The following is a 72,089-nucleotide window of genomic DNA, read 5'->3' on the forward strand; positions in this document are numbered from 1 at the left end:
CGATCCAATGGACCAACACGGCAATGCCACGAGGATCCATTTGGCAAAATAAATCCATTGGGTATAAAAGGAAATTTTAAAAAAAAAAGAAAAAAAAGAAAGATCCAACTGGGTGTGGTCACACCGAGAGGATCAGAGTCCCAGTGGGGAAACACCCCTGAAAAGGGGTTGCGAACAACTAAGCTAAGATCCTGTGGGATTTCAACCTGACATGGGTTGGCTGCTCCTGGTTGACAACAGATTTCAAATCCTATTTGACAGTCACTTAATTAAGGAGGAGAGCAAGAAGACTGAGAAGTACCAGGAGCTGGAAGAACAGGTGTGGAAGCTGAAACTCCAAGAACAGCTAAGATGCTGCACGTAGCACATTCGGGGCTGCAGTCATATTTGCAATCGATGATGACAAATAATGGTTTGTGCTTCACTTCCTCACTGAGCTGAAGCTGTTCTTCTATGAAAATCGCTGTTTTATTGTATCCATGTGTGTGACTGGGTTGTGTTTTTTTCCGCATAAATTTCTTCTTTAATTCTTTCTCAGTAAAAATCCCTGTTCCTCACTTCCTCCAGCTCCTGGACAGACTGAAGTTATTTCATTGGAAGACAGAATTATCATTTACTCTGCAGAGTCTAATCATTACTATTTATAAAACCCTTATCTGGATATAATCTGCTCTTATTGCACTTCTGATTAGATGCAAACTGTATATTGTTACCCCGTATTTATACATATGTAATGACAATGAAGTTAAATCCTAATTCCTGCTGCATCATAGCTCCTCATTCTTTGAGAAAAATTGTGGCTGAGATTCAAACAATCTTGTACTTGAACTTGTGCTGTATATGTACAGTATGTACAGTGCCTTTGAATGTGTAGAGAATGTGTGTGTGCTTTCTTAATTTACCTTTCAATCCATCAAACTACTAAAGTGTGTGTTTGAAAGGGTGTTTATTTATCAAGTCAGTATTCAGTCGTTCTGATGACATGTTTGTGAACATGCTGCAGACATGCTGTTTGAGAAGGTGACGCTGTGCAAAGGTTCAAACGTGCTCCACCTGCATTAAAGTTCAAAGCGCTTCCACCTGCCACTGATCCCAATACAAGGAAACTGGTGCCAAACCACAGGTGGGTGTGGAGTGCTGCAGTGGATGGATTAAAATGTTTGGGGCTGAAGGAGCTTTGATGACGAAGCTCCTATACTGTGGACACACACACACACACACACACACACACACACACACACGGATGAGGAATGCAACAGCATCACAGCAGACCAGTGTCAGACTTTCTCATTTTTCTTTTTATGTTGTGTAGTGACGATACATGCAGCACCATGAAACATGCGTCAGGCTGCAGAAATAATTAAACATGAAACTTTTTGTAACTTATGTGTCGGTTATCTGAAGAAATGTCACCATGACTCTATAAGTGTTCCTTTCAACTTTTACTACCTTTAAAAAAATGCATGCAGCTCTTTTTAAAATGCATGTTTTTAAATGTACGTTGAATGTGACACGTGGAAGACATGCAATGGAGAACGCAACATGGCAGGGGGTGGTGAAAAATGTTAATAATTGTTGTGACGTGCAAAGCTTCATTCAGACTGGCCCACCTGCTGAGGAGGAGATAAGGTACATACAGATGAACTGATGCATATTGATCATGTATAAGAGATAAATACAAAATGCAGGGTTGTAAATGCTGGACAGTCTGCTGAGTTGTCTCATGTAGGTTTGATTGCTTCTCATCCCAAGATAGTGAGTGAAATATTATTTAAAATATTAACTATATTAATTAATTATATTGCATATTGACTAACCGTCATTGACTTCTTCTTGCCTGATTTTGTACGTCATGATGACGCTGAATGTGAAAACGACCAGTTCATGTCTGTGTGCATGTGTGAGTGAGAGACCTCGTCATGCTGTCACGCTGAAGCATTCAGAGTCTCGCCGAACTGATCAGCAGGTGACAAATGATGAATGGGTCAGACATGGTACACTCCTCACATGTTAAACACAAACACATACCCAAACACAATACAGACACACACACACACAGAGTACCGCCTCTTTTGGTGTCATTGCTCTTGTCCTACAAGACTCCTAACACCCCAGTGGCATGGGAGAATGAGCGCATCAAACCACAGAAAAACAGCCTTCCTCGCTTCACTGAGACACAGATTCTACACAAAGGCATGAGAGAGACAGAGAGTAGGAACGAGGAGATTCCTTACATAGCTTCCCATTTGTATGCACGACTGCCGTCAGAGAAATGAAGGTATCCCTAGATATCCCATCCCTCCCTTTCATGTGGCATTCAAAGGAAGCTCTTTCCTCTTTGGGCCTATTGAGATGCCATCACCTGTAACTGGATGCAAGGTTTTCTTTCTTTTGTCTCTCTCACTCACACACACACACTCGCACACACACTCGCACACACACACACACACTGTGAATGTGGGATAATGTGAACAAATGAATCAGAGTCAATGGGAGAACATTTCTGCATCACTTTTAGATACAACCAAGTGCATGTGAGCTGAAAAGAACAGATCATTTCTGTGATCATCAAATGGAAGTTCCTCTCTTTAGGGATGCAGTTACAGGTACTGTGCAGGCTGTAGTCACACAGACCTGAATCACTGCTCCAGAGTGCAACAGCAAGCTTGATTTATACATTTTATGGATTTCTGCCATGTACCTTTACCAGATACATGAAGCAGATGAGGGGAAACCACTTTCAATACAATTTAATCATATTTCAAAGGGATAGTGATGCTTTTTTGATTAACATTTCAGCTGTTTCGAAGCCCTGGTCAATAATGTGCTCCATGAGTAATTCAACCACTTTGATGACATTCTTACCTTAAACAACTTGAACACCAAATAACTCAAAACATCTTTCACATTTTAAAATCTTCAAACAGCCACCCTTTGCTTTGGTTACTGCTTTGCACACTCTTGGCATTCTCTCGATGAGCTTCATGAGGTCGTCACCTGAAGGGGTTTTCCAGCAGTCTTGAAGGAGTTCTCAGAGATGCTGAGCACTTGTTGGCTGCAGGGTGCTGTGGTAGCCATGCTGGTTCAGTGTGCCTCCAATTTTGAATAAATCCCCGACAGTGTCACCAGCAAAGCACCCCCACACCATCACACCTCCTCCTCCGTGCTTCACGGTGGGAACCATGCATGTAGAGACCATCCATTCATCTTTTCTGGGTGCACAAAAGCAAGGTGGGTGGAACCAAGAATCTCAGATTTGGACTCATCAGACCAAAGCACAGATTTCCACTGCTCTAATGTCCATTCCTCTGGTTTCTTGGTCCAAACAAATCTCTTCTGCTTGTTGTTTTTCCTTAGTCTGGTTTCTTAGCAGCTATGTGACCATAAAGGCCTGATTCACACATTCTGCTCTGAACAGTTGATGTAGTGATTTGTCTGCTTCTGAATCTCTATGTGGCATTTATCTGGGCTCTAATCTGAGGTGCTGTGAACTTGTGATTTGTGAGGCTGGTGACTCAGATGAATTTATCCTCAGCAGCAGACGGGACTCTTGGTCTTCCTTTCCTGGAGCAGTCCTCATGTGAGCCAGGACCATTGCTGGATACCTGGTGGGAATCGAACTTCGACTCCAGTTGCAAAGGTGTGTAGTCTTACCACTGCACTATCCAACCATGAAGCTCATTGAGAGAAGGCCAAGGGTCTGCAGCACTGTCAACAAAGCAAAGGCTGGCTCCTTGAAGGAATCTAAAATATAAAACATATTCAGAATTATTTCTCAATTTTTCCTTTGCAACATAATTCCATGTATCTTGCTTCATATATTTGATGTCTTCAGTATCTACAGTGTAAAAGTAGTAAAAATAAAGAAAAAACATTAAATGACAGAAATCTATTGGGAAATTCAGAAACCGTGACGGTGGTTATCCTGCCTCTGCCCTCTATGAGCCAATCAACGGCCAGTATGGAAACTACATTAGCCAACTGTGTTTGAACCTGTTTCAGAAGTTGTGTGACTCTTCATGTAAGTAGCGGTAAAATGGTTCAGGGGGAAGCTTTTTAGACATTACTTTTAGAAAAAGTGACACACTTTGACATCACGTTTTGTTGCTGTACTTGCATTTGCAGTAACCACTGAAAATAGATTAAGTTCATTTAGACTTAAAATTTCATTTTAGATAGATGGTTGCCAGCTTTCTCCAATTATGCATATTCCAACAACAGTATGCATGTATTTGCATATTTCATGAAATAAATGTGCAACTTAGTTGCACTCTGGTGTAAACGACCGGCTGGCTGAAGTGTTTCGCTGAATCCAAGTTACTCCTGAAGACTTTATTGAGCCTACTCTAGAAATTGTTTTTAAACCAACTAACGTGTCTTGTCAGTATGTCAGCTTGCATGTTGACTTAATGGGATCCTAATTAAACTATCTGACTCGATGAGGCTGAATGCTATAGACTGATTAGCTTTTGAACCATCAGACAGACAAGCAGAAGTAGATTTTCTAATTTTGGTGAAAAAAATATTTAAAACAAAAAGAACAGCTGAGTTTCTCACCTTTAAAACAGGAAACCCTCCACTGGCACAACTGAATTCAGCACTCTGTGGAGGACTGGATGCCATTACTTTTAGACACTCTCTCCAGACCACCCCCCTCTCTTCCACTCTACCTGCAGGCTGAATGATAGCAATGAGGAGGCAAATTAATGTCTTAAGGTTTGATGGAGAGCACCCCTGCTGACACACACAGAGGACACACACAGTGTTTCCTTTAGGGCTGTCCCCAGTCTCCTGTCAACTGTAAGACAGCAATGCCCCGACCGTTTATTGATGAGACAGCAGTGGTTTTCACTGACTTGCTATTTCCCTCCAGCTGTTTGAAGAATTCCTTTTCTCTGTCTTCATCGGGTAACAGATTGATATATGACCAGGAGCAAAACCCACTTTAGAAAGAATGAGCTGGTTTAAAATGCATGAATCAAGTAACTGATTCATACCTTTGAAACTTCTACAGTAAATAAGTAGCATCTGCTTTGGTTGATACAAAAAGTCCATTTGCCTAATCAGGAATTATGCCGAGGTTGAAGGGTATTTAAAAAAGATTTATTTAAAAAATGTAGAAAATGGTTTTAAATTCAGCACTGATTTATGCAAATGATACCATTTTAGTCTGTGTAAGTATATTACACAGAGTGTAAAGTTTCTGGATAGTGAGAAAACGTACTTTATCTACAGATAACCATTTTCAGATCCTGAAATTACATGATGAAGCTGCCTGATGTTCTGTGGGCTTCTAATGTATTTGTGCTGTATGTGCTAAAAATGTGCTAAAAATCACTAACCCTAATGACCGCTTGAGACTGTTTCCAAACACGAGTCAGTCCCAGAGAGTCCCATATTAAAATGCCCTGTTAAAGAGGTGCATTAAAAAACAGGCATTTGAGGTGTTTTTCTGTTTTTCTGTTTCCCTGATGAGTGTGAGTATTGCATATAGATTCTTATACATAACTTTGCTCTTTGTTTTTTGTTTTTTCTCATTAACTGCAAACAAATGTATTGTTCTATAAGCATTAATGTATGATCCTATTTGTACTTGTTGATTTGATGTCAAACTGGTACATAGCTTAAGCCTACTTTTGACTTCTGTTATTGTATTTACTCTTTCCTTTTGGACTGTGAAATACCACCAGAGTGAACGAGAACTAAATCTGTGGCTCGGGAGGAGGCACAGGTTATCTACTGACTGTAAGGTTTCTAGTTAAGGTTTTCTGGTTGCTCCACTTTTTATGAAAACATATGCTTGGGTGAGGTATTGAACCCAGAGCTGCTGTGAATGTTAGATTCACAGCCTGATGAGCACTTAGACGTGGAAAAAATGTTTTTTCATGAGTAATAAAGGGGTGTTGCATAAAGCACGCTCAACACTCAAAAACAATAGAAAAGCACTGTAGAGGAACCAGTCCATCTTCCTGTGATGTGATGTCATATGAACTGGCCAGTCACATGAAAAAAAAAATATTGGTTTAATGCACGTTATTGATTAGGTAGCAATTATTAGAACACCATTGTTTAAGATATGCCATCTAATCATAATGACTGGTGAAGTCTGGTTACTTGGAACTTTATTCTTTGGGATTTTATTAAGCGGATTCTTTTTCATTGGCTTTCATTTGTGACATGCATGCAACACTGTCCCTCAGAAGTCAAACCCAGAGCAACTACATTTGGTTTACACACATTGTTTCACCCAAGAATACTGAATGACAGTCTATGCAGATGAATTCAGTTTAAAATATTGGATGAGAGGTGGTGTGAGCTCCGTTTGAGTCCGTAGCACTGAATCAATTTACAGTTACAACAGTCCAAATTTCCTGCAGCTCTGCAGACGGTCATTTGCTTTAGTTTGGCCTGAAATCTTCCTGTTTTGTTTCAGTCACAGTGCCTTCATTAAACCTGCATCTAATCATAACTGACAGCTGTTTTTAGTAAAAAGCTCTGAACAACCTCCTGCTACCTACCGACTCCTACTACTAAGCTAATGACACCAAAATACTTTTAATCAGACTTGGTATTGAACTTCTAATGAATTCTGATGCAGTGATTTTAAAGAATTCACTATTTCGTAGCATGTTAAATAACGTTAATCTAATTTATGCAAAGCTTTGCATTTGCTTTCATGATAGGTTTAACTTAATTGCCCCCGTATATAAAAATAGTAATTGTATCAGCAGGACTTGGTGCATCCACAGTTTCTTTGTTTTGATGTTCATCAAAGATGAGTTTTTTAAGAAGACTTGAAGAGACATTCCCAGATTAGTTCTGCCCACACAACTGCCTGCTATGTTACTGGGAAGCAGACAGTAGCTGCCTGCCTGCCTGTTTGACTGACTGACCCTCATTGTCCTTCAGCAACCAGGAAGATCAGTGGACCAGGACCCAGCAACAAAAGGCTTTTAGGCACCGCTCTGTGTGTTTGTGTGTTCATGTATGTGTATAGCTGTCACGGCCCAGTGATATAAGTGTCTCAGCACCCTGGATGGGTCCCACAATGACAGGAAAAGAGAAAAAGCTGTCACTTCAGAGGGTCTTTTCAAAACCTGCATCACTTTAGAACAAACAGGGCCTAAAAAGCCACATAGTTCTCCAAGCAGTGGAATGACCGATGCTCAGCTTGTGCAGAAAATTATTTTATTAATTACCCCAGTGCACGTGCACACACACACACACACACACACACACACACAACCTTTGCATTTTCACTGCTCATGCATTTCTGTTTTCCAGTTGTCTTATCACTGTTTCTTTAAGCCAAGTGTTTATTTATGTGCAGTCTCCACATGATGTTGGATCATGTTGTCAGAGGTCACAACCTGTTGCTGTTCCAGTGGGACTGGAGTGAGGCTCACATCTTGATCCATGCCAGTAGGTCACACTAGGCATTTGATAGCAGCAAGGCAAACAGAACTCTTGGACGTCAACTCATCCATCGATCATGGCTCAAGACAGTATCAGCCAAGCATGCAGCGCTGTCACTCACAGGTAAGCAAGTCCCCCGTGACCCTGCTTCCTGTTGGTCACGGGGGACTTGCTGTAAACCACAGGGTTAGAGCACCAACTGTTTTTGGAGGCTCACACAATGAATGTTCTAGCATCTTTACCAGTGTTGGCCAAGTTACTTTGAAAAAGTAATTAATTATAGTTACTAGTTACTTCTTCAAAAAAGTAACTGAGTTAGTAACTGAGTTACAAGATTCTAAAAGTAATTAGTTACTTGAAAAGTAACTATTGCATTACTTAAAAAAAAAAGTTGAACCCTCTGGGGTCCAGGGTAGAATTGGCCTTTAAAAACTGTTTCCTTTGCCTTGTTTGGTCTCATTCTTTTCAGCACAACCTCACGTGTCTGAATTTACAGTTATGTTTTCATTTTTACAGACTGTATCAACACAATTGATCTAAAACATAAAATCAGAGTAGAAAAAGTTGTTTTACTGTAACAACCACAAACATGTTTAATGAACCATATTTCAGAACTTTAAATGCAAATATAAATTGACAATTTTAAAATCATACGCAGAAGTTTTGCAAACAACAAAGTTATTTGCAACCATTTACCTTTTACGCCTTTTTAAAATAACCATTTCAAACTATTTACAGAACAATCAGCTGTTCTTCAGTAAGATGCCACAAATTATTTGTGCCACTGCAAAAATATCTGTCCACTATAACGGAAACATCACAGCCTGACCTGCACAACCTGCAGGTCTGACAGCAGCAGGTGTGTCACTCCTGTTTCTACCTGGAGACAGCAGTCGCCTCATTGTTCTGACACACAACACAAAACTATCCACAACACTACACACTAACTACACACTCCAAACACGCTAAACGTCACAAATCTCTCACATCTCAAAACTCTCTCTCTCTCTCGCCGTCACTCCTAAAACGTCCCCTCTTCCTAAACAACCAAATGTCATGCTGCCATATCATCTTTTGATTGGTCGACATGGTGCATTTTTCCACCAAGAGGCTGTTGTTTTTTTATTTTTGTTTTTGTTTGTCATAAGCAGAGAGTGCTCGCTGCGCTGTCCTTAGACAGTAAACGTGATGAAAGTATTCATATATATTGTTTATCATGACTCTGGTTTTAGTTGCCCTCTTAGCACAATTTAAAAACTGGTATATATCACCTTGTTGCTTTGTCATCTTGAAGTGGTCATGTGATTGGCTTACCACGACTACTTTATTCTTCCTCAGCCAAAAGCACTCATGCAATTGTTTTGCCCCCTGAGCTCCAGGCGTTGTGTCAAAAAGTCATAGTTTGCCAGAACGTGATTGCCGTCCACGGGAGCGCGCAGCTGCTTAAAGCTGTAGCGAAGTAGCTGTAAGATTACTTACAGCTACTTCCGTGCAACTGATATAAGATGCAGTAAGCTGAATACAGCTTCAATCATCTGTTTATTGAAAAAAAGTAACGTAACCGCATTTTCTTGTTAGTAAAAGCGTTGTAACGATAGAAATAGTAATTAGTTAGATTACTCGTTACTGAAAAAAGTAACGCTGTTACTTGTAACGCCGTCATTCCCATCACTGATCTTTACTCCTTTGCATAAGGAAGCTAGCTAATGTTTATCCCTAGTTCCTCATAGATCTTTGGCTCATTTTGCCGCCTGCTGCAGGTGCTGATATATAAATGAAGGTCTGGGCCCTGAAGAAGTGACAAAGATATTATTGTCATGCTTTGCCTTTCTGTTCTTCAGTTTTGATGTTATAATATCACTTCATGCATCTTTCAAAGTATGGCATCCCAAATATTCATCTGGTTGCTTTTACTTCCTCTTCTGGTTTCGGTCCTGTTTTGACTGTGTGTCCTGACCGTTCACACAGAGTTTAACAGACCACCAAAACTGGAGGGTCTGTTTGGTACATGATCTATGGGGTATATGAAGCAATGGCGCTTCAGATGACTGCTGAAACCGTTTTCACTGCAGGCCTCAGTCAGTGAATGACACTCCTGCCTGTGTCCAGTATGGAGGATCACAAAAGCCACGCACATCCAAATGAAGAATTCTGTGCTTAAATAATGAATTGTATAATAAATTATGCATTTGTAAATTCATTTTTATTATTTTATGTATTCAGACATTACTAAAGTCATGTATTATTTAATAATTGAATTTAAAATAAAAACGCTATTTTTAAATCAATTTTTTAAATGAATTATTAATCCCTCCATAAATACTTCACAAAAAAAGAATTCATTTCTCAATAAAAAAGGTTTTATACACTGCTGAGTGTGCTCATAGCTTTGCCTTCTAAGAAGTGTGTGTGCTTGCACAACGGCCATTCAGCCTCGGGATTTACACTCTGCCCAACACGGATATATGAAGGAATGGAGAGCTGCTAGCACATCAGTCCAGATGTTACCACATTTTCTTCTTTCTGATACTTAGAGTTAAAAGAACCGAGACAGGGTGATTAAAATAAGAGCTGCAGAGGGCTTTTGCAGAGGGCAGACCCCAAACCCCAAAAAGTTGATTCTGTTCATCTGGACATAACTGTTTTAGTGACCAAGTCACTTGGATGTGTGACGAAATGTTTCTCCCACTAATAAAAGTGCGTCCAGATGAACAGAATCAACTTTTTAAGATTTCCTTACCTGGATGAGTTCCAGCTTCCATTTAAGTACATTTCATTTCTAAGAACTTAAGAACGTATCTGTTATTAGTTACAACACATGCACACGAGCATATTTCCAGATAAATGTCCAAACTGCTGTTCAGTGTGCTGACCAGTGTTCTGTTGCTTGTTACTCCTGACTGTCCTCATCAGCTCTCATTGCCATCTCATCAGGAGCTGGATCTAATGAGGGCCAGTCTCTCATTACTGCCCATCTTGCTCACTCCAGCTTGACCTATGACCTCGATCTTCCTACAGCCAATAGGTTGGGGTTTTGTTTTTTGTTTTTGGGGTTTGCTTGTTTGTTTTTTTACTTTCTTACCTATTCTTCTTTTAGCCTGTGGTCAAACGCAACTCTGAATTTTAAGGAAAGGTTTCCATAGGCAAGTTGATAAAACTATTGTGTCATTTCATGTCATCTGAAAATCTGGATACATTTTATCCATAATTTGTGACAGAATAATATACTGAACCAAGAGAGTTAAGAAAAACTGAGGCAGGGGGGTAGTAGATTTAAATTATGATTATGATTTTAATATGGTAGAACTTCAGCTACCTTTGAATGTAACTAGTAGTTAAGAGTGGGGGGGTGGGGGGGGTGACAGCATGGGGTCACAGGAAGGGTGGAGGTGAGGATTAAGGGGCAACAATGAGTTAAATATTCCCATTGTAGAGCACATGGAGGCCAATGCATCCCCCAAGCATAATTTGTCTGAATGTCTATGTGTGTGTGTGTGTGTGCGCGCGCACGTACACACACACACTTTGTGAGGACCAAAAATGTGACTGTTACTACACTTGTAGGGACGAACAGTCCCTTATGGGGCCCAAATTCCAGGCCCCACAAGTTTAAAGGCATTTTTGAGACTCAAAATGTAGTTTTAGTGTCAGGGTTACAATTAGGGCATGGTTAGGTTTAGCATGAGGACTGGGGTCAGGCATTTGTTTTTGATGGTTAGGGTTATGGTAAGCGGCTAGGGAAAGCATTATGTCAGTTAGATGTCCTCACTAAGATATAAAAGTCAAGTGTGTGTGTGTGTGTGTGTGTGTGTGTGTGTGTGTGTGTGTGTGTGTGTGTGTGTGTGTGTGTGTGTGTGTGCGTGAGAGACTAGAGCTCAGGTCTTGGTCCATGGTTGTTGGAGGTGAAGGGGCTCTCCAGAGAGTGGAGGACCCTTGCTGTCAGACAAGAATCTGAAGAGACCTCCCAGTAGCCATCAGTGGTGAGATCCTGCAGCTCCAGTGCTTCACAAACCTCAGCAGTGGAGGGAGGTAAACCAAGTGAAGATTTCCAGCTGACTCCAGATTTACACATATTATGAGGCAAACGTAACACAACTACCAAACCACAAAACTCTCACCCTGCAACACTAGCAGTACTGGTTACATGTGACAAATACATGTTAACAGTGTGAACTGGAATCACTGGTTTACTACAGGACAGGCAAATGAATGTTAGTGTTCATTTTTCCAAATCGATATAACTAGCATATATTTATACAATAAACTGCAATAAATAAACCAGAAGATTTTTCCACATCGTCTCAGTTTCATGAGTGCAGGATATGGAGATGCTGTTTGAAGTGAATGGTGAAGGTGGTGTCAGAGAGGACACATGAGGATGTTGCTCTATTGCTCCCGATAAAATGATTTTCTTTCCCACTGCTGAATGTCACTGATGGTGCTCACTTTCAGTGTCACTTTAAATGAAGCACTGCCATCTAATGGCAAGAGTCAAACATTCTGCAGGAACACCAACACAGTGCTGTGAAAAACCTGCTCCCCCTTCCTGATTTCTTAAATTTTTATTGCATATTTGTCAGATTTACAAGTTTGTGAGTTTTGGTTTAAAGAATGATTTACTTTATTATAGGAAAACAACGATCTAAACCTTCCTGCCCTGTGTAAAAGAAAAAAAATCCCATTGCTTCCTTGTTAAATCATTAATTAACTGATTAATGACATTTTTTTGTAAAGGTGAGGCCTGATTACTGCTGAATCAAAATACCACAAACAAAACAGGTCCAACAAAATGAAGCAGGCTAAAAGATCCTGTGGCAAACCATCGGTGCCATGATTCAAAGAAACTCAAAAACAGAACTGCACTGAGCCTCTGTCAGTCTAGAGGGTTACAAAACCATTTCTAACCATTATGGGGAAACTTGGAACAGTCCAGAACTTTGCCAGAGTGACCAGACTACCAAAATCACTCCAAGAACACGTCAACAACTCATCTAAGAAGTTGCCAAAGAACTTATGATGAGACAAAAACTGATCATTTTGGAAGGTTTGAGTAATATTACATAAGGCATAAAAATAATAGCATTTCATAAAAAGAACATCACCACAACAGTGAAACATGGTTTCGGTGGTGTTGTGGGCTGGTGCTGCTTTGCTGCTCAAGGACCTGGATAAAAATGGAGCCCTGAATTCTGCTCTCTTCCAGAAGATCCTAAAGGACATAATCCCAAACACAACAGCAACTCCAAGAAAGAAAGAAAGAAAGAAAGAAAGAAAGAAAGAAAGAAAGAAAGAAAGAAAGAAAGAAAATGAGGGTTTTGGAGTGGCCCAGTTTGGACTTAATCAGATTAAGATGCTGTGGCACCTTAAAACAGGCTGTTTGTAAATGCAATCATCATGTAAAAACTGCATTTTGTATTTACCAGGGTTATTTATTTCTAGAATTAAAATTTGTTTGACAAATGTGACAAATATGCAAAGAAATATGAAATCAGGGAGTGAAAAATACCTTTTCACAGCACAGTATCATTTCATGTTGGGAATCCCGTTCTTTGTAAGCCAAAAGACAATATAATAATAAATGTGTTGTTCAAACTTTTCAGGGGTGTTAGAAACATGGACTGAGTTTGTGCTTAAAGTGTGACCAAAAACACTCTGCTCTAAGCATTTGCTTCTTGAGCAACCATAAACATAGATGTGGTTTCCCTGATGAAAATACAAAGACTGATGGATCACTTCTGAGCAAACTCCAAGTCTGCAACATGGTGGTGACATCTGGTGAAAGACGAACTACCAGGAAACAAAGCTACATCAGAAAGACCTGCATCCTGTACTTAGCCCCAAACAGTTCATTAGTCCACTGAGTTCTTTTTTTTCAAAGATGTATCATTATCCTTCTACCTTCATTGGCACATGATGAGTAAACATGGTCACGTTTGATAGTTGCATGCATTTTGCAATATTCCTCATTTACAAACACAGCTGCTCACATATGCACACGTGCCCCTGCAGCTGTCTTCCAGGCCAGGCTGTGTGGGCATGTTATCTGCACGTCCTGACATGTTTGGCTGTATAAAGAGTGGTACAAAGTAAGCAGCCTGTGCCGTTATAAATCTGCACAGGTGCAATAAATAGTAGTAGCGAAACATAATATGTAAATTTCTTTTACCGCATGGATCCAGACCTGTCAGTGGCTGTTTGACGAAATTATGCTAAATCATATATTTAGTTACATTTGCTTTATACCGACTTGATGATGTAGACTTACCTTTTTATTGCCAAGTGAAAATGATTCAATGATGACCAATCTGTATGTGTATGGCCAGGTGTTCGTGACGTACTGTTTAGAAGAAAGCCTGAGGTTTTATGACATTTACATAATCTTTGTTTTTAATGGAAAGTAAATCTGCTGTTACTGTGTAAGATAAAACGTGGTAGTCACAAGGTGACATACTGTACATCCATGTTTATTATGCCCCATCTTAGAGAAGCAAAAACATGAATCGTGTCTGTGTTTGCTCAGCCTATCACATACCTGCCCTTCACCTGCAGTAGGGGGTGGAGATGCTGCATGGTATGTCAGTGTAAATCTTTAGCATATCACAAAACACACACACACACACAAACACACACACAACCCCTTCTGATGAGTTGCTTCTTTTGAAGTTCTCAGTTTACTTTGTCTTTGGCCTTTTGGATAACCTCTAAACCTCCGTAACACAGGCAGAAGGTTACTCTAGTTCAGGTTCATTTCATCTTTGGAAGAACGGACTTAATATATGTATTTTTACCTGACTATACTTGTAAAAATATAGTATTTAAAAAAGGGGGACACTTGACATGACAAACAAAGAAAGATAAGCACATTCAGTTAAAGCAATAACATGGACACATTAGATTCAATTAAAGCATTAAGATGGGATTTAAAAAGTATAATGCATATGTGGTATAGGGCATATGCATATTAATAACATTGTTAATCAGACTGTATAGTCTATGGGAAGATATCAAATATCCTTAGTGCTCAGTTGATCAATGGCAAACTAATTTCACTCTCAGAGTACAGACTTGTGGTTCCTGGAGTTTCTTAATAATAATGGATTGGATTTATATAGCGCTTTTCGGGCCCTCAAAGCGCTTTACAATTCCACTATTCATTCACTCTCACATTCACACACTGGTGGAGGCAGCTACAGGTGTAGCCACAGCTGCCCTGGGGCAGACTGACAGAAGCGAGGCTGCCATATCGCGCCATCGGCCCCTCTGGCCAACACCAGTAGGCGGCAGGTGAAGTGTGTCGCCCAAGGACACAATGACCGAGACCGTCCGAGCCGGGGCTCGAACCGGCAACCTTCCGGTTACAACTCTTTGAGCCACGATCGCCCCAGAACCAGCCAATCACAGACTTGGATGCAAAAAAATCTGATCGGCTGCTCTGGTCTCCAATCAGCTCGAAATGACGAAATGCAATATCCCAGAATGCATGTTGTCCAAAACTCAAACGAGGCAGTGGCGGAGGAACACAGAGGGGCGGAGTTTGAAATATTACTCTTTCTGGGTCACAAAATAAACTTTTAAGATATTTTCATGTGAGAATGTTTCTGTGTAAACTTCAAATATCTGCTCGATTCATCAAGACATCACATATTTGCATAAGTGCTCTGACGTTTTCGGAGATGCCTGTTACCCACCAGCTGACCGCATAGCTGGACTGGCCATTGGGCATACCGGACATTTGCCCGGTGGGCCGATGATGATTTTTCATTTTTATGTTTGTTTGTTTGTTAGTTTTTGTAACAATATAAACAATGAAAGGTGGTGGATTAGCCAATTGGTCATGATCAACTCTGGGCTGGACCAATTACAATACATCCGTATTGAGGGGAAAAGGAACGCGATTCGTCCCGGACTTCAGCTACAATGAAAGAATAAAGTTACGTTGAAACCAAGCACACCATTGTTTTTCTTGTGACATTACCAATAAGTCTGATGTGTCACATGACCCTCTTCCTATTGAAAAAACAAAAGTTGTATCCAAGATGGCCGACTTCTAAATGGCCACCATGGTCACCACCCATCTTGAGGAGTTTGCCCCCTCACATATACTAATGTGCCACAAACAGGACTTTAATATCACCAACCATTCCCATGTTATTACGGTGTATCCATATAAATGGCCACCCTGTATAATAAGTATATAATAAAAATATATCATACACAACATGATATAGCAAGAAAATGTGGATTTTGTTCAAAGGGTTAATAAACATCTCCGTTCCAAAAAACAGAATTTTCTGGCTATCTTTTTGATGGGTTAAGACTATGATCAAAACTTTGTTCTCTCCCATACTTTGTTTTTGTCCTGTTTGTGGTCTCTCTATTCTGTCCTTTCTCTGTCTTCGCTATCCACTCAGCCTCCAACCAGTCACATCAGATGGCTGCCCCTCTCTGAGCCTGGTTCTGTACTCTCTTCCTGTTATAAGGGAGTTCTTCATGCCCAGTATTTCCAAGTGCTTCTTGTATAATTGCTGACAATGTCCCTATAATAATGTACGGTCCTTACATCACTATGTGTTAAAAATGTACAATTTTTACTAGTCATATAATACAATGGCATCTGGCTAAAGACAGTGAGCAAAATGCTAATGCTGAAGCTTCCTATTAGGGATTAATAATCCAATCAGTCACATCACAATACCTAAAACCTGATCTTTCAGTTACAGTCTATGTAGTAAAGCCTTTCCTAATGAGTAACCCTGTGAACCAGTAGTTCAGGTTGCAGATCCTGCCCTGATTTAAGGCCCGATGCCACAAGTGTGAATGTCCCCATTATCCGAATATGTACACAGCAAATCCAGCATGTCCAAATTAACACTGTCGGATTTGATTTCAACACTATTAAAGTGTCTATATGGGTCCACACCAGAGAGTGTTAATTTAACTCTTTTTGGAGAATTGGTACGTTAACTCTGATTTAGTGTTAAACACCAAATCTGTCTGGAGTTGATAATTTAACACTTGGTGTTAAGAGTTTATATATTAACTCTCAAAGAGTATTTTAGTTTAACTACGTAAGAGTTATCTTCTAATTCATTCTAAAAAGCGGGAATTTTACTGTTCTGAACTTCTAGAAATTTATTTTGGAAATAAACATTTACTAAAAAGATGCAATGGTTTTTGAAAAACATTTATTCTGAACTGTGCACCACAATTTCAAAACATTTTCTGAAAGATGTAACAGTGTACATGTTCTCACTTTCATTAGAATTTTGTTTATCAAAAGGTCTGACATGGTAAATGCAAATAACAGCATCTCATCACTTATTTCTTCAATACAATATGCATGTCCTTCATTCATCACTTTGTGGAACTTCAATGCACTTCTGCTCTCCCCCATATTCCATCTTCACAAGCATATCCTGTGTGGAGATTGAATAAAAATTAGTTGACACTAATTAATGGCACAAATAATCCAGTAAACAACTGCAGCACAGTAAAAAAAAAAAAAAAAAAAAGAAGGAATCCTCTTTGAGCCATTACTTGTGTAAAGTATTTTCCCAAAAGACAAGGACACAGGCAACAGGTAATACTGAACTAAATGTAAAACCTCAACCTTTTTCATTTTTACCTAAACCGTGTGCACAAAACTCTGGAGGGATCTATGCTAACGTAGAATCCAGTCAGGACGTCTGCTACTGCTGTTTGCTCGTTTGTTTGTTTTTTATGGGCGATCGTTTTCAGGCTTCAAGTAGCACCATTATACCAACATTTCACATTCTACACATTGTTTTAGGTGTATTTGACCAAAAGTTTGACTGAAAATTCACATGCAAGCTTTTTTTCAAGGCTGTGGTATTTGCCCGCAAACAATACCTTTCAGCTAGCTAAAACAGAATATTATGCTATCAGCGAGCAACATGGCTAATGCCTTTCACACAGCTTTGTCTCAACTCCAAAGAGCCACAGAAGTAAAAGCTGATAATAATAATTGAAACAATCTTTGAAAAAAATGACTTACCAAGCAAACAACTCAAATACAGTGGGGCAAAAAAGTATTTAGTCAGCCACCGATTGTGCAAGTTCCCCCACCTAAAATGATGACAGAGGTCAGTAATTTGCACCAGAGGTACACTTCAACTGTGAGAGACAGAATGTGAAAAAAAAAAAAATCCATGAATCCACATGGTAGGATTTGTAAAGAATTTATTCGTAAATCAGGGTGGAAAATAAGTATTTGGTCAATAACAAAAATACAACTCAATACTTTGTAACATAACCTTTGTTGGCAATAACAGAGGTCAAACGTTTACTATAGGTCTTTACCAGGTTTGCACACACAGTAGCTGGTATTTTGGCCCATTCCTCCATGCAGATCTTCTCGAGAGCAGTGATGTTTTGGGGCTGTCGCCGAGCATCACGGACTTTCAAGAGATTATCAGTGGTCTTGTATGTCTTCCATTTTCTGATGATTGCTCCCACAGTTGATTTTTTCACACCAAGCTGCTTGCCTATTGTAGATTCACTCTTCCCAGTCTGGTGCAGGTCTACAATACTTTTCCTGGTGTCCTTCCAAAGCTCTTTGGTCTTGGCCATGGCGGAGTTTGGAGTCTGACTGTTTGAGGCTGTGGACAGGTGTCTTTTATACAGATGATGAGTTCAAACAGGTGCCATTCATACAGGTAACGAGTGGGGGACAGAAAAGCTTCTTACAGAGGACGTTACAGGTCTGTGAGAGCCAGAGATTTTCCTTGTTTGAGGTGACCAAATACTTATTTGCCACCCTGATTTACGAATAAATTCTTTACAAATCCTACCATGTGGATTCATGGATTTTTTTTTCACATTCTGTCTCTCACAGTTGAAGTGTACCTCTGGTGCAAATTACTGACCTCTGTCATCATTTTAAGTGGGGGAACTTGCACAATCGGTGGCTGACTAAATACTTTTTTGCCCCACTGTATGTAGAGCAAAATGTTCTGAAACGGCTTCACTTCAGCTTGGATTGGAGCCGTGCTGGGGGCGGAGTCTGTGAATTTACTCTAGTGGTGTCATAGCCCCTCTAGGAGTTCAGAGTTAAGAGGTCAAGAGTTAATGTTTCCATTGTAACACCTCCAGATTTGACAGAGAAACACTCATTTTTAACACTCGATTTTAACTACTATCATTTTACACCTCAGAGTTACATTAAAAGAATGTGACTCTGCTTAGAGTAAAATTAACTCTACTTTTGCAAGAAGACTATTAACACCAAAACATTTAACACTTTTGAATTTGCTGTGTATGAAACAATTTGACCAATTTTTAAGTCCTGGGAAGGTTGCCATGTAACAATACATCCAATTTTTTTTTATTACTTAGTTTTTAATAAAGGTTTTACATATTTTTTACAACAGAAAAGGAAAACAACAAACAACCAAAAACAACAATAACAAAACAAGCAGTCGACTGAAAAGCACAGCTTTTTCCCACAAAGCAATTCTGGCAGTGAGAACATGACTTTGTATTCATGAACTGACAGCACATCTACAGATGTAAGAGCAGCCTAGGAGAGGCATGCAGAAGTTTATATAGATGTGAGTAGGCACAAACAGGAGAAAGAAAAAATTTATTAATTTAAAAAAATTTCGGATAGATTTCAACTACTTGTCCCATCTTGTGGTATAAATATTAGCTTGCAACCTTAACAAAAAGGTAAGTTTTTCCATTTTATGAATCTCCTCAACAACGCTCAACCAGTCCAGAACAGGGGGGTCAGTACAGAGCCACTTACGAGTAATTTCTAAATAAAATGTTATGACAGGCCGTTGTTTTGATTTAAAGCCTATAGTTTGTTCTATCTTTGATATAACATCTTCCCAAAATTTAGAACGTTTTCGACACGACCAGAATATGTGGGTATGGTTTGCAACAGTTTCCCCAGCATGAAGAATTTCCCCGTGTTTGTTGTTTTGGTGTTATGAAAAATCGTACCACGTTTTTCCAACTAAATTCTCGCCAGTATGCAGAGGATGAGTTTGAAATAGCAGTCTCACACATATTGTCCCATCGCTCAGAAGTTATAACTGAGGACAACTCTCTCTCCCATCTTCCCTTTATATAATCTGTTGAAGTTCCCCTTCTTTTTAATATGCCCTGGTAGAGTTTAGAGATAACTGACTTACATCCCTTAAAGTATGTTTGTGAAATCAGATTAATTATTTCATTGGGTTGTGTATTAATTTCTTTAGTCACGTAATTGTAGGTATCTGAAAAAATCATTTTTTCCTAGCTCATATTTTTCTTGTAATGTTTGAAAACTTTGCAGGCCTTTCTTATCCAGTATTTTACAGTATACATTAATGCCTTTATGCGACCAGTTCTTAAATTGTAAATCCAATTGGCTTGGTTTAAACTCAGAGTCATAAGCCACCCACTTAAGTACTTGAATGTGGTTCCTTAGATTTAGTTCTTTCACTAACTCAAACCAGATAAGCAATGTAAAAGATGCGAAAGGGTTCAGTTCTTTCTGGTGGGCTGTTGCCAGCTTCTGATCACCTATCAAGGCTTGTATTGGAATGACCCCACACATATTCTCAATGTCGTTCCGTCGGGCCCCATAAGTGTCATCACACCATTGTATAATTATTTTGAGTTGAGCGGCAAGGTAGTAATCTCTGAGACTTGGGAGGGAGAAGCCGCCTTTATCTTTATGGAATAATAATGTGCTATATTTAATTCTAGGTTTCCGCCCCCTCCAAATAAATCGAGATATTTGTTTGTCCCAGTCATGGAACTGAGATTTGGGGATTTTGATAGGCAGAGACATAAACAGATACAGTAGTCTGGGTAGGACTGACATTTTAATGACCTCCATTCTTGCACTAAAATCAAAAACAAGTGTTGACCATTGAGTGAGGTCCTCTTTAATCTTTTGGTTCACGGGCTCAAAGTTTTTTTTATACAAGCCATCTAACGATTTAGTCAGCCATACTGCTAAATATCTAATTGCTTTCAGAGACCAATCAACAGAATTTTTTTTTTGACCTCACTCAACGGGCTATAGTTAAAACTTCAAATTTGTGTTTTTCCTATGTTGAGTTTGTAACCAGAATACATCCCAAACCTTCCCAGCAAATCTAAAAGGGTCCGGATGGACTGGTCTGGATTCGACAAGTACAAGAGGACATCATCAGCATATAGTGCTATTTTATGTTCTCTTGAATTAACCACGACCCCATGAATACTATTATTTTCTCTTATTGCCTGTGCTAAAGGTTCAATGTAAAGAGCGAAAAGAGTCGGAGACAAGGGACAACCTTGGCGAGTAGATCTTTCCAACTTTATACGGTCCGTGACTCGTCCATTTATCTTGACTCTCGCGGTAGGCATTGAATATAATGTCTTAATACTGTTAATGGAGTTTTCAGCAAAACCAAATCTTTCTAGGACCAAAATCAAATACGTCCAGCTAACGCAATCAAAGGCCTTTTCGGGATCCAGACTTTTTAGTACCGCTTTATGATTACTTCCTCTTACATTATTGATTATGTGGAGAGAGGGTCTTATGTTGTCTTGGGTTTGCCGGCCCCCAACAAATCCAGTTTGATCTTCATCAATCAAATCTGGGATGAACGAGTTTAGCCTATTAGATATAATTGAGGCGTAAAGCTTATAATGTTGGTTTAGGACTGATATCGGCCTATATGAGCTGCACAGCATTTTGTTCTTACCGTCTTTAGCTATAATTGTTATGATTGCCTCAGACCATGATGGGGGTGGGGCGGGGGGGTGGACATATTCTCTAATGTCCAGTTCATTGACCTTAGCAAAACTGGAAGCACCTCCACCTCAAATGCTTTATACCACTCAGCCGGCAGGCCATCTGTACCTGGTGTTTTGTTATTTTTTCGTTTCTTTAAGGCCATTTCCAATTCTTCTTCTGAATCTGTTTGGTTAGGCATTCATTTTGACACTCACCAATTGATGGCAAATCTAATGAGTTAAGAAACATTTTTATATCTTCTGTATTGGCTTGTGCAGGTTGTGTGTATAACATTTTGTAATAGGTTTGGAATGCCAAGTCAATGTTGTCAGCTTGAAAGGTCTTCTTACCCTCAAATCACCCTCACCATCAAATAATGTGTACAATGCACAGCCAACTTATGGAACAAAGCAATACTTCACACAGATCAACTGGACCTGGCCTCTTGTAACTTTACATTTGGCTTGGAAACTTTCATCATACCTTTAGAAAATTGGAAAAAATATTCTCAAACTACAAAATTGAGAAAACATGGGATTGTCAAAATTATTTCCTTCGGGATTAATAAAGGATTCTGATTCTGATTTCGATTTATACCCGATATATAATTTAAGTCTATGAGGGTTTGGAGGTTAGAGCTTTTAAAGTGGGCATTGGGCCTAAATCGTTTCAAAGGTGTTGTCTGTTTTTTGTGAGGTTTCAGTTCAGCTCAGTTTTATTTACATAGAGCACAGATCGCCTATGAATAACATTTAGTAGGGACAAAAAAAATCTTGGATCCCCTGTGGCCCCTCCACAATGACAGGCAAACGGCAGGTCAGCATGTCTCGTGGTAGCTCTGCTACCACTGCTGTCTGGTCTTGTGTGAATAAGAAACACACTGTACAGTGACACATGTAGATTCTGTGTGTCAGCATACACATAATGTGGAGGAGGTGGAGGGACTGAGTGATTTTCACAGCAGATTTTTCCATTTGTTAAAAATTAGATTTAAAAATATAGACCTTCCATTACAACTTGTGACATGAAGGTGAAAACACTTGACATGAATTTTCACCCACAGAAGAGCCAGTGGGCTATGGCCTCATAGAAAAGTTTGCTGAACTCAATCATTAATCTGTGATAGTGTTGCTGATGGTCCCTTATCCAAAACCTCCAGCTGTGTTTTCACAGCTGGCAGATAGAAAGCACAGAAACACGTTCTTGGCAGTCAAACACTTCTGGACTTCTGAACTGTTTAAGATAACTTGTTTTCAAAGGTTAAAGCCATTACCCCGCTGACCAATGCTGCCCATGTTGGCACTTAGCTTTCTTTTAGAAGAATTATTAAATGGCCAGGTCAGCATACTCATACTCACTCACAGAAACCTTCCTTCATTATTCCACTTGGTTTGCAGTGCCCCCTGCTGTTAGAAGGCCACATTTCAAATAAAAGAAAACAGACCTTTTTCATCCAAAGCTCTATAATTACATAGGTGTCTTGCAATGTAAAGTCAGGGTGGTCTGGCTTATTTACAGTTTGCTTTCTTTTAAACGTTTGGCAGGCTAGACATGCCATTTAGGTTTGCTGTGTTTTCTGTAATCTGTAATGTTGAGGAATAAACACCTGGTTGATCTGCACCTCATCTATGTCTCAAGCCTCCTGCTTTATTCCTGCTGTTAATGGCCAGTCCAACAGAGATGAGATTCACGTGGTCTAATTAAGAGTGTCTTTGTTTCTGTAACAGGAGTAAAACAGGAAATAGCACAGAAGCTTAGTTAACAGGCCAAAGCCGTTGGTGAGGTTCCCTAACTGCCAATTTATTAAAACCTAGTTTAAAACCTCAAGTATTCCATTAGTGGGCACAACAAAGTACACGGCAAACTAAAACACAATACTAAATAAAGAAAGATGTAAAGAAAAATTATATTGCTTACATTACTTGCAAGAGTGTACACCCATTATGCAAACTGTGCACTTGACCGACAGAACCTGCAGCATTGGAAATGGACAGGATTAAAACCACACTGATAAAAATGACTAAGAAATAATTCTAAAAATGGAGGCTAAATACTGAATAAATGATCCTTAACACACTTAACACACTTAATCCTTACTTAACACACTGTTTGCTGCTACAACTACACGTTTCTTTTCCAAATATTTATTTATGAGTGACTTATGTATGTATGTATGTATATATATGTATATATTGTACTATTCTTAGTTAGTGTATTGTCTGTCTTGTCTTAATGTTGGTTTAAAATGGAGCACTGTAACAAAAAATAATTTCCCCCAGGGATCAATAAAGTATTCTGATTCTGATTTCATGGTATAGAAAAGGTCGGTACTGGCTTAGTGTTAGAAGGGTTTAATAAATATACATGGTAATAGCACTCAATGTAAAGGTGCATTAATTTAACGTACAAATTATTCATTTATGATTAATAAATAAGGCAAAAGGTTAAAGGTAACATGCTCTTTTCTATTTACTAATGGTATTTTTTATTCTGTATATGTTGTAGCTCTCACGGTGTGTTCACGTACAAAGCTGTTTCATAAAAGGATTGTGAACCATCGGCTTTAGAGACCATCTTTTATACCGGGGATGCTACAGATTCATGCTGATTAGGAGCTGGGTGAGAGGACTGTTAGTCATTTTCTATTGTGAAAGACAAAAGAATTCAAACTTTATTACAGGACTTGAACCCCATGTAAGTTCTCCCCAGCAGTAGTAAATGAACAACTTTTATGAAAACACTTAAAGTTACTCACCAACACACAAAACATTCATCTTTGCTAAATTAGGCTAAATTACAAGCACCGAATTATACTAAAACAGCCGTTTGGGAGCTTTAAGATTTGGCTCTTTTGTGGGAGCTGAAACTTTGAAAAGAGCTCAAACAGGCTGCTGAGAAACTGCTTCATTGGTTTCTATGCGTTTGTCAAAGCAAAAAATAAAATCAAAGAAACTCATACCGTCTGAGAACACTTTCCCTCCTACCCTGGGGGTGGCACTGCCGCCGGGTTCAGAGTTCAGTCAGATAACAATTTCCGGCGAGTTAGCCGGAAGTTGGAGCAATGGCCGACGTGAGAATGGACGATGACCTGTTTGGTAGCATTGTGTTTGCAGAAGAAAGGTGGGTTTAGTGAATAGATGCTGCTTCCTGTAGCAGTCTGAAGCTCAGTTTCGTTGTTTCACAGGTTCCGAGATGAAGGCTACCGGGAAGGTTTTAAGAGGGGGACCCGCCGAGGGCTTCAGGACGGCCGCAGACACGGAGCTAATCACGGGGCCCGGCTGTCCTGCGAGGTGAGGACAGGACCCTTAACTGCGTGATTCAACGTGAACCTCCGGGTGCTCAGAGAGGTTTACTGTCTGTTGTCTCTGACAGATGTCCTTCTATTACGGCTTTGCAATCACGTGGAAATGTGTCCTCCAAAACAACATAGATGGCAAATCAAGGTAGGACCGCCTTAAACACGATCCTCCAGCCGTTCCCGTGCTGCTGTTCATCGCCACAGCTCAGCTAGTACAGGCGCTCTGCGTCTGTGAAACTCTGTGATCGCCATGTTAATCCCGAATAACACAGCACCGTGATGAAGTGCTAGTTACAGAGTGGACTGAAACCTGTTCAGGATCCGTGTATCGGGCTCTGTTGAGCAGGTGTAGTTACAGGAGATAGTTCGCATTGTTTCTCTCTGATGCTGCTGTGAGTGTTAGTGCTCTTTTTAATGCTCCGGAGGCAGTGTGGCAAATGTCAACGCTAGACTCAAATATCCCTAGAAAATACAAAATGCATTTTTTACAGGACAAATCCAAACCTACATGGCCCGATGTGACAAAACGATTCCTCCTAAGCTTAAAAGTAGGTTTTGCCAGTTTGCAATGAATCGTTTGCAGTATAACTGGCAGTGAGTCTGGCACGTTGCTGTGAAGGAGTTTCAGCCTAATCTTTGTAGAACTGTAGAATGAACAGCCTGTTTAAAGTCGTGACAAAGCATCTTAATCTGATTTAAGTCACATTTTGACTAGGCCACTCCAAAACCGTTCAGTGGTGGACTTGCTGCTGTGTTTGGCATTATTTGGCATTGTCCTTTAGGAGTTTCTGGTAGAGAACAGAGTTCAGGCCTCGATTTTTATCCAGGTCCTAAAGCAGCCCCAGCCTGCCACACTACCAACACCATGTTTGACTCGTGTTCTTTTTATGAAATGAAATCATCATTTACAAACTGCGTTTTGTATTTATTTTAAGCATTTACTGCTCCACTCCTTAGGAAAGAAGTTATTTGTTTCACCTGGTCATCACTCTTAGCTGCAGTGTGTGGAATTGTTACAGCTATGTCAATCCAACTTGTGTGCCATCAGAAAGCGTGTGAAAGCACTGGACGCCCTCCTTGGAATGATCCAAAGCTCTCCTCTTGATGATCCGCACTCTCAGAAGCTACAGGATGACATGGACAAGCTTCGAGCTAAGTTCAGACAGGTACTTGATTTCTTGTTTTAATCGGAGCGGAATGAAGGTTTTTGTGGAGCCAGTGACATGATATGAAATCAGACTTTGCTACTGTCACTCACTGGTTTGTGGATGATCGTTTTAAAGCCTTGAGTCTGAGATTTTGGTTTTTCTCTATTTGGACAAAAAAAGAGGTTTTTTTCTTCTTCTTTTTTTGAATCAGCTAGCTATTGGGCTTGCTAGCTAGCCTGGCTAGCTGCAGTTTGCTGAGCAGTTGCACTGTGCAGTAGGGCTGCTCGATTATGGCAAAAATGATAATCACGATTATTTTCACTGAAATTGAGATCTCGATTATTTGACGATATTTATTTAACCCTTACGACCTACTATAGAACCAAGTCCGCCAGAGCTTATATTACTTTTTTACATGCTGTAGTGCCATTTGTGGGAGCATTTCAAGTTGCTATACAACTGATATAGCCCATATTTTAATAATATGTATGCATTAAGTCCATAGTAACTACATACATTGGGGCGACCGTGGCTCAGGGGGTTGGGAATCGCATCTGTAACCGGAAGGTCGCCGGTTCGATCCCTGGGCTCTCTGTCCTGGTCGTTGTGTCCTTGGGCGAGACGCTTCACCTACCGCCTACTGGTGTTGGCCAGAGGGGCCGATGGCGCGACATGGCAGCCTCGCTTCTGTCAGTCTGCCCCAGGGCAGCTGTGGCTACAACTGTAGCTGCCTCCACCAGTGAATGTGAGAGTGAATGAATAGTGGAATTGTAAAGCGCTTTGGGTGCCTTGAAAAGCGCTATATAAATCCAATCCATTATTATTATTATTATTATTATTATTATTAATTGCAAAAAAAGTGCAATAAACTACAAAAAAATTGAAAATCGTTTTTGGTTTTGTTTACATATATTTCTACTTGGAGAAATTTAAGAGGTTTATCCCTCAAAACTTTAAATACAAAAAAGTTGCAAAAAATAGTTTACAACAACAGGAAATTTATTTTGAGTGCCTTCATAGTTTTATTTATTTTTATATACTGCAGGAAAAACAAAAAACAATCCTATGATGCAAATTTGCAAAGAAAACAGCATCAAAATAAACTACCGTATTTTCACGACCATAAGACGCACTGTACTAAAAGGCGCAGTCTCAGTTATGTGTGCCATTACTGTATTTAACACACACATAAGGCGCACTGGATCATAGGGCGCATACAAGTACCGTATGCGTATTTAAAAATAAAGCGGGAGCAAACCTGAGTTCGGTACCTTACTCACATTTTTATTACCAATAATCGTCATCATCAACAACACACAAGCATACAAGTGTGCGTATTTAAAAATAAAGCAGGAGCAAAACAAAGTTTGGTACTCACATTTTTATCATCAATCAAACCCATCGAAGTCCTCATCCTCTGTGTCTGAATTGAACAGCTGCGCTAAATCTCCATCAAACATGCCAGGTTCACTGTCTTCACCGTCAGAGTCACTTTCCGTGCCGTGCCTCGGAAATGATGCCGGCTTTTGCGAAAGCTCGAACAACAGTGCCAGCAGACATGTTAGCCCAAGCATCTACAATCCATTGGCAAATTGTGGCGTAACTCGCCCGGCGTTGCCATCCACTCTTAGTGAAACTGTGGTCTCCACCGGTCATCCATCGCTCCCAGGCCGCTCGCAGCCTTACTTTGAACGGGCGGTTCACACCGATGCCCAGCGGTTGGAGTTCCTTTGTCAGGCCTCCCGGAATGACAGCAAGCTCACAGTTCATTTGTTTCACTAGTTTTTTCACATCGGCTGTGAGATGGGCACGCATAGAGTCACAGATTAAGAGCGATGGTGATGCGTGGAAAAAACCACCTGGTCTCCTTACATACACCTCCCTCAGCCACTCTTTCATCATTTCCTCATCCATCCAGCCCTTTTCATTTGCCTTAATGATGATTCCTGCTGGAAACTTCTCTTTAGGCAAAGTCTTTCGCTTAAAAATCACCATAGGCAGCAGTTTCTGTCCATTAGCATGGCAGCCAAGCACAACAGTAAAAGAAGACTTTTCATACCCCGTTGTGCGTATCGCTACTGTGCTGGTCCCCTTCTTCTCCACAGTGTGACTCACCGGGATGTCAAAAGTGAGCGGGACCTCGTCCATGTTAGTGATGTGGCTGGGCTGGATGTTTTTGTCGCCGATGTGTTTGCTGCAGTAGGAGCAGAAGATGGCCAGCTTTTCCTTATAATCCGCTGGAAGTTGCTGCGCTACCGTAGTCCTGGTCCGGATGGAAAAATGGCACCGTTTCATAAAACGAAAGCACCAAGACGGACCTCCTTGGAAATGTTCAATGTTCATCTCTTCAGCTAGTGAAACTGCTTTTAGCCGAATGGTGAAGTCGAAACGCTTCTCCCGCTCGCTCTTTGCTCGATGATCCACCGCTCGAGTCTTTCCTCCAACTCGGGCCACCTCGCCTTATGTCCGCGGAAACTCAGCTGCGTTTTCTTGACCTGCCGGAGCTTGTTTTCTAGCTTCCTCCATTTGCGAACCATCGATTCGTTAATCTTAAATTCTCTCGCCGCTGCTCGATTTCCATGTTCCTCCGCGTAGCTGATGGCCTTCAGTTTAAACTGTGCTTCGTAAGCGTGTCTCTTTGCCATTTTCAGGGTTGTTAAAACAACGATGTTCCACATAATGCACATACCTGTCCTTTTATACAGGTATGTGCGATTTATCCCGGTATATACGATCAACGCCCACACTTCACCCTTTAACGTTCTCATGGTGTTCTCTACTACGTCCTCCTTACAACACACAGGGCGCACTGCACTATAGGGCGCGCCGCACTTTTTGAAGAAAATCTAAGACTTTTAAGTGCGCCTTATGGTCGTGAAAATACGGTATTTCCAGCAGTGCAATTCGACTTCTCAGCATCCCAGCAACTATTCAGAAAAGCATAAAGTCAGACATGACTTATAAAAACACCAGTATAGGCTCTTAAGGCCTACAAGTAAAAAACTACATTTTCTGCGAAAGTGACGTCACTTCCGGTTTCGGCCAGGAAATGGCGGACATGCGATCGTTCGCGCTGACGTCTGTTTCACTGTGGGAAGTGTTACGAACAGCTGATCGGATCGGCAAAGCGTGTTTCTGGAATATTATGTTTTTGTTCCTGCAAGAGCTTTTTATGCAGTTTTTGCAAAGCTTTATGTGGAAGGAAACCGTGACTTAGGACAAGCTGATGGCATCAGATGTAAGTACAACTCCTCCGGTTTCATATGCAAAACAAATTATTGCGCTAGCTTACACGGTTCCGGTTCTACAGGGATTTAAAAATAGTTACACAACACGGAGCGTGCTGCTCTGACCGGCTTTAAAGGGTTAACAATGACTTTAAAAAATAATAACATAGTGTGCAACACCACTGACGTTTTTTTACCTCTCTTTTCAACCAACAGCAGTCACTCTCCAAATAACTCCTGCTTAGCTTTCCGAGCTTCCCTCGGGTCCTCTTAATCAGCGGTCTCCAACCTTTTTTGCGCCACGGACGGTTTATGCCCGACAATATTTTCACGGACCGGCCTTTAAAGTGTCGCGGATAAATGAGGGAGGGGCTAATAATCGGCTCCGTCATTTTTAATGATCGTTGAAAGCCCAGATCGTAATCGTGATTAAAATTCGATAAATTGAGCAGCCCTACTGTGCAGCACAGTTCTTGGTTAATTAAAGATACCTCTGGTGTAGTTTCTCAGCTGTCTCCTCGTTTCCCTCTGTGTGTATAGCAGATGAGGCTACAGTGTCACCTGATTCAGTGTTTTCCATATTTTCTTCACTGCTTTTTTGTTGCTGCTGTGCAGGTCTGCTCTATGCTCAGTGTCCCAGCTGACTTCAAGGATTACATCAGCGTGGCTGAAGGCACTTCATTCTAAGTCTGTCTTGATGGTGAACCAGAGCCGACCCAGCGCCCAGACACAAGGTGGAAGCTGATTTGATGTCAGCCTTGAATGCCCCAGCAGATATGGTCTGCAGTGGATTCATCTGAATGCTGGGAGTGTGAGACAGTGACAATCAGACAAGAATTGTGTGATCTTTGATGATGTAGAAAATGTACTGTCACTACAGACCCAGAAACAGGAATTTGATTGATTGATTTCCTACAAATTGATTTATTGCAGTTTTTTAGTTGACTACAGAACTAAACATCAGGACAGTAAGGCGGTGAAAGTTGTGTCCTTAAACATGTAACATTAGATTTGATGAAATAAATAAGATTATTTTATCTAGATGGTTGCTCTAAGCCCGACCTTCCCAAAGTGTGGCGCCCGCCCCCTAGGGGGGGCCAGAGCCATTGCAGGGGGGGCGCGGTATGAAAAGGGGGGAAAACAACGCTTGGACACTGCCAGCACGGGGCGCCCACACAAACGCAAAGCAGGAGATGAAGCGTCGCTGAATATGTTTCCAAACCAACTTCATTCTAAGACAAAGACTAGAAAATCTGCTGAAGCAAATCTTCCCTTTGGCTTCACCTGCACAGGTGCTGAGGTAGGTCTCCCTGCAGGGTTGGTTTCCGCTGTTCAAATCACAGACAAACAGGATCCCACAGCTGTTTATGTTTTTGAACCCATGTTGCACAGAGAGGCATTTTTTGAAAAATGTATTGATAACAATGTTGAACATTATTACACAGGAAAAAAAAAACAACTACACATAAAATGATGACACCGTGACGCCGCTGCCTTTGTAAACAGAGGGACAGTAACTGCGTGTAAAACCTGCAGACAGTCAGATTAACAGTATTTCGTCTCTATCATTCTGCAGTTCATCTCATGTAAACAATAACGTGGCCACAGCGTGACGTGAATAAAGGCACATACCTTTGACGCTGCGTGTCCAACTCTGTATTCCTCGTCCACACGGAAACGCAAAAAAGGAGTTTTAAAAAAAATCTCAGTTTTGATTCGAAACGTCGTTTACGTGGACGAAACAGCTGCGTGTTCAAAATCACCCGTGTAGGTGCGGACGCAGCGTAAACGAGTTAGTAGTTTATTTTATTACTACCTGTAATTTATTGCTGTTTACTTGTATTTGCTTAACTGTTTACTAAATGTTTTTGAGGTGTGAAATAAACAGCAATGGAGCAAAATATGGGCGCGTGTGGTTGGAGGGTGTGCGTGTGCGCGGTTGATGAAGGTGATAAAGTACATTAAGGTGAGGTTTTGAGGGTGGAACATTCTGTTGAGGAAATCGGATGAATTCACAGATAAATTGTACATCAGTGTTAAGATCAGCTTGACCTTCAGTATGTGTTTTTTAATAACTGTTCTTACAGTTTTTGGACCACGGCCTTCACTGAATGAAAGTGCCCGCTGCAGCGTGTCGGTGTCAGCACGCTACAGTTGTTTAGAAAGGAGGAGCATAGAGGGTATGTTACTGAAGTAAATACAGTGGAACCCCGACTTACAAATACCCCATTTAACGAAAAATTCACGTTACGAAGGCACTGAACGGCAATATTTCTGCCCGTGTTACAGCAAAATACCCGCGTAACGAAATCCGCTGGCTCTGATTGGCTGAGCCCAGAATGCCTACAATGCCTTCCGAATCATGTGACAACCTCTTGGCTTTCGTACTTGCGCTTCGCTGTTCCACTTGAACCACGTATTGTTGTTGTTTTTTTGTTTTTGTTTTTTAATAAACTTTATTTAACAAACAATGAGTATACAACATACGAACAGATGAAGTATACAAAACAACAGAACATGTACACACAAAGCCAGGGGTAAAGAAAAAGGTAACAATTATAAGAATACACGCAAAAATTCACATACATACATTGTTTTGAGAGGCTTTTTGTTGGTGGAGTCTGATATTGATTGTATGTACATTTTCACATCCTTAAAATAATGACAGAAATATGGTGTTTTGTTAGTAAACTTACATTTATGGATAAAAAATTCAGCTAAAAGTATTAAGAAATTTATCATAAAAAACATTTCTCATACTTCTTGGGGAACTTAAAGAAACAGAATAAAACATTTTCCCATCGTAAAGAAAACTCCCTTAAAATATGGACAATAACAAATCTCTGTGTAAAAGAACAGTACCAAAAAAGATGTGTCACAGTTTCTGGATGATCCCCACAGAAAGTACAATTAGTATTTATGTCCCTTTTAAATTTTACCATGTAGTGACTGGCTGGATAACATTTATGTAGAATTTTAAAAGAGACTTCTTTCACCTTATTTACAATCAAATATTTATGGGGGACCATCCAGACTGTCTTCCACTTGATATCTGGAACATATCGGTTCCAATAAGATATTATATATGGGAGAGAGACGATATCTTCTTGGAATAAACTACGTATTCTCTTATTGCTATTACCAAGTTCCTGTGAAAAGCAGATTTTTCCTATTGGTGACTCAGCTGGATCAGGGAGAGTGACTGAGGTAGAGATCGAGCTGTCAGTGTTTTTATATAACATTAAAGTCCCTGAGGGTGTGCCACCAAGCACCATTGAGAATTCCTGAACATTGATTGGAAAATTATATAGTGCAATAAAGTCGTTGTAAGTAAGTAGTTGTCCCTCTTTATTAACCAGCTGAGCCACCAATAGGATCCCATTTTGGAGCCAAGTTTCCAGGAAAAGTGATTTATTTTTCTATAAAATATCTCTGTTGTTCCAGATAAGGTATTTGTGAGGTGAGAAGTTGTGTTTATAAATGAGGGTCCACGCTAAGAGGACCTGCTTATGGAAGGATGAAAGCTTTACAGGGAGTTTCTCAACATTGTAATTACAATTTAAAATAAAAGTAAAGCCACCAAAACGAGAGAAAATATGATATGGTATAAAGTTCCAGATAGAGGTAGGGTTTTAAGAAAATGTTTAGCCCGATTAATTTTGAAAGTGTTGTTTAAAGTAGAAAAGTCTAAGACGTTAAGCCCACCTGATTCGTACTTATTCATCACAACAGTTTTTCTAATATAATGCGTACGGTTTTTCCATATAAAATTAAAGAGCATACGGTCAATATCTTTACTAATTTTCTACGACGTATTGTTGTTGCAGTTAGCAATTAGCCTATAGCCTGTCGTTCACTCAAAAGGCGCGATGGGTGCTTCGACCTACGAAAATCTTCGATTACGAAAGACCCTCGGGAACGAATTCATTTCGTACGTCAGGGTTCTGCTGTACTGTGGGTTATGACTGAATGGACTTTTGAACTGAAATTAATCTTGAGGTGAGTTGATTTGCCTTTTTACCATCACTAAAAGTGGAAATGAAACACTAATGTATGAAGCCTAACTTGCATCATGGCTCTCAGAAACTGACACATGTAGCGCTGTCTCTGCGTCTGGATTTAAGAAATAAGTGCTTCAAGTTTTAAAAACATGTTTAGTGCCTTTTTTCTGTTCGTATGGAACATTCTGTATTGACAGAGGACGGCGCCGGGCTCAATAGTATAAATTAGCCTTTATACATTTAGTGTTTCGTTGTCTTATAATGTAATAGTAATCTGATGTGTTTGTTAAAGCAGCAAGCAACAGATTAGACATGACATTTACAGAAATATGACAATTAGGTTAAAAACCTACGGACAGGCGTGTGGGGGTGTTAAAACTGTGTGATGTGTGTGAGCATTAGTGCTGTGCAAGTGTCATTTCTATCAAAGTGGAAGGAGGCTGCTCCTCCATCAAAATGCACGAAAACAGTAACTGAAATAAATGCACAGAATCACTATATCTATATGTCTTTCTATTTGTTTGTGGTAAGCCTTGTTTAAGTGGTGATAATTATTCTGAATTTCAGGAGCAGTACCACACCTCATACTCTCCCCCCGTCGGTCCTCTGTCTATCTGTGCCTCATGCACTAAAACCCACTGTTCTCATTTCCGTGGTTCCACAGTGGTACTGGAGGCCAAGGTAATGCCATCCAGAGGAAGAATCTGGTTAGATACCATATTTCTAAGATTTTCAGGGCCCGAGTACAATAACCTCAGACCTAGATGACCTCTAAAGCAGGAATTTAGAGGTCATTCATGTCTTTAAGACATTCCTGCAGTTTAACTAATTGCTAAGTGTTACCTGTCTTCGTTGATAGAAGTTGGGTTCATCTGCATAGCAGTGAAATGCTATGCCTTCTGATGATACTGCCTAAGGAAGCATGTATAATGTAAACAGAACTGGTCCTAGCATGGATTAACCTTCCTATGTGAAGATGACTCTCCCTTTACATGAACAACTTGGAGTCTATTATTGGGAGGTGTGATTTAAACCAATGCAGTGCAGTAGCCTTAATACATATAGTTTGCTCTAATGGTCTAAAGTGATGGCTTTTTAAGTAATTGTTTAACTGCTGCCAGCTCGAAGGCCTGCGTTGTGTAGCACACTAAGAGAGACAGGTTGATCATATTTAAGCTTGAAGCATTAATTAATGGCAGAAGTTCTTTGAACAGTTTTGTAGGAATGAGGTCAAAAAGGTACATTTTACTGAAATTACTGAAGTTAACTCAGAAACATCAATTAGAGAGTCTAAATTAATAACCTTTGTAATTAAAGTAAGAAGTTAATGAAGTCATTACTAGTTAACATTAAAGGAATGATTGGCTCAACAAAGCTACAGTTCAGAAGAGAAACCTGGTGTTGTTCTTATTTTCTTCAATCAATGATGAATATTAGGATTTTCTAGCTTTACGGAGGGCTTTTTAAAAAAATACAAAGCAGTAAGCTACTTAGCTCCTGGCTAATTGATGATCTTCTAAATGAGTGAAACCCCGTTTCTGCTGGTGCGCATTAAATAGTGACAACAGGGAAGAGTGCCACAATCTCCACTAAACGGGCTGCCATGAGTCAGTCTGTGCAGGTAGAGTCACTGCATTGAACTCCCACCTGCACACCTACTCTAGTTACTCTTGCAGTCTGTATGTTTGAATGATTTGGCATGATCCTCATTACATCAGCTGCACACTCCACAGAGGCCCAGAGTTCCTATAGATGTCAAAAATATCTGGAAATGACGTGTTTTTCTTTGGGAAAATAAGACTGAAGGTTACCTAAACAAACTGATTTTTACAGTTTTACATCCTTTATACACTCAGCGCACTCTACAGCCTGGTAACGTGGAAACTTTAAATAAATTGTTACATTTAAGAAAACAGCAGCAGACGGTTTCATAGAAGTGTAATTGGTTATTTTCATGTAACAACAGGACCCAGAGTCCACATTATTATCAGCAGATATATTCACTCTGGGGGAAAACAAGTGAAGGAGACCGTCAGGACCAAGCTGGGTTTCTGAGAAACTTTCTTTCATCACCCCTGTCCTGTACCAGATGTCCTGCTGACCCCCTGAGAGAGACATTATTTTAGAAACATCAGGAAACTGTATCTCATCACAGGAATCCAGAAGGAATCCCGATCTTCACCAGCAGCTCCCTCAGAGGGAGCTCTTCTTCAGATCACCACAGGCCCACTGCAGAAGCTGGACAAACTTTATGAACACTGTGACATTAGGAGGACTCACGTCGTTCTCAGATAAAGCACAGAGTCTCTGAACCTTTACCTAATGATGTTATATTCAGTCTTGTGGAAAGTTCTTCCACAAGTTCTTCGATCTAGTTTTATTTAATGCTATCTTAAAAATCTACGTATCATGTCATATTCACGCAGCCGACACCGTTATATGGATGTATAATCGCTTTGACTTTTTGACTTGAACCTTTTCAGTAAAACAGCTAGAAGCACACCATATAGTAGTTTAGCCTTTGTACTTTTTTCATCAGCTAATTTTGGAGTTACTGCAAATTTATTCCAATATTTTAAAATGTATTCAGCAGAGTGAACATAGAGGACTTGTCTGCTGTCACTGGGTGATGCTGAGGGCTGAATCTGAGGGCAGCTCCTGTAATCAAAAAGACAGAAGAATCAGATGTGAAGTTTATCCCTCAAAGCACAAAGAAAGTCTGAGCCTTGCTTGTCTTCACACACTTTAGGATCTGTACAACATTTTATCTTTGGGACATTGGTGCTTTTTAAATGGAGATCTGCAAAGATGAGATGGAGCAGGTTTCCTGGTTCAGTCGTGTTGCTGCATCATGGTTACCTGCAGGCAAACAGAGACAAACATGGCGATATTATCAGTGTTTGAGCTGCTGCCTGAGCTCTGGACAACATATATTAATGCTTGGCATTATTTCTTTCAAATGAAGTAAGCTGTACAGAGTACTGCACATGTAAATGTGTGAAGAATATCTCATTAAGAATAATTCAGATTCATTTTGAAATAAAATATTTGAAACAAACTCACTAAAACTATATACAGAGATCTAAAGAGTCAGTCCTGGAAAATAAAGCCCTCTCACCACCTCCTTCAGCTTATCTGGAGAAGTATCTAGCCTTTTCCAGCCTAGCCAATAGATGTAATCTCTCCAGCATGTCCCAGGTGTATGCTGGGGCCTAGGAAACTAAGAGAAATAACGCTTTTATTCTTCTCAGGTTTGCTGGGAATTGCTTCTTCATTCATGATTCATTCAAATCTTAAGTGTGACCTGCATCCACACTCTGTGCTGAGTTTTGTCTCAATATGCTACAAAATTCCTGATAAGTTAAAGGACAAGTCAGGTCAAATTCAATGCGATCAATTCCATATGACTATGGAACTGGCTTCCAGTAGTCTAATTCCTTGGAATTGTTAGTCTGCCTGCCTATCTATCGGTTCTTGTACTCTCACCCGCGATCAGCTGATTTTGTGAGGAGGAAAATAGTGGCACAGTCTGCAGCGTTGATATGGACCTGGGGCGATTCTAAGATCAGCGCTTTTGGGGGTGCTGAGCACCCAGAGAGCTGCCCAGCCAAGCAAGATAAACTTGACTCGTCACGATGAGACGGCTTCCCCGTCTCTGTCAGTCCCTGCATCCTTAAATGTCTTCAGTTGTCTCCAGTTCTCTCTGACTGTCTCCTTGGTGCATTTAAACCCCTGTTCCTCCCTGTCCTTGTGGTCTGTTTTCTTTGTCTCCATTATCAGTCATCATAATTTTACCATCTCTGTGCAAGTCTGCAAATTTCTTTATTAAATCATAAGATTCTTAAATTCATCAAGTCTCTGGCTGGGTCCTCGTCACAAAACATGACACCACTGTACATTTTAACACTATTTAATCCCACATTCGTGAAAGAAAAACAAAACACTTTTTAAAAGTCTGTAACAAAACCGTCAAATCTGATAAAGGTTATTTAAATGCTGCAAAAGAAGAATGGATTGGAATAAAAAAATACAAATCCTAACCTTAAGTACTGGGGGAAATGATGAATGATGCTCACAGTGAGTAAGAAGTAAACTGACTGCATTTTTTGGATAGAGATTCACTTTTAATGTGTGTGTATAATATAACATAGATACATAAAAAATACACTCCAAAATTAGAAGAGTCCTTGAAATGTACAAATGTACAAAATATTAATAAAAAAATATATAAAAATGGAGGCAACTTTGCCTGTGGTACAATGTATGAAAAGATCTTTACTGCAGATACTTCTATGGCTCTACCGATTTTTTTCTTTTATTTTAACCTATGTCGCCTCACCTTGAGGTTGGCAAATCACTTTTGGTGGTCAACTCTCTCAAGCAGTTTAACAGTTTCTGTTGTGCCTGTCACTGCTCCCTGTCTGTTTTCTTACCTGGTTCTTCCTGACCTTGTACTTTCTCCTCATGTTCCCTCTTTCCTCTCTCCCTCTTTGGACTGACAATCATACACAAATAGATTGTGTTCAATTAGATGAAAAAATTACATTAATTTGAAAAAAAAAAAAAAAACTATTAAGATCACTAATACAAAAAGTCCTCTCAGTGTACTTTCAACCAAAAGGCAAATAACCAAACCACATGTACATCTAATAAAAGATATAAATATTGAAACACTGATCCAACATTATCCTTTATTGATGGATCATTTGATCTTACACTTTTACCTGAATGTTGCCCCTGGGTTTAATATGGGCACACATGACAAAATAAGCAGCTTCTCTCACTCCATTTCAAACAGGACAGTGGTAACAACAGCAGGCTACGGACAATCTTAAGTTTTAGATTTTAAATAGGCTGTATACATTTCAATGGGAGTAACAGGACAGTGAAATGTTACTGATTTTACTACAGAGCAGGATGGATTGTAGAGTAGCAAACATCGTCGGCAGTAGCGGTCCTAGCCTGTTTGGTGCCCTGGGCGAACATTCCCTCTGGCGCGCCCCCCCCCCACATAAAACGTTGTGTGTATGTATAAATGTGTGTATAATATTAAGGATTGTACATTAAACATAAAACTGTTGTCGGAACCATATTGAATTTCACCAGAGAAACACACACACACACACATATAAAGAGAGAGAGAGTATGCATAGTTGTTAGGAGCTGGGTTCTGGTTATGTGGTGTTTTTGTCTGTATGTGTTTTTTTGGTGCCTCCCTTTTTGTATAGGTAGGCGGGGCAGCGAGTCACTGAACCTGGCACACCTGTTACTCATCAGATGCATTCTTCAGAAGTGTTCTTTAGGAGCTACCTGACAGAAGACTAGTGTCAGGGAGTACGGCTGCAGTGACGCGACTCGGCTGACGTCGCAGTTGAATCGCACGGACGAGTGTGGTGGGAAATTTGAAGGTGGACGTTACGGACTGAGTGAATCGATTCGTTTTTGGACTTTGGACTACGGATTAGGATCACGGATAGTGGCAGTTGGCATAAACTGGTATGTGACTGGCTGGAATGGCGTCTCTGGTAGATGAGGATTAGGGCTGCCACGATTAGTCGACTAGTCACGATTACGTCGACTATCAAAATCGTCGACGACTGATTTAATAGTCGACGCGTCGTTTGAAGCTTTGTAAGATCCCAAAAGACGCAGGAATGAGTAGTAGGATTTAAGAGTGTAATAACGGACTGAAACAGAAGATGGCAGCACTGCATGTACACTTGCAAATTCCAAAACACAATGGAAGTGCTCCAGGACGCTAGGGGCAGTGTTGAGCTCGATTTGCAAAATAAACGGCAAGTTTGTCTGTATGGGACGGTCTAGTCTCCGTCGCGCTTCCCAGGTTGCCTAGCAACCATGATACTAACCGCTGGAAACGTGTCATACAACTTTGTTTGACAGAAATGAAGGAGAACATATTTTGTTAATTTGTTTGTTTGTTTGTTTCTACATGAGCTTTGTGTGATTTGATAAGTATCTGAGGCTGAGACCACAGGACAGTAAAACATGATTGTTGGGCTTCATTTTTGTACTGAACAGTCATAAAATCATCACATTCTCTGTAAGATTAAGCTCAGCTATTGAACGGCGCATATTTTGAAGTAAAGGCTTTAAAACCAAGTTAGTACAAACATGGCTAATGTCACATAACTTTCCCGACATGTGGCCAACAGTAATGTTTTAATGTTCTTCATTAATAAACATTTGCACATAAGTGACATAATATTCAGTACTTACTTCTGAAAGTTTACTCTTCGGCCGCTCCGCTTCCGCCGTTTTTTTTTTCCGGCAAAATTATCCACACCACCACCGCACTATGAAGTCTGGGATATGTTGGGCCATGAAGGCTACACCGACCCATCCTTAAAATTCAGGGAAATTAAGGACGCATTTGAGGGCTGCATTTCGAGCAGCCTTTGAATTGGGACAGCCTTCGTCGTGTCGCTGTGACGTAATCGGCCTTAAAATGCAGCCTTTAAGGCTGCAAACCCTGAATTGGGATACAGCCCAAATCCGGTCATTGGTACTTCCTGGCTTGTGTAGTAGTTACTAGGTAACAAAAGCTCAACACTGCCCCTAGCATCCTGGAGCACTTCCGTTTTGTTTTGGAGTTTGCATGTGTTTTGGAGTTTGTACGTGCTTTGTCTCTAGGGGCCACCATAAAAATGCCACCTTTTTCAGAAACATCCAACTAATATATTTCAGCTAAATCACAAGGGGAAAGAATTGCAACTTCAGTTGGAGCTTGTGAAAAGATCTTCTTCCTTGCAGGGAATTTCTTCCTCCCACTGTGATCCCACTTGAGGTTGTCCTATCCAGTGCTGGGTGTCTCTTCATGCTTTTGGACACTCTCTCCACCAATATCCTATTTCTTCACAATTATTATAGATAGTAAACATCTTCGTTAAGGCTAGAGAGCTCCCTGATTTCTTTCGGGTCCATATTCCTTGTCATGATATTTGCTGTTGATGCATGATGCGCTCGTTTGGAGGCAGCCCCCACATTGCTGGAACTGGTGGGTTTGGCTGCTGTTGCTGCTGTGCTAAGGCTGCTGGTACTGCCTGCTGTATTTCAGCCTTCAGATCCCTAGATGCTACCAATATTTATCCAGACCTTGCCTTTGTGTTGGCGGCTTCCATGTTCTTCTCTGCAACCTGACGTTTCAGCATCTCTTCTGTCAATTTTTCGATTTCCTTGCAATGTTGATCCTGTCTTTGACACATCTACAGTCTTTGGATTGCTTCTACCAACAGTTGTTTCAATTGGTCAGTTTCCCTCTGTAACTGCTAAAAACTCCTGGAGTTGCTTTAATGTAGTTTCTTCATCTTTCCTCTTTAGCTGAGGTGCGGCCTCTGCAGCTGCTGGTCCAGTCTAAGTTTCTTTTACACTCTGTGTTGGATGATTCTGCATCTCCGCTTCTTTCAACATCTGGTACTTGAAAAACTCTTCGAGCGGTCTCATATTTCTGGGACCATAAATGCCATTTTACTTTCTTATTTAAGTCTGACTATTGTGGTTCAAATTCCCAGCTTACTTTCAATTTGTTTTGTCTTGATGTTACAATCAATCTAAATATACCCTATATATTTTGGTGTTTATGTATTTATTTTGTTTGTAATTAGTTACTTAGTTACTTATTTCAGCTTCAGTTATTTTATTGTTCTTATTTTCAATTTCTTTTATTACTCAAAAAAATATTCTTTTTTAAAAATTGTTTGTTTTTATCTATGATTTATTATTACTCTGGTCTTTATGTTAATCAGTCAATTGATTTTCTTTGTATTCTTTTAAATCCTCAAACTATATTTCTTATTTATTTTAATCTATTAATTAATTATTCTTACATTATTTGATTTATTCCATCTATTATCAGTTCCATCTGCGTCCACCACGGGCTGGGGAGTGATCTGCAGTGTCACCCTCCTTCCACCAGGTGGAGCCAGATATCATCCATCCATCCATCTTCTTCTGCTTTATCCGGGGCCGGGTCGCGGGGACAGCACCCTAAGCAGAGAAGCCCAGACCTCCCTCTCCCCAGCCACCTCCTCCAGCTTATCCGGGGGAATACCAAGGCGTTCCCAGGCCAGCCGAGAGATATAATCTCTCCAACGTGTCCTGGGTCTGCCCCGGGGCCTCCTCCCGGTGGGACATGCCTGGAACACCTCACCCAGGAGGCGCCCAGGGGGCATCCTTGTCAGATGCCCGAACCACCTCAGCTGGCTCCTTTCGATGTAGAGGGATGGTTGAACTTCTCACCCTATCTCTAAGGGAGAGGCCAGCCACCCTTCGGAGGAAGCTCATTTCCGCCGCTTGTATTCACAATCTCGTTCTTTCGGTCACTACCCACAGCTCGTGGCCATAGGTGAGGGTAGGGACGTAGATCGACCGTTAAATTGAGAGCTTCGCTTTTACACTCAACTCCCTCTTCACCATGACGGACCGGTGCAGCATCCGCATCACTGCGACCGCAGCACCAATCAGTCTGTCGATCTCCGGCTCCCTTCTCCCATCACTCGTGAACAAGACCCCAAGATACTTGAACTCCTCCACTTGGGGCAGGAACTCATCCAAGTGGATGCCTAGCCAGATATCACTTATTCTTAATCCTACCACTAGTTGGCACTAATTTATATATTTTATAATTTTTTTTAGCTGTAATACAGTCTTTTGCACACATAGTGTTGCACTCTGTTGAATAGACCCGTGGTTACTAGTTCTTCACTTTTACTCAACCAACAAAGAACAACGACAAACAAAAGACATACATTTACCTCACGTTGCTGCTTTTATGGGAAGCACGATATCCAGTGTTGGGAAGTAATGGAATACATACGTATTTAAAATACAAAATATAAGTACCGTATTTCCCGGACTACAAAGCGCACCTGAATATTAGCCGCACAAGCTAAAATCAGGGGAAAATCCTGTTTTGTACATACATTAGCCGCACCTGACTAAAAGCCGCAGGTGTTTCAATGTTGACTTCTCATATGTAAGAGAATATGCACAAAGGGAATGGTCAGGAAAGAGATGGCTGTTTGGAGACATCACTTTTATTAATATTTTGAAAAACAAGTTATGGGTACATATTTGCATAACTTTTTAGGTATATGTACAAGTAGCGGTAATTACAAGTACGAAACATGTACTGTGCTTCATAAATGAGTAACAAATGTAGTACATAACAATAACCTGCAGCACACCAGAAAAATAGATCCGGGCTACCTTTTAGGCTCAGGTGCAGCGACACGGCTTTAACAAGAAGAAAAGTCAGTCATTCACCACCATCTTTCTCTTCTTCCTGCGCACTAAAACCACCAAAGTCCTCTCCTCCAGTGTCGGATACAAACAGGCTCAGGGTGGCTTCGTCATCCACTCTTCTTCTCTCCTTCGTTGTCACTTTCAAAACCAAAGAAATCCTCATTGTCAGTGTCAGAGTCGAACACCCTCAGAAGGGCCGTGGCGGTGTCCTCCTCTCCATCATGCAGCAGTCCAGCCCTTCAAAATCCGTTGGTGATCGTGGATGTTTTCGCACTTTTCCACGCTGTCAGAATCCACCGGTGGAGTTGAGCATAACTTGCTTTTCGCAAGTTTATCGCCGCTCGTCATCCACGCCTCCCGCTGAACGCGTAGCGCTACTTTGAAGTTTGTTTTTCGCCCTACTTCGTATGGCACTACGTTGCCTGGTGGACGGATATGTGACCAACATACCACTCTTGAACCCCGATTCTTGCATGCAGAGAAGTATATAAACACAGTGAGTTAAAAAGGTGACTGAAGAAGAAACACTCAGAGCATCGTAGGAATCCCCCAGCAGCCTAGACCTATTGCAGAGCCAGAGGGTCCAAACCCCATCGCCATTTGGGCCAGAGCCCAAGGGTCCTGAGCTCGCCCATGCCACCGGAGCTGTGGGTTTCTGAGCCAGCACCATCTGTGCTGCCAGAGCCCGAGGGATGTATTCAGTTTGGTCCTGCTTCATCTCGTTCTGCTCTGTCTGTGCCAGAAGGTCATCCCTTCCGTCACGGCAAACCGCCTGAGGAGTTCCGTCTCTTTCGCTGCCGCTGGCCACTTGCAAGACTGCCTGAGGTGTCCCATTGTCCAGAGTCTCCGTCACTGGCCGTGTCTCCTCTGTCGTTGGCTTTCAGAGTTTCTCCATCTTTGCCATCAGCCTCTTGGTCCACCATTTAATCTTTACCTCCACTCACTTCCTCTTCTTTATTTCCAAAGTCATCCTACAGCTACTATCTCATGCTGCCTAGCTACAGTCTCCCCTGACATCACCCCACCCCATGCAGTCTCCCATCTCTTTCCGATTGCACCTTCTGTACAAGATATAGTTCACCTGTGTGCATCATCCTCCACTTTTACAAGTCACACTATTTTCCTCCCTCTTCTTGAAGTACATGTTCACCACAGCCATTTCTATCCCATCACTATCTGACTTTCTATAGTTCTCCCCTTAACATCATGTCTGCTCAACACCTCAGTTTGAACAGGTGTGATGTTTCACCTGTTACCTTCACCTTTATGTTCTTTTTAGGTCTATGTCAATCACTACCCTCTCCCCACTGGGAACACTCTGTACCACTTCATCCAACTTCAGAATTCCCCTCCAATCATAGGATCCTGTTGGTCCTACGTTTGGAGATGGCCGAGTTTGTAAACAACACAATTATACAGATTTCAGATTGCTTTCCCTCTTAAGGATCATATCATGATGATTATTGTGGGGTCTTTACCTTACAATATAAAGCCCCTTAAGACAACTGTTGTTGTAGTTTGGCAGTTTAAAACTAAAGTTGAACTGAATTGAATTGAAAGTCCCCAGGGCTTCCTGGGTGACTCACTCACTCATGAGCCATGTCAGGCCTTGGAAATATTCATTGCAATCGCATTTGTCAATTGTGGGTGTATACATTCAATCCCGGTTGAACCTACTTTGATTACCTTTTCCAGAACTGAAATCTCAACTTCCATCTTCCCATCAATCAACTTATTGTTCATGGTTAGACTCTTACTGTCTACGCGCCAAAGTCCAAGGGATCTTTCAGGAATGGTAGTGGAACTGATTTTTGACCTATTATTTTCTTATCTCAAACACAATGTTTTACAGAGCAGGTTAGGTCTGCAGCATGGCAACATAGCCTATTAAGAAATGATCTATCTTTGCAACATCTAAATCCCAAGTTTAACCCTGAAGTTATCTTACTAAGCCACAAATCTTAGCTCTGGTCTTCATAGTTCTGGCCTCCATCTCTCATGCCTTTCTGCTTTAGAGTGAGGTGGAAATAAAATGAACCCTGCCAGAGTTTGATCAATGGTTTTAGCAGGCAAAACTTCAGTAGTAGCTAGCTTGTTTTTGAGTGCTGCTAATGAACACTGAAAGTTATGCCACACACAGTCCTACTGCCAGACTGTAAACTACTGCTGAAAAATAATCCCTGAACAAGAAAGAAATTACTCTGCAACCCTTAAAAACTATATTACACACTTGTGACGTGTATTAATGTGTTTGGTATAGGTAGAGTAGGTCATCGACTAATTGAAAGTTTGGTAGTCTGATTCCTGGCTGCTCCAGTCTGCCTTTTAAATATCCTTTAAAAGGCAGACTCTGGTAACCCCAAGGTGCTCTTTGATGCATCCATCACAGTAGAAATGTTAGAAAGCACGCCGTAGAAAAAGCATAGTGCTTTTATGAATGAGGCATGCTGAATAAAGCGCCAAGTACTCAGGTAGAGTAGAAAAGTGCTATAGAAGAACCACTCCATTTAATATATTGTTCAGTCTTGCAAAAACACATTCAGTTATAGTGAGCAGGTTTGAGCTCCTCTGGACCAAAACAGGCAACCAGTTTTCCAGATTCCATCTAATGTTTTTATTGTGTTGTCAACACAAGGATGAATACACCGTTCCAGTTGCAAAAAACTGGCATGAAGCAGACACAAATGTGTGGAATGATTTGTGAAAACATTAAAACAGTCTATGGCTTACTGAGCATGACACTGAATCTACATACAAATTCAAATCAACTCACTGACAGTTGGAGCAAAAAGCTTTTTCTTGTATATAAATATAAAAAGGGGAAAGGAAGGCCACTATGGGCCTAAAAGGAAAGATAAAGTCTCTTTCACCGAGACAGCTTAGCACTCAACAGAGTTATACATATCCCATTTTCTGTTATGGCACCAGTATCAAAGCATGCCCTGGACTCGCTGGTTTCCATTGCAGATGCTTCACCTCAAATAGTTTTATGCAGCTAGTAGGCACTGAACCAACAAGTAGAATAGAATATAACTAAACGGAAAAAAAAGACTACAAATTAGAGATAGTTGTTGACTGTCACATGAGGTATTGTGGATCAAAGCATTTCTGTACATTGTCTCATTTTTCCTTGTTTTTGGAATATTATGGAAAATTTTTCTGTAGTTATGAACAAAAAAAAGATCACATAGAATACACAAGAAAAATAAACAAATGAGGATGTCAATAACAATTTCTATGAGAAAGTTCAATCCTAAAATGGCATTATATCGACATATGTATAAAACAACCAAAATGTAGCAGCAAACAGGAGAAAAGCATGGTTTTTAATCAATTTTTTAAACATGTAGCTGGAATTTATTTTCTATAGCAGCAGAATACAAGGAGTGTTTCTCTCCTACTCTATCCTTAATGTACAATCAGAAACCTATTTTACAAGGTTCCTACACAGTGTGACATGCTCACAGAACTCACGTTTCCCACGCTTTGACTCCATGTAGTAGAGAGCTCTCCTTGCTCATGGTAACCTGTCCATCCGTATGTATAAAGTATATATCAACCTGAACATGACAACATCCCCGTGCTGTGTAGGAGCCCTTGTATGAAATATACAGCAGTAAGACGCACCCCATTGGTGAGCCCTCAAACTTTTTGCCACTTCTTTTGCTGGCTTCGCTTCCCTTTTTCCTCTAGGCAAGTCCCAAAAAACGCACACCACGTCTTTTAGGTTTGTGCAAAATCAAGTTAATATTTTCACCACTCTCTTTTTTTAAGCTTCATTGCCCTCATAATCTATGACACGTATGTGAGCTGGGCTACAGCAATGGAGAAGAATTACAGAGACTAGTTGCAGTTTGACCTGTTCTGGAGGAAGAAATAAGCTTGAATTTAACGTCAGCTCATGAAGCCATGGTCAGCATGAACCTACAAAGATAAATAATATGTTTTACTATACAAAAATGATTTGAACTATTAAAATAGTACTTTTTACGTTTAGCTCTGGGCCTTTAACATTTGGCTTTGCACACATTTAAACCTATAAAATCATGACGTCAGAGCAGCTCTACCTGTATGAAACACTGAGAACTGGAAGGCAGCTACAGCGAGCCACGGTGCTGAGCAGCTTTCAGTTTCTGCCACAGTGCTCAATTCTGTGTCCCACACCATGAATCAGATCCAGGCATAACTGGGTGTAACTGTCAGCAAGTACTCCCCACACTCTCCATCATCAAAAGACTGTTTTCATATTGTTTTACAAACTATCACTGTGACTTTTAGCTGAGCCAGCATCACTGACCAAAAGTGCTTTTCTTTAGAAAACAAAGTTGGAATGAATTACGTCTAACTACACAGAGAAAGAACAGACTGTGGACTGCTCTGTTTATATTTGATTTTATCAAATAACAGGTAAATGGGTAAAGCAAAAATCAAAGATTGACCAAAGAATTTCCCTAGTCCAAACCTTACAATAGCAGTCCAAAGTCTTTAAGGGTGATAGAATGTGAGCATCTCACCCTACGTTTGCTTTAAGACAAACAAACAAACAAGCTTTGAAGAACAGAAGCATAAAACTAACTAACTGAGAGGTTTAAAATGATACATAATAAAGTGACTAAATATAAGCAAGCAGGGTATATGAGTGTCTGCACTACAAGACAAACATGGAAACTTGGGCAGGAACTCTAAAGCATTCCGACATAACAGAAAACGAAGTAAAAGACGAGCCTCTTGCTTTCACGTGAAGCCCTGATGACAGACTATGAGAACCTACTGTACACTTTGGGATGTTTTAGTAGGCATGCTCAGTCTGCTTTAATTGAAAGATTCCTAATTAACGTGTGAGGGAATAAGAAAAACATTTGCCTCTGTGGCTTCAGCTCCAGCCCCACAGAGCTCATTGATATTCAGTGTCTGTTCTCTCTGGTACATCTCTGTAGAGTTCATTTCTTTTCCTGGCCTGGGAGGGGACGCTGGCAGGACATGTGACAGGGGTGAGCATGGTGAGCATCCTATCTTGGCAGCCGTAGTGGACAGCAGGCATGTGAGTGACACGCTGGAGGAGGAAGGGAGGGAGGGAGTTCAAGTGGGGTGCCCCATCCCTGGTCCGCCCGTTACCACCCTCTGACAACTTTCCCTCCATCACTGCTCATTGTGCGACGTAGGTCCGGGTCGCCTCAGATGTTGATGTCTCTGACGTCTGTTGGGGTGCAGGACAAGTCCGCGTCCTCGTCAACTCGTTTAGTTTCTGTTGTGCCATTGTGCTGTTGTGCCTGTCGCAGGCTAGACTCCAGCAGAGACTCTATCTGCTCCTGACATGACCGCAAGCAGTCCTGCAAGCACAGAATTGAGACTGAGTCAAGACCAATTGCACTGCAAACATCAAATAAGTGACAAAACGTTTCCATACCGGGTCGCTACGAATGACCTGCGACAGGAAGTTAGTGAGGTTCTGGGAAGACAAGGACGCATCTTGGCTCTTCAGGTAGAGCCCTTGAACAGCTGCTGCTACACTCCCTGCGGCCACCATTGAGGGAGGGCTGGCAATGAAGTTGACATCTGTTAAAACAGCACAACAAAGTTTTCCAGGGATGAAAACAACTGCACGCTCATTGCTAACCTGAGAAACTCAGAACTCTGTTTTCTGCTTACACACACACACACACACACACACACACACACACACGCTTGCATTAAGGACAAAGTTCATGTCACACCTGTAGCACACAGTGCCACAAAGGTCTGGGCATGTTTCCTGAGGATCTGCTTGGTGGAGGGATAGATCTTCAGCTTGGACAGGAAGTGCTCGATGAAGTCATGAGGAGTTACTGAAGCCAGATCCCACTTGAGCTTGTTGAGAACCAGCAGCTCCATTTGCTGTGGACGGAGCAGAACAGAGGGAGTCACTCAAACTGATCCGTATACAGTACAAGTGTCTGTGGTGACATGTATTTATTCTAGAAGTTATTTTAGGTTTTAAAAGTTTTATCTAATCTGCTTTTTCTTAAAATGACATTTGACATCAAGTTTCTGTGTCCCCATCCCGTCCAAATGTATACAAACACAGTCATCCACAAAAACATATGCTGCAGTGTAGGAACATGAATAATTGAGATATGCTCCTTTGAAGGGGAGCACACAATAGAAGAAGACTGTGAGACTGACTGGAGCCAATGTTGGTTATTGGCAAGCATGTGCAGGTCTGTCCTATGACCACTAGGTGTTGCTGTGAACCAGATTTTTCTTGGCAGCCACTGAAACCATTCATGAAATCAGAGCGGCCTCCAGCCACCATGGGAAAGTCATCCGCAGCCATTCAGACACTGCTGCACATTTCTGCTCTTAGTTCAACGTCATTTCAATACAGTTTCCTCCCTCCCACCCACCACGGTGACACTAACCAGATAAACTGCAAACATTAGGTTCAGTGCATATTGTGCTGTATGTGTTATGCAACATCCAAGTGTGCAGAAGTCAATTACCAGCAGTTCCCCGGGCAGGACCGAGTTGTCCGTGTAAATACAGAGTTTCTCCGCCGTTAAGGGCACAGTCTCCTTCATTTTTGATGCTAGAAACATGCATGTGGCTCCGAGCAGCTGTAGTCTTGTTTTCCTGGTGGCCTCAACTGATAGAAATCTGTCCAAGTAGTTCATAGCGAGCGGAAAAACCTCCTCCTCACATTTCTGTTCCTCGCAGACCTGGGAGGGTAGACAAAGCTATTAGAGTATGCTTTTGCTCGGTTCCAGGAACTTCCAACTCATGTGCATTGCGGAGTCTTTGTCTCTGCGTCTTAATCCGTGCACAGCTGTTTGCGTTCAAGAGCCGCACTGACGACAAACGACATTAGAACAAATTACAGTCTGCACATTAAATATGTTTGAGTTGTTTCAATTTCCTCACCACTCTATTTAAAAAAACAAAACGTAATTTCAGACCACACCGGAATAATGGCAAGTTCACACGCAATGTATTTATTACGTAGTTTGGAGTGTTCAGCACAGAAAGCAGCCGAGAATTAGTTTGCAGTCAGTTCTGACTGAGACACAAAGGTGGCGTCCATGCAAGTTCCACACTCCAATTTCAACTTCGTCATCTTTTCAAAAAATATTTAGAAATATTTAAAAATTATCTGGCCGTGTTAAAATAGGATTTAAATGATCCTTATCGAATGACTAATCGGATGGGACACAAATGTACCCGACTGCAGTCCAAGTGAATTCAAAAGAAAATGTTTTTTGCGACGGGCTTTCACGTGTTGCAGGCAGCACTTCCCCCGGCGCCCAGATGCACAATTTCAAAAATTAATAAAAAATACAAGACAGCACAGAATTCATTCCAAAACTACACGTAAATGTTTAAAAACATCTCAAGTATTAAAGCCGACTCCAAAATGTCATTTCTTCATTTTACGCTTTCTAAGAATATCCATTTTTCGTGGCGACCTTCACACGCAGCCCGGACCGTCGGCAAGCACAACAAAGTTTAGCAGCGGACAGCAGCTAAACGAGCGCCAGCAGGCACCGTGCAGCCGTCTCATCTTATACAGGCATTTCTTTCCGATATTACAAAGTTATTGTCATTTCTGTTGACATTATTGATTTTTAAAGATATTAAAATCTTCCTCCTGTACGACAACAAAGATGGCGCATAATACTGGCACAGAGCAGACTGCATACGTGTACATTGCTGTTATTTCGGAATATTTTTTCCGATCTCGTCAACATTTAATGCAAGAAGCAAAAACATGCGGAATCCAAAGAAATAACTAAGAAAGGCAGCCGACTCGTGGTGGAAAGCGAGAGGCCGATCTCCGCTTATAGGTGAAGGACCACCCAGCACTCATCGGGACTTTTCAGAGCCTTTATGTAACATGCACAGTAAAATAGCAGACGGAGCCGCACAACTTTCATATAACGACCAATATGCCACCTTCGGGTGTACACAGAGGTTAAGCAAGCGACACGCCGTCGGGGAGTTGGAAGCAAAAAGTTAAAGTCAAATAAACCAACCTCCAACATCCAGGTGGCAACTATTTTTCGCATTTTTGGTACAATTTCTTTCTGAACACACTTGAAGTAGTTTGGCGAAGGCAAGTAGTTTTCTTCGGCCTTGAGCATGGTGTGTAGAACTCGGTCATTGAGCAGGTTGACGTCCTGGTAAGCTCTCCTGATTGAGTCCACCTCACAGCACAGCAGCTGGTCCTCCATAGTAGGCTAATTCTGCTTTGAGTATATTTATCACTGCCGATAAAACTTTCCTATCTCCGGGTTAAGACGTCACCGTGTAACAGTAAGAAGACGCCGGAGCACAGAAACCCACAGCCAGCTACTTTTCTCGCCACTTTCTTCTTACTGGGCTGCCGCTGCTGCGTGCTGTTACTCCGACTGTGTGCGCCAGCCCTCTGGAACAAACCACTTCGCACTGCGAGACAAAAACCCCTGCCTCGCGCTCACCAAACACGCACGAGAACACACACAAAGTTTATCAGCGAACACGCACGGCGGAGGAGATGACGTCAGCTGTTGTTAAGTGTTGGGGGTGGGCAGAGGCGGCAGGGGGTCGGATCAAAGAGATAAGCAGTCTGCAAAAGAGCGCGCGAGGAAGGGATTCTATTATAGCGCTATACATATATATAAGAAAGAGAAGGGAAGACCTCCCTCCTCGCGTCTCTCCCCCCTCCTCCTATAGCCTGGTACCTTCTAAAGAGGAGGTGGGAGGTCCGGGGTCAGGGAGACGTCTGTCCCTTTTGGAAAGGATATGCCAGGGGGTGGTTGCTTGTTATCAGTAGGGGGCGATAGAGGCTCACAGCCCTCTCTTTTCATATTGTACTTCCTCTGTCTGTGACTGAATGAAAGCAGAAGCTCTGAGCAAACATAAGGTGAGCACGTGGGACAACAGTGAGTTGCTGCTTTAGTCATTCACTTCTCTGACTCCATCTAGCATGGGAGAACACTGGAAAGAGTTTCCCAGATCAGGCTATAATAATTATAGCTCTATTATCAGCTGACTTAAAGGCCAGTTTCCTTTTTTCTTTAGCAGAACATACATTGTATTATTGTAGGGTCTTTACTTTACCATATAAAGCGCCCCGAGGCGACTGTTGTTGAGAATTAGGGCTGCTTAAATCAAACTGAATTTAACTGAATAGCTTCAGTACAATTCTGTTAGCACTGAACAGTGTAATCATATATTTATATGTGTGTGTGTACCTCAGTATAATAAAATGTTAGGAAAATAGTCAAGATTAAAGACTTTCCTGACTCTCTCTCACACACACACACACACACACACACACACACACACACACACAAACGGGAGGAGACTGGCGTTAAACCAATGGGAGGAATTGCTGTTACTAGGCAGATGTTGGTGTATCTTTTCATGTAGGGAAAAGTTCAGTGCACTGGAAAACTTGACATTGCTATTGATAATCCAATCAAAGTCCTTTGACACAGTCTTTTAAAATAAACAATACAGACGTTTACTACCGACGGTATTTTGTTCACCAGAACCACCAGGAAACAATTTAGATCAAGTTATTAATGGAGCCATGCAGAGATGTATATTCTGACTTTTGCAGCTTGATGAAAACTATGAAAGTGTATTTAGCTGCTTAAGTTAAAAATTAAATGGGCACTCTGTGCACATTTTAATCTATTTTCAATATGCATTGGAGCTTTTCACATTCCTGAAATTCCTGTCTGAGCTAGTGGGTACCGTAATGCCTGAAGCAGGCTTCACCTCCGTGGACAAAGCAAGAAGTCACATTAGAAGCGTATCTGCACTCTGCTGTGGCTTCGAATGAGCGTATAAATGTACGAATAAATGATTCTGTTGTGTAAAACCTGTATCCATCTATTCAGAAATGTTTCACAGATTGGCTCTTTTTTTCAAACACTTATTTGTGTATTACTTCCACTTTAGAAAACACACTGGCCTTTGCTGTATACTTTAATATATATTATACTCTGTATTTTATTGTAGCTGCTTTGTAACTGAATCATGCTAGTAATCCATTTCAGTGGTGAATTGCTGGTTACCAATTTGAGCTTTACTGTTTTATTTATAGTGTGTGCATGTCACCTGTGAAGCTTTTATCATTGTTTTATATCGTATTTTTACCATGATGTCATTCAAGTCCACGTTGTTATTATGTATACTCTGCAGACACAGATGCTAATAAAACTGATGAATGATTGTAGTCTGCTTCACTGACAGCTTTCCTCTGTGCCATTTGTGTCTCTTCAGCCCCTCGTGCACAGTCAGATATGGGTTTTCTCAGGGAAACAAAGAGAGCTGGAGCATGTGACTTTTGCTGTGAGGCTCTTCTAGCAGCTTTATGGTAACAGGGAGGGGTGTTTAAAGGGACAGTGGAGGGTGACATGACACCAGCATACGTACTGATTCAGACTATCCCACTACTGCACAGCCCATGGCATATAGCCCATTGCTATATGCAATTTACCATATCAAGGCCACGGCTTGATAATGTGGATTCAAACATATAGCAATAAACTATTAATGGCATCCACCCATTCTCTTGAACGTCATCTTTGGCAGGACGTGTGGCATAAGATATCCATCTTTAACTCTCTGTTGACACATATAACCAAACTCATCTGTTGGGGTGTTTATCAGCAAGATTAAACACAATGACCAGGCCTTTCATGATAATTAGTGGAGAGGTTAAGCATGGGTAAATGACGGCCCCATCACATGTTTGTGTTGATCACGTTCTTCAACATTGCAATGTGAGATGTGGATATTCTTTTAGCTAATGATGCAGTAAACTGGCATTTATTAGTTTCCCAGAAGTATACAAATTCACAACGAACCCTGTAATTGAAACTGTATGCAGATATTTATTAATCAATGATACAGACGCTGAAGGTGATGGAAATACGTTGGTGCATTTACAGAGTGTCTGTGTATCTGCGTGTGTGTGCTCATTTCTGTCCTCCAACTCACACCCTCCCCCATGCCGTTTGTACTTCTCAGCTTTCTGTCATGTGGGGCACTTTTTGCATAATGCTGAAACCTTTAGAGATGAACTGTATAAGGCCGTATTCCTTCACATTAATATGCATGCTCATAGATAACACAGTCATACTATTGCACACCTAGATGTGCCACATTGAGGTAAACTTTTGTCTGTGATGTGGTGTGCTTTTCTGAGATTTTCTTTTACTCGTGTGTGGTTGATTATCTTTCCTATTCTGTGCAATTTTTGCATAACTGTGGCATACTCAGAAACTTTGGTCTGCTGCATGTTGAACATTTTTGTAGTGCAGTCGGTTCACTTACAGCAAAGTTAATATCTATCCGTCTGTGACGAGGAATCAAAGCTTTGAAGTAATAATGTGTGTTTGTGTGTGAGAAGGCTTGCCTCACACAGAGAAGTAGGAGAGTTTTCTTTTTCCATCTGAATGAAATTCCTTTCTTAGCTGAGGGCAGGGCCACAATGACCCTGCAAAGATGGATAGGGAGACTGTCCTGTGAAGTGATCCGTTAAACCAGACAGACGGAGGTCATTCTGTGTGTTTGTGTCTGTGAGTGTCCACCATTTGCACCATAACTGACCTAACAGCACCTGGTTTCTAGCTGGATGAGTGACAGACATTTAGGACCAAGGGCAAGGATAACAGGAAAACCCCCCTGGTGTGATGAATCAGTAGGTGTTTGGGAACGGCATAAAGGTAAAGAGAAATGCATGCAACCTATACCCCCTCCCCCTCTCTGTCTCTCACAGGCACACACACACACACACACACACACACACACACACACACACACACACACACACACACACACACACACACACACACACACTTCAGACTAGATAGTACTGCTTTGAATAGTTTCTGTGAATGAGGCTGTGGTATCTAACTCGGGTCTGACCAAACAGTGCACATCCATTATGCTCAAAGTGTTTTCATAACAAGTGCCACAAAAAAATACAATAATAAACTGAGCAGAGCCAGCATACAATGCCTTCCCCTCTCCCACATGTAGTTTCTCTGAAGTATAACCCAATTAACACTCAAAGCTATTTGAAGACCAAAGTTTTGCAGGTAGGTAGTTACAATTGGCAAGTATTTGCTAAGAGTTTAAGTTCACAGCTAACATTAGGTGCTGCTGTGGAATTTTACATCTCTTTAAAAGTAAAAGTAAGTACCCACTTGACTAAAAGATATACATTTTTCTATTGTGCACGCTGACGTCTTTGGTTGGGCTGAGTCCATTGTGAGCTGTAAATCAGCATTCTCTCAGATGCCAGGGGTCACAATGATGATCATTTGCCTCTCAATTGACCTCCTCTGTGTTTCAGGGTGGCTGCAGAGATCGTGTATGCGTACGCATGTGAAAGAGAAATACGAGTTCCACGTGGAATTATCATCACACAAATCTGTTTACTGGGTTTGTGTCCTTTTGCTCAGTTCTTATTCAAACTGCGTAAATGTGTGCAATCTAGAAATGAATAATCAGTGATTCTCACATATTGCCCAGAGGAATTGCTTGGGAGTCACTCGAGAGGCTCATAAAAGTGCACTGATGCCTCACAAACATAACAAAAGTATCTTTTGACAACTGCTGTTCGAGTATTTGCAGTTGTGCTGATCCAACAGGCGTTAACATTCAAACAAGGTCCTCGGTCTGCCTCTTGTGTGACTTCCTGCCTCATGGTGGTTGAAATGTTGTTTTAGCATCTCAAACTAGTTTATCATACAAGTGTAATTTCTTACACATGCATGATTTTATACGTGTACAAAAAAGCTATTCAATCTTCAAAGCAGAGATATTTGTGTTCATTGAAAGCATGCTAACTGTTTCTTCTAATAAAATTCAGACCAGAGGGTTCAGTCCATTTCTAGTTCCAAGTGTTCAACGATAAGAAAACGTGATCAAAAAGAGCAATAATCTATCTCAAATAAATAGCTTTCGGACTTAATAATGGCAGGACTTCAGTTGCTGGTAAATGGCCATCCTTTGACTCCTGCATTTACACTTTATTTACACAAAGTCAGTCTATTTTTAAAACAGTATTATACTGTACTGTGCCACACAGCATGTTGTTCCACACAGGAAAATCACACATTGTTCACAGTGGTCTGTTTACTCTGCACAACCAGACATTGGTGTTCAGTTTAGCCTGTAAAATAAAACAATAGTTTGGATGTAGACTAATGAGCTCAGAAGCATTTGTTTGGATTTGTTTTTAACTCTTATTCAACACTCCCACTCCATATTACAAAATACATTAACCCAAATTCTAAATTGTGCTTTACACTTTTAAGAGCCTTCTCTATCTTACAGATAGACACATGAGCTCACACAGTGATACTGGCGTACTTGATTCTCTGGGGAGGCTCCGTTTGAAAAATATGAAAAACTAGAAAGTGCATTTTCTGAAGAAACTGCAGTGTGAATGCTTGAATCTGAATGTATGCACTGAAATGAATTAATTGCTGAATTTAAGTTAAAAATTTTGAATGAGATGAAAAATACAGAAATTTTCACCTGAAAACAAAAGTGCTGAACTGCTAAAAGCTGAAGGTTACACAGAAGTTGGAAAATAGCTGAAAATGTTTTAAATGTAAATTAGAAAAATCTAAGAAATGAGAAAAGAACATTTAGACTAAGAAAAACAAAAAAGAAAACATCTGAATGAATATTAAAAGTTCATATTCTTTGAATCACTGAATGACTAAAATCTGATCCCTCTGCTTGGATCCACACAGTTTAAAAAATTTAAAAGTCTGAGCTTTGAAAGACAGTGTTGGAAAGAGAACAACGATGGCGACGTTTTGAGGGTAAAATGATGGCTGTAGAGCAAACACTGGACACAGCAGCAGTTGAAAGAGAAGTGCTTAAGATGAATCTTGGCAGGTGTGAGCCTGGTTGCTATAGTGACTGCACCCAATGGCTCCATACACACGCACACAGACATGCACCTCACTTTTGCTGCTTAAAATGAACAGAAAAGTCAGGCCGAAACAAATCGTTCCTAAATGAAAAGTAAAAGTCGTATTGACAAAATTCTTTCACCGTGAGTGACAGCAATGTCTAGTCTACTGAATTCTCAGTTTTCATGCCTGTGGAGTTTATTATATGGACGTGGTGACAGTGGAAAGACACCATGCTCTTCTGATTTCCAAACGAACCTTCTGAGCCATTTTAACATTAGAGTCTATGGAAGAGTTGGAGGGAGGAGGCTGTGCATTGGTGACATTTACGAAAGAACCATAACACATATTACAATAGTAAACACATTGGATGAAAGAGGACAACGATGGCTACGTTTTGAGGGTAAAATGATGGCTGTAGAGCAAACGCTGTGGACACAGCAGCAGTTTTAAAAAAGATTTTAAGATTTTTTTTTTTTTGCTCCTCTCACTCTAGCAGTTGAGCTGTCTCACTCTAGCCCCAACATTCCGTCCCATACACACCCATTATAAACTCTGAATCGGGTGAAAAAACATCATGAAACTTAAACTGGAACTGAAGAAAAAGTATAATAGATATTGAAAAGATAAATACAAGTTGAATAGTTGAATGTCTTGTCTTCGTTTTAAAGTTTGAATGGTGGCTCTATGTCAATGTATGTGGAAGTAGATACAGTTTAAAGAGGAGGAAGTTGAATGAGAATTTGAAGGGTCTCTCCATTGAAATACATTATAAATTTTTGTTATACCCAAATACTTATTTTCCACCCTGATTTACGAATAAATTCTTTACAAATCCTACCATGTGGATTCATGGATTTTTTTTTCACATTCTGTCTCTCACAGTTGAAGTGTACCTCTGGTGCAAATTACTGACCTCTGTCATCATTTTAGGTGGGGGAACTTGCACAATCGGTGGCTGACTAAATACTTTTTTGCCCTGCTGTATCACCATCCAGCTAAAGGATATCGAGATGAATTTTGGGCCATATCGCCCAGCCCTAGTACACACTGCGATAGTTATACCCTTTTGCACATGCTCTACAGTAAAAAAAGAACAAATGAGGAAGTTTCACAGGTTACAGTTATCAATCATATATTTTTCATCTCTGTAATAGTGATGTGCAAATCATGAACGAATCGTTCAATACTCGAGAATCACTTCACTGAATCGTGAATCATGATTCACAAGCCCAACTGACTCACTAACTCATCCCTGTTGCTGTTAGCAAACTAATTTCATTAGTAGAAATATATCTAGCTTATAATTAAAATTCTGTGGAAAAAACAACAGCCAGTTTCTTAACAAAAACATTTCTGCTCTGAACTGGAAAAAAAAACCTTGAGTAGAAGCCCACATCAAGACAATCCGGTTGTTCAGTCTGACGTCACTAGCCGTGTCTGGGTCTAAACTCCGCTGCAGGTCCATATATCAAACGATCACTGTGGCATTACTGAGAGTTGAAAAACTGTCTAAAGTCTTTCATCTTTAATAAAATGATCAGCGTTCTGCTCTACCAGGTGTAACAATTGAGTTTAACATCCAGGCATCCATGAAAACGGAATTTATGACATTTAACGGAGTTAGAAGTTAGCAGGAAGTTAGCTCGCTAGCTTCTATCTAAATACAATATAGCATGTCCTGACTGCGGGGTTTTGGAAACAAATTCAAACGTACAGCTCTGTTATCACTTCCTGTCATGATTCGGCTGTGTGGCAGGCAGGAGAGGACCCAAACGCACACTCACGGGGACACGGGGAATAAACTCAGAGAGCTCAGATTTATTGCTGGAAAGGCAGATCACGGGTAATATAAAACTAAACTGGGAAAAACTAAATATAAAGCTCACCAAGAAACACGGGGAGAATCACACACAGCATGAGGGAGAACGCGACACCGAACTGAGGGAGACGCAGACATAAATACACAGAGGGTTAACGAGGGAAGTGGGAACACACGGGGAACACAGCTGACACAGATAACCATAACGAGACAGGGCAGGAGTGAACACAACATGATGCATACTGACGAAAGACTGTCAAAGTAAAACAGGAAGTACACGGAGGTTCAGACAGGAGGAGAGAGAGCATGGGGAGAACATGGAATAAAACACAAGAAGAGACGAGGGCTCACAGATACACAGGGGCACACAGGAGGTAACCAAATAAGGAACATCTTAACTAAATAACCTAGGAACCAAGGCATAAATAGGGAACAAAATACAAAACACACAAAAACTAAGAATACTGGGCCAACATGGCCCAGGACCATGACTAGGGTTGCCAACTCCCTGAAAAATAAATAAGGGACACCTCGTGGCCAGGGCCGGGCAACCCAGTTGTCTTCACCCTTCCCAGTGTGGTGAATTTTCTAGCTTTTTTTTTGTGTGTGAAATTATTTTTTACCATTTGACTTGAATTTGATTTAAGCAGATGCATATTCTTTGTGATATGACCATATGGGAAACAAATGATCATTTAGCCATTTATTTTTAGCTCAAAATGACAACATTAACACAGTAAAACAGGTCTCTTTCTTAAACAGAAGCCTGTCATGCTTAACTTTTGAGAATATAAGTAAATCTTTCTTTAAAAGAAATCATGTTTTTCATTAGCAATTTAGCAAAGTTGATGGTGGTGGTGTGTCTGTGTGAGTGACAGACAGAGAGGGAGAGCGAGCGACAGATTTTCTGTTATAACCTTCATTTTATGGAGGCACAGTGTGAGCACTCAGGTCGCATCAGAGCATCGGGCGGTATAGTGTGAGACCTGCATCGTGACCTACCAACTTCTAACCCCTGCGAGTCAATCGTGCAGTTTGAAAATCGCACAGTGTCTGCCCAGCATTAGGTGTACTGTCGTCCGAGACTTGCACCGCAGTGTCGGCGTTTGTTTCCCTGTTGGCCAGGCTTGTTGTTGTGGTCATCTGTTGTCTTCCGGTATTTTCTCCGCAAGCGACCTTTCCTCAACCAATGAGATGAGCGGTAATCTGAATTGTCATACTCGAATTGTCATAAGTGTGCTGTCAGCTCATTGGTCACAAAGCAGGAGAGGGGCTGGGAATTATGTTTTCCAACAAAGCGTTAATTCCATTAACATTTATAGACTACTTATTACGGGACAAAGTGCGTCCCTTACTAGCTCAATACGGGACGTGTACTTTTGTTTCTAAATACGGGACGATTCAGTTTTTTAAGGGACAGTTGGCAACCCTAACCATGACACTTCCAGCATAAATGAAGACAGAAAACTAAACAGCAGTGACGTTTGTAGGGTTACTGAAGTTTGGCTAGCTGGTATATAATGATGTGCTACGTGACCACTAGCGACACAGCTATGTTAGCATAATATAAACAAGCTAACTTTTTTTCCACTGGATAAAAGTTAACGTGAGTGTTCTCAGTGGTCAGGAACAAATGCAATCGCATGGCAGGATGCTGTAAAAGGACCAAACTTCAGCCAGGAGAACAACTGAGATAATCCATCCACAATACGAGGTTAGTCATTCATATACTGCTGCATGGGCTGGGCTGTAGTTACATCCTAAGGTTTTAAAAACTGAGCTTAAATAAATGATTAGCGGTAATAAAAGCCGAGGGAGGTCAACAGTGATCACTGACTGTTTTAGGGGCTTTTTGAGATTAAATAGAAGAAAATACAAAACATTAAACATGTTCACAACACAAAAGCCATATTAAACGCAGACTACTTTAGACCCGGAAGTAGGATTCGTCGCGTCATCACTGAACAACCGGATAGCTCTTCAGTTCACAGTAGCATCGCTCTGCTAACATGCTAACAGCACATTTGAGTTACTCACCCGCTCCCTTCCTGTGCTGAATCGCAGCATGAACGAATCACTCCCTGGTCGTGTCCAAATTCATGGGCTGCATCCTCCTGAGGCCGCATTTGTAGACCGATTACATCACAGCAACGCGCCGAAGGCTGTCCAAATTCGTAGACTCCTCCGAATGCAGCCGACAAATGCGTCCTCCTTTTCCCCGAATTTGAAGGATGGGTCGGGTGTGTCCTTCGTGGCCCACCATATCCCAGAATTCATAGCGCGGCCCAGCCAAACTCCAGTTTCCAACAATGGCGGCCGCTACTAAGTTTTAAAATTACTCTTATTAATCTTTCTGGGTCACAAAATAAACTTTTAACATATTTTCAGGTGAGAAAGTAGTTGTGTAAACATCAAATATCTGCTCGGTTTATCAAGACATCGCATATTTGCAAAAGTGCTTCGACATTTTCGGCCCACGTAGACCGCGAAGGCCGGGTCCTCAGGAGGATGCAGCCCATGAATTTGGACACGACCCCTCACTCACTCACCCCCTCCCTCACTCACCCCCTCCCTCCTGGCTCACAGCTTCTTCTTCTTCTTGGTTGGTAACCAATGTTAAGGCGCATTACCGCCCCCTGGCTCACAGCTCAGTGGACATTTAGATGAGAAAATATATATTTGACACATTTGAGGAAAATATTAATAAAATAAAATAAAAATAAATAAAACAAATGTTCCCTTTAGAAATCTTTTTTTTTTGCTCTTTTTTGCTCTATAAAAATCGTTGTTTTTCTTTTTCACTCAACTCATCTTAGCAGTAGGATTTACATGAAAAGAGAAACAAATTAAGTTTGAGTGAAAATGTAAATTTTTTGAACTCTCTGGTCACCTGACTCAGTGACTCAAATGACTCAAAATCCGATTCACTTCGGTGAGTGACTCATTCAAACTCGATTCAGTAAAAAGAAACGAACTTACCATCACTACTCTGTAATATTCTTGATATCTAAATTGAGCTATTCGTATATATATTCGATCTATTTCTTATATTTTTTTAAACTTAGTATTACAAAATTTGTATTGTTTAATTTGTTTAGTCTGTTACTGTTATTGTCTTGGAGCAACTGCAGCCCACATCATTTCCTTAGGGTTTGTTAAAGTATTCTGATTCTGCAGCCCAAAACAGGTTTTGTAACTTAATATTGTGGTGCTAAATGTTTGGTTTCTTTAAAGGAAGAGAACAAAGATGCTTCCACAACAGTGGACTTGAAGAGTGCAAGCGATAAGTGGTTACAATCTACATGGATGTGTCATTTTGAAAATGAGAGGAAGTAATATAAATCTTATGATTGGCATACAATTCCTACCCATCATCCCCACACACAAACAAAGTAGTTCCTAATCCACAGAGATGGCTTCGACCGTCTATCTGGGGCAGATGGTACGCCCTGCTGGTTGCCAGGCCATGACCCTCCTGCTTTTGATCCTATTAGCAGGTGAATGAGGAGATGGACATTAAAATGACAGTCCGGGACTGACTTCCATTTGGCCACCCAACCTGAATACTCAGTAGCCCATATATTTCCCCCATTGAAGGGCTTCCACAAATTCTACAAAATTTTTAACATCAAAGTGTGTTCTCAGTGGTGTGGAGAAAGACAATAAAGTGAGACAGACACTTCAGGATCAACCAATAATATGAGTACGAGTTTGAGTATGAGTATGTTTTGTAGGCACTTCATATTCTGCCAGTATATAGTGGACCCAAAATGCAGGACATCACAGACTGGAGCTGAAGTCAAAGCAAGCTACTGATGCTTATCAATCCAGTGAGTTAATAGAGTCCAGAAAAAAAACTAGAGAACAAAACCAGGGAATCTGGCATTCTGGCATTTTTTAAAAATTGCTTAAAAATGCTCAATTTATTCATATCTTTCAGGGGGGAAAGTCACACTGATGATGTAGCAGTCTCAAAAACTCACAAAAAACTGCATGTATCAAATATGATACATTAGGTGTTAAGGGGTTAAACATAAATTATTCTCGCAACCAAAAAAAAAAAAATCATAAATTCACAAAAACTCAAAAAACAGCATCCAAAACCCAGGACGATGACACACTTTAAGGTGAAAGGTTTCAAAGTTCAATCTTTCAGTTTCAAGTTCAGACTTTATCAAAGAAACATTAAAGCAATCTACTGTGTTTGTAGAAGGAAGTTTCCTAAGCTGATACTGACACTGCACCTTTCACTTGATTCAATTCAATTCAATTTTATTTATATAGCGCCAAATCACAACAACAGTCGCCTCAAGGCGCTATATATTGTACAGTAAATCGTACAATAATAGATACAGAGAAAAACCCAACAATCATATGACCCCCTATGAGCAAGCACTTTGGCGACAGTGGGAAGAAAAAACTCCCTTTTAACAGGAAGAAACTTCCGGCAGAACCAGGCTCAGGGAGGGGCGGGGCCATCTGCTGCGACCGGTTGGGGTGAGAGAAGGAAGACAGGATAAAGACATGCTGTGGAAGAGAGACAGAGATTAATAGCAGATATAATTCAATGCAGAGAGGTCTGTTAACACATAGTGAGTGAGAAAGGTGACTGGAAAGGAAAAACTCAATGCATCATGGGAATCCCCGGCAGCCTACGTCTATTGCAGCATAACTAAGTGTAGTGAAGCAGATTTTGGGTTAGGATTTTATGTGATGTCCGCAAATGCAGCACTAACGTCCACACCTTCCCAGCTAATAATTACCACTACCACATGGAGGCATTTGGCAGTCTTTTCCGATTTTGTCTCGTTCCGTCTTGTTCATTTTATTCTGTCTTGTTGTGGCCGGTTATCTTACAAACGTTTATGGACTGGCCTCGACTGACTCCTGGTTTTATGGGCTTTTACTCGAAATTGTTTGCTATATTTTAATCTTGCTTTTATAAAGTACTGTAACTCAGGGTGTATTTGTTTTATTTATCTTTTACTATTTTGTTTAACGTTTTATGCTTTATTGCTTTAGTGGAGGTGCGGCCGCTTGTTGAGGGGCTAGGCACGTGAGGTGGAATCCGCTCCCCAATGCATGAGAGTGTACACACCAGGCATAGGTAGACTGCACCATCTAGATTTCAGTGTGAGTGATAGTGAGGTTTGCAGTGGAACTACACGGGTGAGTAATTGGTTGCACCCTTGGGCACTCCTCTCTGTAGGTTGCCTCCTCAAGTGGCCGGTCTCCACCATTTTGTTTAGTTATTTTATCAAGCTGTTATGGTTTTAATGTAGCCTGGTCATTTTTATCATTGTTTGTTAATAAAGTGTTTTAATTAACTATCTTGCAGTTTCAGCCCTGCTACCTTAAGAACTTTTCTGATTTTACAGCTCTGTGCTTTTAGTAGTTTTTATTAATACATTTTGATTTGTAAAACTGATCTGTAGTGATGGGATTTCCGGCTCTTTTTAGAGATCCGGCTCTTTCGGTTCGGCTCACTTTCGGCTCCGAACCAACTCTTCAGGTTGTTTTGTTGCTTTAATTAATTTATTATTCACAATAATATAAAATTATGCACAAAAGGAATTACTAACGTAAAAAAAAAAGTGGTTTTATTTATATATGTTTATATATAAATATATGCGGTGGCACCTAGAGACGAAACACGTACAAACTCCAAAACACATTTCTAGCATGAACTGAACTTCCAAAGCAGAGCTACTAGATCACTTAAATTACACAATTGAAAGCATGTGTGTATTGTTTGTGTATTTATACACAGGCACTCATATATATTCAAATACTTAAAAAAAAAAATTCATTTACCTGTTACTACCACACACCAAATCCGGTCATTGGTACTTGCTGGCTTGTGTAGCCACAAGATAACAAAAGCTCAACACTGCGCCCAGCATCCTGGAGCACTTCTGTTGTCTTTTGTACGTGTTTTGAGTTTTTATGTGCTTCTGAGTTTTTACGTGCTTTGGAGTTTGTACGTGTTTTTACATGTTTTGGAGTTTTTACGTGATTTGAAGTTTGTATGTGCTTTGAAGTTTGTATGTGCTTTGTCTCTAGGGACCACCATAAATATACTTTTATTTATTCACTCCACATAAAATGTAATAAATAAATCATATAATACAAAAATCAATTATTCACATTTCAACTTTTAACTTTAAATTTTCAGCTTTTTCCTTTTAAACCAATTTAAAGTGAAAACAACACAAAACACTGCAAACCACAACACAATTAAATATAAATTAAAATATGAAAACTAAAAGAACATGCATATTCTCTGTCATATGGGCCCGCATGAATAAACTTTCTGAATCCTTTATCATCTGCAACCGAAAATAGTTGTGGATGTTTACTATACCTTTCTAATGTGGCGTTGTTGTCCCTGGTAGTGATGGGTCGTTCGTGAACGAAATGGCTCTTAGAGCCGGGTCTTTGACGTGAACGACGCGAGCCGGCTCCTTATCGCGAGCCGTCACGTGGGTTTTTTTTTTTTTCTTTCTCTCAGCCTCTCTCTCGCACTTTTTTTCTGCTTCACTCAGCAAGCGAGCCTTGTGCTTTACGCTGGGCAGAAGGGGGAGGGGCGGTAATTACACTCAGTAACACAGGAACAGATCCAGAGGGGGAGAGAGAGAAAGAGAGCCAGGGACAACAACGTCACATTAGAAAGGTATAGTAATCATCCACAACTATTTTCGGTTGCAGATGATAAAGGATTCATTAAGTTTATTCATGCAGGCCCATATGACAGATAATGTGCATGTTTCTTTTTGTTTTCATATTTTAATTTATATTTAATTGTGTTGTGGTTTGCAGTGTTTTGTGTTGTTTCACTTTAAATTTGTAAAAGGAAAAAGCTGAAAATTTAAATAGTTAAAAGTTGAAATGTGAATAGTTGATTTTTGTATTATATGATTTATTTATTATATTTTATATGGAGTGAATAAATAAAAGTATATTTACAGTGGCCCCTAGAGACAAAGCACATACAAACTTCAAATCACGTACGAACTCTGAAGCATGTACAAACTCCAAAACACGTAAAAACACGTAAAAACTCCAAAACACGTAAAAACACGTAGCTGTGAGGGTTACAGCCTTAAAACATTTATAATAAATACTTTTCACTACTTTGCGGATTTCACTTATTGCGGGTTGTTTTTGGGACGTAACCCCCGCGGTAAACGAGGGTTCACTGTAGATTGAATTAGCGTGCACATTTGCGTAATGTAACATGCAACTATTTTTGCTTAAAGTTGAAATACAAAGATTTAACTTACCAGTTTGCGTGGAGGTTTGAGGAAAAGTACTCCCTATCGACTGTAGACTGAAACAAACATGTCCAATCCCAGGCAAAACCACCAAAAACAACTTGTCTTAATTTTTCCTGACAAACAAGTCCAGACATCTCTTCGGTTCCAGTGCCGGGAAAAATATGGGAGGGGCAACAAAAACTTAAAAATAGTGAAAGTGTTTTCAACTAAACATGATCAGTAAACATCAAATTTACTTTTATTATTTGAGTGTTGAGTTTAAAACTTATTCTCTTATAAAAAATTGAACTTAAACTATTTATTAGAATGAACTTAAAATAGAAAGGACCATGTTAAATGTATTCATTTTAGTGCATCACATGCAAAACAATATAGGTTAAGTGCAAAAAGCTTCCACCAATGAGTTCTGTCTGACACAGTTATATGATTTTAGTTTTACAAAGAAAATTAATTACCATCAGTGATTATAGCTAAACCATTTGAATGCAAATAACTTTTGGGATTACAGTGTAGTGTGTACTGTGCATTAGATGGAGGAGTTGAACAGGCAGGAATGATTTCCTGTGTCAACCTGCTGTCCCAGCATGCAATAGCATAGAGGATGGTAGTGGCCACAACAGACTCGTAAAAAATTCTGACCATAGATGTTGAAGGACCTCAGCTGCTTCAGAAAATGGAGGAGACTCGGGCCCTTCCTGTAGAGCGCAGTGGCGTTTTTAACCCAGTCCAGTTTATTGTCTATATGTACTCCGAGGTATTTATAGTCCTCCACAATGTCCACATCGACCCCCTGGGTTGAAACAGGGGTCAAGGTTTTCCTGGTCTTCCTAAGTCCACAATCAATTCTTTGGTTTTTGTCACATTGAGCTGCAGATGATTCTGCTCACACCACGTGACAAAGGAGTCGACCACAGCCCAATACTCTGAATCGTCACCCTCACCAATGCATCCAACCACCGCAGTCATCAGAAAACTTCTGACGCAGGTCTCTGTGCAGTGGCTGAAGTCTCTGGTGTAGAGGGTGAAGAGGAAAGGGGAGAAGACAGTCCCTTGCGGTACCCCAGTGTTGCCCCTGTGTTGCTGATCTCAATATGTGCCTCTTCACAATGTTGAAGAAGCACATATTGTGGTCTTCCTGTGAGGTAATCAACAATCCAGGACACCAGAGAGCCATCCACCTGTATTGCTGTCAGCTTATCACCCAGGAGGGTCGGCCTGATGGTGTTGAATGCACAAGAAAAGTAAAAAAAACATGACTCTCACAGTGCTCGCTGGCTGGTCCAGATGGGTGTAGACACGATTGAGCAGGTAGATGATGACGTACTCAGCTCCGAGGCAGGGCTGGCAAGCAAACTGAAGGGGATCCTGATGTGGTCTGAAAGACGGGGGCTGGTCACGTATGAATCTTTCCAGGGCCTACATAACATGGAATGTTAGTGCCACAGGCCTGTAATTCTGGGGGCCACTGGGACTTGGGTCTTTGGTACAGTTACAAGACATGACGTCTTCATTGGGACCCCCTGCAGACTCAGACTCAACATGAACATTTATTAAAGACTCCACAAAACTGGGGGAAATAGGCCTTAAGGACACGGGGACTCACCCCATCTGGTCCTGCAGACTTGCCTGAGTGGAGTCTTCATTTTTCTCTGAACCTGGTCATTAGTGAAAGTGACAGGTGGGGTAAGGGTAGTGTCAAATCTGTTGAAAAATACATTCAACTCATTAGCTCTGTATCCACTGCCCCCAGCTCCCTTGCTGTTGGATGGCCTGAGTCCAGTGATTGTCTTCATGCTACTCCACACCTCTCTCATGCTGTTCTGCTGGAGTTCCACTCCAGCTTTTTCCTGTAATTGTCCTTAGCCTCTCTGATCTTGCCCTTTAATAATGCCTGAACCATTCTCACCTCAAAGGCAGAGCACACACCGAGGAAGTCAGCAGTCTATGACATAGCCAAAAAACAGAGAGACTGACAACCATTCACACTCTCATTCACACCTGTGGCTATTTAGAATCACCAATTAAGAGTGGCGTGATGGTTTGCTTTTAAATGTTTCTCTGCCAGGTAAGTCCTCTCTGTCTTTAACTTGTGTGGTTCAATCTCTGGCTACGTCTACACTAATCTGGATAAATTTGAAAACTGCGTTTTCGTCTAAAATCTCTGCATCCACACTATCATTTTCAATTGTTTCTGACCAGTAGTTCATTCACACTGAAACAGCTGAAATGCTTACATTCCTGTATTGCACATGCATGAAACGTAAGACGATTTCTGTCTGCCGTTTATTTACTTTCCAGCTCTTTGAAACGTCACGGTGAAATGTCGAGGAAAAGTGTTTTAAATCGACTGACAATGAGCTGGAGTTGTTGCTGTGAGTAACACAAAAGTACAAAGTTGCAAAAGCGAGTGAGAATTAAGGAATTTGAAGAAAATCTATCTGGAGCATGTACAAACTTAATCTTTGGTTTGTCAAAATTGAGAGCAAACAAAACAACTGCTGTATTATGCCCTCCGCTATCTTAGTTTAATTGGTCACATGACTGCATCATATGACTAAAATGTGTCATAGATTCCGAAAGCCGAAAGTTACGCTGTCCACACAGGACGCGAAAACGGCGTTTTCAAATGTATCCTCTTTGGAGAGCGTTTTCAAACCCTGCGTTTTCTTTGACCGAAAATGCGATCTCAGTGTGGACGGAAGGCCAAAACGGAGAGAAAAACATATTCGTGTGGACATGGCCTCTGGCTACAAGCTGATTCTTGATAAGAACAGATTTTTCCTGATCAGTGCTGCACCCTGTAACTCCCTGTTATACGATCCAATTTAAAACAATTTAGAATATATTTTATAAGTCTGTGGGTTTAAAAACTTGTTTAAATACAATTTCACAGTTGTCCTCATGAGAATACAGGAAGATTTTGAGAGAATGTCCTTAGTGCCCTTATCTGTAGCTAGTCGGATAAGCCTAGTTAAAATGAATGTTTTGCCAAAATTTTATCTCAATTTTATCCTCATATCCTTTATCAGGAAACTTGATGGCATTGTCTTGGGCTTTGTTTGGAATAAAAAGCCCCTAAGGATAAGTTAAATATTTCTTTATAGAGGCCTAAACGGTTAGGAGAAAAGGTGATGTTGAATTTCATCTTCTATTACTGGGCAGCTACCCTACACATACTACCCTACACACGGGGCGACCGTGGCTCAGGGGGGTAGGGAAGCGTATCTGTAACCGGAAGGTCGCCGGTTCGATCCCCGGGCTCTCTGTCCTGGTCGTTGCCTCCTTGGGCGAGACACTTTACCCTGCCGCCTACTGGTGTTGGCCAGAGGGGCCGATGGCGCGATATGGCAGCCTCGCTTCTGTCAGTCTGCCCCAGGGCAGCTGTGGCTACAACTGTAGCTGCCTCCACCAGTGTGTGAATGTGAGAGTGAATGAATAGTGGCATTGTAAAGCGCTTTGGGTGCCTTGAAAAGCGCTGTATAAATCCAATCCATTATTAAATGTATAGCCACAATGTCACTTTGAGGTACACTTTTAGGTACAGTTGTTTTTATGCAAGCCCTCTTTTTACATGTTGTGGGATCAGTGTGTACCTGTACTGTAATTTGCTGTGGGTCTGGAAAATAAAGAGTTAAATCTGCCATCTCTGTAGAAGAGAGTCAGAGATTAATAATAACTAATGATTAAATGCAGAGTGGTGTGTGAGCACATAGATAATCCAAAAGGAGCCTAGAGCCTATTGGAACACAACCAAGACAGGATTCAGGGTCACTGATCCAGCCCTAACTGTAAACATTATCAAAAAGGAAAGTTTTAAGCCTATTCTGGTTCCATAGAAGATGGTCCTGAAAGCTGAAGGTGCTGCCTCCTATTCTACTTTTAAATCTCATCAGAACCAGCAGTCTGAGAGTGAAGTGCTCTATTGGGGTTATACGGTACTATGAGGTCTTTTATTTACCCTAACCCTCAAGCCATTCATGTGTTTACATTCATGCTAACCACTACTACTGAGGTGGGTTTTGAGGCAAAAAAACATTCAAAGGTATAGAATAGGTTCACCGGGAGCACCTGCAAGAGGCCCTGGTCTACAAAATCATCAATTCACACCTTTAGCAGAAATTCAAAAGTATTCGAAAGGAGACTGGGGACATTAAGTCTGAAGGGATCATGTCATGCAACTCCATTGTTCAGGTGGCTGCACAGAACTGTGGTTGTAAGGTGGTTGATGCCTGTCGTGGTCGTAATCCCCAAACCAGATGGTAAACACCGGAGGTGAAAGGAGTCATCAACCTGAATTGAGTGCTATTGAGCTTAGTTAGCTTGTGGGACTCCGGAGGCAGCTGACAAGTACCAACAGGCCAAGTGGAATGCAGCTCTGGCAGTAGCCAAGGCAAAAAACTTGGGTATGTGAGGAGTTAAGACAAAGTTTTAGTTGGCCTCCAAACTATTTTGGCAAATCATCAGGTGACTCGGGAAGGGGAGGTGTTGCCCTATTCAATATGCACTGAGAATATAGTCAGAATGTGGGAGGAATACTTTGGAGATCTTCACAGGCCCACTGACATGCCTTCCATAGTGGAAGCAGAGTCTGGGCTTCTACTTAGGGTGCTGCCCCCACTGACCCAGCCCCAGTTAATTCTCAGAAAATGGATGGATGGATGGATGGTCATGCTTAAAATAAACTTTCTGTTACCCCCAACAAAGTGCTCAATAAAAGGTTCACTACTATTGCTGTGCTAGCTGAGTAAGGCCCGGTTTAGACTTGCATCTCAGAAGCTCTGATTTTTATCAGTTTTATATAAGTTTTAAATAAACACCGGTATAATACATTTTTGTCATAGCAGAAAGGATATTTTGTGTGACTCATTAAATTTTTAAGAACATTTGGCCTTTGAGTTCATCATGTGCATATTTCACATTTCCTTTTACCATTAGAGATCAATGAGCACAAGAAACAATGTCTATTATTTAGAGGCAGCTGCTATAATAATGACTAGCAATATTATATATGATAGGCTATTTCTGTCACTGTAAGTGTTTTTCATTATTTCTTATTAAGCTGCTCCCTTTGTAATTTTTAAGAAGTCTGGAACAAAACATGTTTTACACTGCTCCATAGATTTGTGTTTTATAACACTTAAATACTGCCTAATATAATCAGTTTCAATAAATTCTGAGAAAACAGACCTCTTAATGGCTGCACATGACATTACTATGTTACAGCACCTATAGACTCAGGAAGCAGAGCAAGGTTGTCAATTTCAGCCATGAAACAGTTGTCCCCCATAAAATTAATGATCCACACACCCTCCTGACAATGGGAGGCCCACGCTAATACAGTATGCTGCCACACATTAATCGTCACAAACCTAAGCTGACATCTATCAAATGGAATTAATACCTTACTACAACAGATTAAAGTTGTTGATCTAAAGAACAGCGCAAAGGGCGCACAGGCACAGTTTTTTAATTAGTAGTATCAGGGGATAAATGTGGCTGACTGATCTGGCGTTGGGTGGTGTAATTATTAAAGTAAATCCCCTATGGTCAAACATGCTACCACAGCTGCTGAATGTATTGATTATCACACATCTATCAATTGAGGATTACAAGACATAAGGCTCACAAACAAAGAATGCAAAACAACCACATAGTAGCAAGACAACAAAACGACAAAAATAAAGTAATGGTTTTTTATAAGATGACTGAAGGCATATGCTTCCAATTAGATTTAAAGACAAAATTTATTTATTTTTTGTAAACCTCAAATGAGATTAGCATGGTTGATGTGTGACTGACAGAACCAGTTATAGTTGTCATGTTAATCTTCACTAGAAAATATAGATGAACAAAACTCTGCATCTGGCATATTTGGAATGAAACAAACATGGACAGTAGCTACCCACAGAAACTCAGAGGAAAAGGACATCCCAGTGTTTGACAAACAAAATACCACACCAAACCTTACTAAACATCAAGATGGGACCACCCTCAGCCCAATGGCTGCCTCTGTGGAAGAAAGGGTAATTACAGGACAATGCCAGGCCCAATTTTCAAGAGTGTTTTTAGTCAAATAATGCATCATAAGTCCCACTCAGGCCAGTTTCCTGCTGAGTCCCACTCAGTGGGATTTTCTGATAGCTGCATAATTTAGGTTTCACATTACATACTTCAGAACTTTACTCTTTCACTTACCAAAATGTACAGAATAATAAGACTTCGCTATGTTTTTGATGGAACCAAGATATAATGTTTGGCATAAATGTAAATAATGTAATGGGGAGCAGTGAGGAACATTCTCCACATAAGATAAGTTCATTCATATGCTACACTTACCATCAAAAGACCAAAATAACATTATCAGATAACTACTTAATCAGCAAATATAAGAACATTACATAATACCTTAGCCAACTGTCCACATTTTTCATCAGATGTACCATTGTGCCAGTATATTCCAGTCTGGTCCATATGGTAGCAGAAGCTAGGAAACAGGCACCCAGGATTAATTCAAACCTTAGAATAACACATGGCTAATGAACCCATTAGTCTATAATTATGCTCTTACTGAAGGGAGGTGAAGAGGTGAAAGAGCTAGTTCCATTTGAGCCAGTCTTACTTGTGTTCACTACCAAATGTTTGGGCTGAAAGATACTGGGTCCGAGCTTGTTGGGATCTTGCATTAAATACCTAGCATTGGAGTGTTAAGCCACATCATTGTTTCTGCAACAAACACAGATACTCTGGTGCTTTTTATGGGCCCAAGATTTTCATTCTTTTTGCACGAGTTAACCAATAATGTTTTTGGGTTAAATAAAAAATCCTTTTTTTGGACTTTAACCTGTGCCTAAGTTTCCTTTGCTGCTCGGTCCATCACAATGATGTTTGTCAAGCGCACCAGCACCCTCTTATCTAATCACCTATGATTGGTCACATGCTAAGAAGCCCTGACAGTAATAGCCAATTAGGACTATGTCTTACTTAGGTCAAACAGCTTATA

The 72,089-nt window shown here is 40.7% G+C and overlaps 2 protein-coding genes across 2 annotated transcripts; one reads left to right on the forward strand and one right to left on the reverse strand.

Annotated features, from left to right (window-relative positions):
• The first annotated feature begins 24,188 nt into the window (after positions 1 to 24,188).
• lto1 (LTO1 maturation factor of ABCE1) lies at positions 24,189 to 30,644 on the forward strand. Its single transcript, XM_085409966.1, has 5 exons — positions 24,189 to 24,274; positions 24,339 to 24,444; positions 24,527 to 24,597; positions 25,501 to 25,618; positions 29,443 to 30,644. Exons 1-5 carry the CDS (start codon positions 24,216 to 24,218, stop codon positions 29,512 to 29,514), a joined length of 426 nt encoding a protein of 141 aa, XP_085266092.1. The 5' UTR covers positions 24,189 to 24,215; the 3' UTR covers positions 29,515 to 30,644.
• Positions 30,645 to 44,688: 14,044 nt separating this feature from the next.
• Positions 44,689 to 50,668, reverse strand: ccnd1 (cyclin D1). The gene is made up of 5 exons (XM_085409860.1): positions 50,096 to 50,668; positions 48,569 to 48,784; positions 47,804 to 47,963; positions 47,497 to 47,645; positions 44,689 to 47,419 (listed from the first exon to the last, which is right to left on the reverse strand). The coding sequence occupies exons 1-5, from the start codon at positions 50,291 to 50,293 to the stop codon at positions 47,264 to 47,266; spliced, it is 879 nt and encodes a 292-aa protein (XP_085265986.1). The 5' UTR covers positions 50,294 to 50,668; the 3' UTR covers positions 44,689 to 47,263.
• Positions 50,669 to 72,089: the final 21,421 nt, after the last annotated feature.

This window comes from Rhamphochromis longiceps, linkage group LG1 (assembly GCF_057381845.1).
Source record: "Rhamphochromis longiceps isolate RC_006_pf linkage group LG1, R_longiceps_female_GT1.1, whole genome shotgun sequence".
In the NCBI taxonomy this organism is placed as follows: Eukaryota; Metazoa; Chordata; class Actinopteri; order Cichliformes; family Cichlidae; genus Rhamphochromis; species Rhamphochromis longiceps.

What these genes read in the sequence shown, in the direction of transcription:
- lto1 (XM_085409966.1), top strand. Translation starts at nt 24,216, where the DNA reads ATGGCCGACGTGAGAATGGACGATGACCTGTTTGGTAGCATTGTGTTT. An exon ending in GGGCCCGGCTGTCCTGCGAG is followed by an intron (nt 24,445 to 24,526) that starts GTGAGGACAGGA and finishes TGTCTCTGACAG; the next exon opens with ATGTCCTTCTATTACGGCTT. An exon ending in TTCGAGCTAAGTTCAGACAG is followed by an intron (nt 25,619 to 29,442) that starts GTACTTGATTTC and finishes GCTGCTGTGCAG; the next exon opens with GTCTGCTCTATGCTCAGTGT.
- ccnd1 (XM_085409860.1), bottom strand. Translation starts at nt 50,293, where the DNA reads ATGGAGGACCAGCTGCTGTGCTGTGAGGTGGACTCAATCAGGAGAGCT. An exon ending in TCCTGCCCGGGGAACTGCTG is followed by an intron (nt 47,964 to 48,568) that starts GTAATTGACTTC and finishes CTCCGTCCACAG; the next exon opens with CAAATGGAGCTGCTGGTTCT. An exon ending in TGTGGCACTGTGTGCTACAG is followed by an intron (nt 47,646 to 47,803) that starts GTGTGACATGAA and finishes CTGTTTTAACAG; the next exon opens with ATGTCAACTTCATTGCCAGC.